General features: G+C 27.2%; 1 protein-coding gene across 1 annotated transcript; it reads left to right on the top strand.

Annotated features, from left to right (window-relative positions):
- Positions 1–24,424: 24,424 nt before the first annotated feature.
- LOC119682402 (ecdysone-induced protein 75B, isoforms C/D-like) lies at positions 24,425–42,666 on the top strand. Its single transcript, XM_038095839.1, has 3 exons — positions 24,425–25,619; positions 42,218–42,306; positions 42,634–42,666. The coding sequence occupies exons 1-3, from the start codon at positions 24,425–24,427 to the stop codon at positions 42,664–42,666; spliced, it is 1,317 nt and encodes a 438-aa protein (XP_037951767.1).
- The last annotated feature ends 29,423 nt before the right edge of the window (positions 42,667–72,089 follow it).

Here is a 72,089-nt window from a genome sequence, read left to right as displayed (position 1 = left end):
AATGAATTGCAAAATACATTTAGGAGTTTCTGTATTTATAAGAGCATATCGTGTTAAAATGTGTACGAAAGCATTTTAAAAATCTTGTATTAAATTAATTTAATTTTATTAATTAATTCATTGACTCTTAATAAAATTCGTAATAGGTTGTTTTACTATAAAAATCAACGTTTATATAAAAGAAATGTTTAGTAATATGAAATTTTTAAGATTCCAATGAATTATAATTAATAAGGAAAACTTTAGGCTATTATAATATGCTTAAAATGATGGATATTCGAAATGCTAATGAATTTTAGAAAATATTTTAGAAACTTCAGGCTACTTAAATATTCTTAAAATGACGGAGTTCTGATGAATTTTAGAAAATATTTTTTAATATAAAAAAATTTGAGAGAGACAGTTATGAGTGATTAAGGGTTAACAAAAAAGACCTTTTAAAATTAAAAAAATAATTTAGTTCTTTTAATATTTTTTAAATTTATTAAATAACCGATTTAGGATTATATTGATTTACTATTGCAGTTATGGGTACTATACTACTTAAATGCACAACAATCAAAATTAATTTTAAAACTTTTCCATCCAATAATTTTCGGTGAGAATGATTCCCTAGTCAAAGAATCGAACAGAAACGCTCCTGAGCCCTCATGTTAATATTTAACCTTTACTAATGCGTTTTACTCTTAGTACAATCACAAGCGTTTTACTCTTTTACTCTTACTCCTAGTACAATCTTCATTTTTGAACGACTAACCTCAAGTTAAATCTGAAATACTCGATATTAATTAATTATGGTGTGTATGCCGATTTACTTCCCTTAACTCATAGATCTGGATTATCTTTTGGTACGTACTATTACTTATAAAGTAAGATTTTTCTTTTCAAGCAACTTACCTCCAGCTCAAAAAGTACCCGGATTTTGTATATAAAACACAAATTTAAATTTTATTCCAGATTTATTTGATCTGTTTCAAAATATGCTCCTTCTGAAGCGATACACATATGCCAACGCTTAACCCAATCTTTCATACACTTTTCGTAGGCCTGTGCAGGTATGGCTTTTACTTCCTTCTGCGAATTCTGTTTTACCGATTCAATCGACTCAAAACGCTTACCACGAAGGGGCAATTTGAGTTTTGGGAACAGGAAAAAGTCGCACGGATCCAGATCTGGCGAATATGGTGCCTGAGCGATGACAGTGGTGCCGTGTTTGGTCAAAAAATCGCGTATAATAATTTTTCATAGTAAAAATCGCTAAATGCACTTGAGGTAGTCTCACATGAACAGCTGCTGTAAACAAACTAATTGACAGATGGCTTTGTATAAATCAAATAATCGTTAACAATCAGGAAATTTGAACTTCAAAACATAATAATAAAACATTTGAAGAAAAAAGTGAAATATATGATGCAAGTAATATAAGAAAATATTTATTTTATAAAGTCTTTCTGGTATTTCTTCTACGTTACAAGATCAGAGAAACATTCTATTCTCTAGAATGAATTAAATATTCTGGAAAAATCGGGAAAATATTTTCTAGATTGAGATAAATATTCTTCATCCAAAATTCGTAATCAAAAATATTGAAAGTAATTGCTATATGGACTTTATCTCGAAACCACCTATGACAACTAAAACGATTCTTTCAATTTAAACTTAACAGTAATCAGACCAAACTCTGTAATGAAGTACAAATCTAAATGTGCTTTTTTTACTCCAACGAAATTATAAGTGGATATACTAATCAGTACGGAAAGAGAGGAAATGATTGTTTTTTCAATTCTTTTTCTGTAAACTTATGCTTTTCTATGCTTTAATTTGAAATAAATGGGAAATGGAATTAACTATTGTTTTATCGTGTTATATAAATTATTATCTTACCTGATACCTCAGTAATTCGATCACTCAGTAACGCGGTAATTTCATATATGCAACTATATGTAAAGTTTAACATGAATATGTGTATTAAGTCACCGAGTTGCATTTAAATACCCCTACCGTCTTTAACTATGGTTTTAAAAGTAAAGTCTGTAATGAGAAAATAGTACAAATATAATAGTAAGTAAAAAGCAATTTTTACACCATACAAATATTATTAACATATATTCTTTCTGGTCGCATAATGCGAACCTTATGGTAAGGTAAATAAGAATAAAATTTTTTTCTATTTTATTTCATCAATAATGAGTCCACAAATTTCCGCGAAAATAGTATTAAGTAATTTTGGAGTAAAAAACAACTCACCGTAACTGAGAAATGAAGAACTTTACCGAACAGAAAAAAATAAATAAATATTTAGCGGATACGCTAAAGCTACTCGACAAAAGAATTGTATTTCATTTATTTTTTATGTTTTTTTTTTTAGTTTTGTATAAATTTTAACATTTTAAACATTTTGGAATTTTGTTTATTTGGGACAACAGCGGCACATTGTACACTTCACTCCGCTCTTGGAGCACGTATAGGTTATATGCCTGCCTGTATTCCCTCAGGAAAGTTCCATGTATTATTTATTTTTATTAACAACAAAAACACCACCATTATATAGTTTCATTTTCTTTTCTACTCGTATTTGTTTACAACTTTTGATTTTTTACTTAATGTCTTTTAATATTTTTTTTTTTTATTTTTATATTTTTTTTTAATAATATATTTTTCTGTTTTTACAAAAGTTGTAAAAAGAATGGAAAGAAGAAAGGTTGTAGCGCTTATGTCATATCGTTTGAGGCAAAATGAACGGTCTGAGAAGAGAGTGGACGTTGTACTATTCTGAACTCGTCAGTACTTTAGATCTTGTTTAGATTTTCTTTAAACGTAAACAATTTTTTTAACTTAATTTAAAATTACACTTAAATTGCGCATTAGAAGCACATAATATAAAAAGCTTTCAAAAAAAAATGGTTGTGTATAACTTAAAACAACTTTAATTTATAAAAATCTAGTATATCACAAAAAGATCGTCATCAGCATGTTCATATGTTGTCTTATAAGATATTTTATAACTAATATGATTTTGGCTAATATATACAGTAACGGCTAAAGTTAACTTGTTTTCACAGTTCAATGTCAAAAACAAAAGCGAGACTATTAATCATAAACAGTAGAACAATGCTTCGAGAAATATCTTGTTCTAGAATGATTCTTATTTTAAAGAAGCATGATCAGAATCACTTACTTTAAAAAGCAAATTTTTCATTTTTCATTTTAATGTATACACATTCACATACGTAAAGTATTTATATTAGTTTCCACTGCTCCTAGCAACTTGACGGTATCACAATGAGAAATAGTTGTCCCTGAAAGTAAGTGGTGATACTCATGATACATAAATGAAGTACACAATACAATTGTTGCTTACGTAGTTGGTCATTACAAACATGAGCCCTCCCCTGTCACGTCCAGTAGCCTCTTTCAGTAAGCCCGATCAGTGGCTTGTTGTCGTCAGTTTGTAGTACCGAGTCTTTCATATAGTCGGTTACCTGACAAAGCATGGTTGGTCTCACTAGTCTGAGATAACATCTGCTAACAAGAATTATTCTTTATTGAATCCCCAGGCTGCCATCGTTTTTGATGTTTAAGCTGGTTATCAAATAAATAAAGTCTTTCAAAATGATGGACTTATAATTGTTAATAGTTTCAAGATGTTCAAGACATTTATTTGTTTGCAGATAGAGACTCCCTTGTTTTCTCACAAGCTCTCCATCTGGTTAAGTCAAAACTAAAATAAATTTTTTTGATATTAAAATTAGAATAGCACTTCAGATTGTCTCAAGCTTGTTAGCTCTACAAAAGGTTTCTGTCTCTTCATTCTTTCTGCACCTCTTAGTATTCCCTTTCATATTTTTTATCTTATGCTGTGAAAAGATACTAGTCGTATCATTTACATGGTAGCGCTATTAACCAATTTATAATCTCTTAAGGGAATTAAATATTTTTTATCCAAAATATATTGGGTATGAACTCATTGGAGGATGACTTTATTGTTCCTGCCTATTAATTTTATTTCATTTGAGGACATCCCCTAATAACTCGGAATCATACTGGACACAATGACTATATTTGACTTTTTAAAAATTTTTGGAAGATTAAGCGCACCTTTTGATGACGAGTATTTTTGTATGGAAAATGCTTAAATATTTTCTCATGGACTTGTATTTAGTGTTAAAATGACAATTTGACTCTCTGATAGTATGACTAGGTTCCCCAATTTGAACCATTAGGAAAATTTAAGTGTGCACATCTCTAAAAGGCAATTCTATATTGACTTGGAATCAAACTCGCATAGTTTAAGGATTTAAATGGTTGATTCACTCTATGTTAGTATGGCTATGCTCCACTCTTTCCAACCATTTAAAAGATTAAACTGTGCAGATTGTTTGATAACGACTATTCCTGCATGGAATATGCTTAAATATTTTCCCATGGTTTCGATATCGATATAAAAACTGAAAGATATTTATAGAGTTATATAAATTTTTAATTTCATTATCTGCTATTTTTAAATTTATTATTGAAAAACATTTGAAAAAAATAAATTTTTGTAACCCCAAAGACTAGAGTTTAATGAACGCCTTTCAAATCGCCGCTTCGCTGAAAATAATACTAATGGCATCTAAATTCAGTAGCAGAAAGCAATTTTATTATTCAAATAAATTTTCTGTGAAATTCACAAATCTTGTATAATTAAGTCCGCTTCAGTGCAAAAATGGGTAGTCAAAAAAAAAAAATATTTATATATAAAATTGCAACGAAAGTTCATTACTACGGCACCGCTCGGCTACTTAATAAACGTGGACATGAACGTGGCCGCTTTCTTTGGCATAAAAGAAAATGCACTGCAACAACGACAACAACAACAATAATAACCACACTAATTTAGTACTACTTGAACAAATCGCAGAAATGCAGTAACTTCAGTAACCTAAGATTGTGGTTACTGTCTCTTGTCTGTTGCCGAGTGTGAATGCAAGCGACATGAGGTCGCTGCACTTCAAACAATCACAATCACAGTTGCACAGTTGCAAATAAAAATTTGCACAATCGCTTTCAATGCAGACACAACACCACACACACACACGCACATATACATGCCCACAAATAACAACGAGCAAAACTTAATAGTTGCATTACAGCTACGGCACAAGTCGTGGCATTGGCATAGAAGTCAACGATTAACAACAATAATATATAAGCCCACAGCAATGAAACCTCATATGCCCCGCTTAACCCTGGAAAATGTACAAAGTATAACAGTTTGCATGCAAACACATTGCCTGCTTTGTCTGCTTGCCTTTGCCTGACTGTCTTTGCTGCTCGCAATGCTGCTACTGTCTCTGCTCCTGCTGCTGCTGTTGCTGTTGCGGCTGATGTTGATGAAAGTTGACTGACACCCGAGCGTCGTAGTTATCAGCTTTGTTGTTATTGTAGCAGTAGTACTAGTTGTAGTTGTTGTTGTTGCTGTTGTAGTTGCAAATAGATTTTGTGCTTCACTTTGGCGCAGTTAGTTGCCTTTATTGTTGTTTTTGCTTTTGTGTGCAAATACCTTAAGAGGATTTTGACCTCCAAACTAAAGTGAAATGTGCGCCTGCGTACCACAACAATAAATTGTTCATTCCTTTTCTTTTTGTTTCCTTTCTTCCTTCACTAAGCTTTACTAAGTTGTTGTTGTTGTTATTGTTGTTGTTGTTATTTTCCCTACAACTTTTCTTTATCAGTTACAATTTGGTTTTTCAGTTTGGGAAAGGTGTTTGCACTCCAATTGCATTTCCATTTCCATATCGTTCGAGTAGGTTCGCCTCCTCAACGCTTGCGGCTGGTTTATTGGCATTTGTGATATTAGTTTTACTGCTTTCAGTTTAATTTAGTTTTGTTTTTTTATTTATTTTGTTTTTGCATTATATTTTTTTTTGTTTTTTTTGTTAATATATTTTTAATGCATCATGCACAATTAAATTTCATGTAGGTTAGGTTAAGGTACACGTACTTTCCAAATTTCAAAAGAAGTGCAGTGCAATGAATATTGTGGGCGATGCTTTGGGGCTTGTCCAAACTCCAATTTTTATATGAAAATTTATTTCATTTCATTTTATTAAGAAAATAAAACTATCTTATTGCTTTATGAATTATTTTATGCATTTATTGGAAAGTGTTTATATCTAAAATTTCATTGTTTCGATTTTGTGCATGTGAAAGTTGACTTAATTTTTTCGTGCAAGTTGTTCAATCTATTAACATTATTTGTTTACTTTTCCTCAAATATGATAAACTATTTAGATTAAAAATTTTTTAATATAAAAAAAACTTTTTTTTGTTGAAGCAAAAAATTTTGGAAGAAACGGGTCAGGAGTGTCACTGCCAAAGGAATAAAAAACTTGCTTTTATTTGGTTTAAATTATATTCCACATAATAGTATAATATTAGGATCACAATTTTAGGATTATTTTATTAGTATTAAGATTAAAATATCAGTTTGAGACTTTAACCTACTTTAATCAGCTCCTAGCAATAAATGGAAAAGATTTCCAAGACTAATTCGACGGTCGGTATGGGAAATGAGGTATGAGTTCAGATAAAGAGGCTTACATACCTAGAAGTCTACTTTTGTCCAATCTAGTAAGCATGAGCATAATATACAGACAAAGGGATAAATGTGGGATCGAGCTAAGGTTATAAGGAAAGCGCCCGGGTTGGGTTAGTTTTGGACTCTGTAATCAGAGTCAAGAAAGTCACGGTTTTAAAAGGTGGGTCGAAGCATGAAGTGAATTTTTGTGGGTGCTTGTGGTATTTGGTTAGTAAGAGATCAAAGAAAAGTATACATCGTGTTGAAACATCGTGAGATGGGTTACGCAGCCTGTTAAGATACCACTGGGCGAGCTGAAGGAGGTACTCATCGATACAATTAATTTTTACAAGCTTTCTTGTAAAGAATGAAGTTGATTAAGAGAATGGCTTGTAGTGATCACCCTCGAATGAGGCAGCAACTTATATGTTATAAGTAATTATGTGCGTAATATGCACGTTGTTTTAATTTCAAAATACAAATCAAGGTTTAACTTCTCTAACTACTTTTCTTCCTAAGGATATAATATACTTTATTTATTACTTTATATTAATACTTTGTTACTTTATAATATATCTAATAGATACGAGTATATAGAATATATCTTTCTTATGCAATGCCAATAAAAATTTTTTTTTCAATTTTAGTTTTCATAATAATTAAAATATAAAAAAAATATATAAAAAAAATATTTAAAAAGGCTAATTACAATTCTATTCATAATCAATATCGTCGTCTTATCACATAAAACAATATGTTTTACTCATGCTTATAGTTCTCACTTACTTTGCTTCCAATGTGCTAGTGATTTAAAAACCATAAGTTTCTGAAACATATTAGAATATGTTTCAATAAAAATATTTAATGCTATCATTCAAAAAGAAAAAAACAAACAATTGTAGTCAGTCAATACTTTGGTTTTATACATAGAATTGGATAAGTTCTGTATATTACTTATCATACTTATGACGCAGTTTTATTTTATTTGTTTTATTTGTAATGAACTTTGAATTAATTTCTTACTACCATGTTCTAGAGTTTTTATCTACCATCCGAGTTACTAACTTTACAGTTCAAAGCTTTAGGTTTAATAAACCAGTAAAAATATGAACTTGAAATTAGTTTGCTCAGGTATTCTAATGAGGCAACTAAAAAAAAGAAACAAAACTATATATTTTCATAAAAAAAGTAAGAGATCTTCAAGCAAAAAAGTATTAAAAATCAAGTTATTTTTTTTGAAAGGAATTGAATCAAAATATATGAAATAATGTGAGACTCGCAAAAAAAAGGAGGCAAGAGCACAAAGAAAAAACTAAAGTTGAAGCGAATTACATTTCGTGCGAAAGTGAATGACCTCCATTAACCGTCATTAAACCAACAACAACAACAACAACAACAACAATAACAGCAAGAACAACAGTAGTGGCTACAACAAAAGCACTCATGCCATAAAAGAACATACTACCAACATACATGTCAAACGTAAAAAATCCACACAAGGCACATACACATCTTACACACATGCAGAACATAACAAAAATATAAAAATACAAAAAAAAACACAAAAAGAACAAAATTCGCGTATCTTATGTACTTCATTCTACATAATTCATTCTCATTCTTGTGCTTTATACCCTTTCTTAGCACTGAGCAGCATAAATAATTAAGCCAACAATAACAAGTGTATAACACACGCACACACACACACACACATGTGCTTAAATATATTATTATTATATCGTATTATGTATGGTCCCATATATAAACACTATCAGTTTGATATGTGTCATGAAGTTTAAAAGTTTGCGTTTTTGTTCTTTTTTTAGAGAATTCTTAAAAAGAAGTTGATCGGGATTGGGATGTGAAAATGTATCAGTGGAGGAAAAAAGTGTTCCAAACCAGTTGGTCACGAAATTACGTGCAAAAATACGTGTTCCGCATAAATTTTAAAATATTATATAAACCAAATGCTTAGAAATATTTTTGACCCATTCAACAAAATTCAGATACCAAATCTAATGATGATAAAGATATTTCCTAAATACAGTCAAACTTCTATAACTCGAATTTTCTATAACTCGAACCAAAAATAATGCACCAAGGTTTTAGAGAGCAAATTACACACAATTCTGCTTCCTTAACTCGAACTTCTATAACTCGAATTTATTTGTTCCGTGCCAATAGATATATGGGAAAGTGCATTCTATAAGTCCAATTTTTATTTATTCATATTATTAAGCACTATAGCTCTAAATTACTGTATCTAATTCTAAACACAACGGAAAGTGATGATGAGGGTTCGGTGGATGTAATTGTTTATCAGCCTTCCAAGAATGACGTAAAAGACTCATTCAAAATTCTGAATTTATATTTGCAAACGAATGATACTACAACTGATGATCACTATAAGAGTATGAATAAATCCCTTGTTACTGAAAATAAGAAAAAAATTATAGTCCCAAACCCTAATTTTTGAATATTTTACTTAACTATAACTTCTATGCTTTATTTGATTGCAAATAAATAAATATCTTAAAATGTAATTCTAGTTTCTTTCAAAAACAAAAAAAAAAAAATAAAAAAATTCTCTAACTGGAAGTCTTCATAAGTCGAACCTTTTCTTTGCAAAACTGGACTTCGAGTTATGGAAGTTTGACTGTATATTACTTTTATATAAAATTTATGCTCTATTTATTGGGTGGGTCGCTTAAAGACAAGAAAGTTTTTACTCAAAGAAAGTTTTTATTATAATATAATATACTAAAAGAAACATATGTCAGTAATATTTTCTCTATTTTCTGCCAACTTAAAGAGTCCTTCTCCATCAGTCGTTTTTGAAGTCAAAAATTAATCCCGCCAATTTTTAATACTTTGTTGGACTGAAGTGAAAGGATATTTATATCCTTTTAGAAATGATATAGAAAGGATATTTAATAATTGAACTGAAAATATTTTATTCCCTCTTTTCTTTTTTTTCAATGAACTTAATAAAGAAGTCCGCGCAAGCGGAAGAAACACCTAGGAGGGTATTTCATGGATCATAATGATTCAAGACTAGGAAAGGTAGGCTCTATACTGTCTTTCATTAAAGACATCGGACTTAAAGAAACACTTTAACCTGAGTAAGTGGCACTACAAATCTTTTAGGTCGCGGAGCACAACCTCTTCTAATAATAAAGAATAATAATAATAATAAATAATAATAATAATAATAAAGAATTGATATAATAATAATAAAAAAATTGAGTGAAATAATCTATAGTCAGAAAGGGGAAGATTTGGGGCATGTGGCGTCAGAAAGCCTGAAGTAAAACTTCCCATCATTACTTAAATAGTCATAGCAACCCTTTACCAAGTTTTATCTTGACACAGCATTCCTCTCAAGGCGCAACTGCTACGTGCGCGCCTTCTCATAGTTTCGTACATCAAGTGCGGTTAGTAATCCATCTACTTGATCACTCTAAAGCGCTAAAAATGCCTATAAATTAAAAATAAATTAATATAGTATGAAATTAAAAAAAAATTTTATTTTCTTAATTATATTAAAATAAATCTATATATCTAACTTATATTATATTAAAAGATAAAGATATGGATTTGGAGTTAAATAATTCATACAGTTAATGGCTCACTCTATATTTAGTATTACTAATATAATACAATATATTAATAATACAATATATTAATAATATTAATATCAGGTATTATATAGTTAACCAACGAAGATCAGAACTTAACAATACTTGGGTACTGATGTCTTCAAATAAGGCCTACTACTTAAATGGATAAATATTGTATAACATGTGATATACGGGTTCATAACATGTGGTATGCTTATTGGCCCATTTAAATCCAAACGACTCGCTTAAGATGGCTATAAATCAAAAATAAATTAAAATTGCATGAAATTCAAATAAAATCTTTATATACTAAATTATTAATTAAATAGATAAATATATGGATTCGTCTCAAATATTTCATAACGTTAATGGCTCACACTGTATTAAATGTTATTAATATAATAATATATTAATATAATATTAATTAATACAACAGTATATTAATATAATATCAAATTAATATTGTCATATTCGAAATCCATATCATATCATAAATTCGAAATGAATTTGAAAAATGTATTTACTCACGTCGATCACTCGGATCTATATGTCTTCTTGATGGCGGTCATATTAAAAATTTTAAATAATTTTTAAAAATTCAATTTAATTATTTTTTTTGTTTTATTCTCTTTTAATTCATTTTTATATAAAAATGGTCAATAAGACCATTCTGCATATTAACCATTACGCACTTATGATTTATAAGTATATAACATTATAGAATTCCATTTCTATATAGTTCAAATTATATATAAAAAGGTTTTTTGACTAATATATACCCGAAATTGAATCATTTCGTTTTTAAGAGCCATCGTTAATACAAAACTTCTGTTAAACGTTCTTATGACCTACTTTTACTGTATTAATTACTTTTGTCTAAATAACTATGCAAATAAATATAACAACTTTTTAAACTAGGAATCTATCTGAGAAGTACAATAAATACATAGCATATATAGCCGTGAAGTATCACATAAGAAATCTATAACAACATAAGTTAATAGCTTCTTGACTGTCTAACTAAGTGCAATCAATTGCAATTTTCACCATCGTTTGTTGATCTTAAATATACACATATAACATATATAAAATGCTCTACTGCTGTTCAACATAACCTGAAATGAAGTAAGACGGAAAGAACTCCACTGAAATAATAATTTACGCGCAATAACCCTGAAAAACAGTTACAAAGCATTTTTAAGTGCAAATTGCAACCAACAGAAAACTAAAGTAATTTGCAACTAGTAACCATGCAACTAGTAGTTATAGAGAGAAACGTCATTGAACGCATAAATCTCAAGTCAAGATATCGAGAAAAATTATAAAGAATAGAAGGTGGCGTCAGTGCAGTTTGCAAAAAGCTAATACGTAAGTAATATGTAGGACTGTATGCAAATTATATTTGTAGTGAAGAATGTACGAATTAGAACTGCCTGCATTCAATATAAATAACAACTAAGAGAAGAAACTAAGAAAAATCTGATTTATGAATAAATAAATTTAAAAAAAAATTCATAATAAAAAATCTCAGGAACGACTTTGAAGAAAATGAACAACACGACGACACGTTCGTCTTTATAACGCTGCCACTGCCACTGCCACTGTCGCTGCCAGTGCATTGTACGATTTAGCAGCAGGCTACAAAAGGGTTAAAGACCCTTATAGTAGAAAAATACTATAGTGCATGTCTTAATATGTGCACCACGGCACGATTACCAACGTGGATACAACGAACCAACCGCAGACGCTACAAAATAGAAGAAAGAAAACTAGAATTCAAAAGATAAGAAAGCAAAAAAAAAAAAATTTATATAAATTTCAAACGAGTGGAAAATTACGTGAAAAACTGAAGCATTTATTACAGAACATTCTTCTATCGTTGATGTACGACTAGCATAGCCTGGCATTAGGAACGAAATCGTAAAGAAATAGAAACAAGAAATGGAGAATAGAGAATAGAGAATAGAGAAAACAATGAACCTACATCAACATTTTTATAGAAGAGCCAGCCGACAACGTGCAATGCACTTTATCGTTCACACGACAAGATACACAATCGTTCGCGCATACGATCGTTGGTTGCATAGGCGTAAGTGAGCGAGGAGTGAGTGTATATGTGTGTGTGTGTTTGTGTGTTGTGTATGCCAATTATAATACAAACGTTTGTGCATTATAAATATGTTTATGGGTACATTCACTGGTGCAGTGGCTTTGAACTTCACTGGCGCATAAATACACAAACAAATAATGAAAACAGAAAGAAAAAGGGAAAAAATATTTAAAAGAAAAATGATCTTTAATTGCGGTGAATGTTGTTGTTGTTGTTTTTGTTGTTGTTGTTGCTGCTAATACTCTTGCCGCTTCAATAAAATGGAAATGTAGGGAAAATTTGTGTTCCACGATATTATTATCATTATGTGCGCGGTCAACAGCATTATTATTATGAAAATGATCATTGCTCTTTACTGTAGTTTTCAATGTCGAGTTTATTGAGGATCACTTTTTATTTTTATCATCATTTTATTCATTATTTTTTTATATTATGTTTGTTTTTTTTTGTTTCTTTGTATTTTCTGTGTTGTAAGCGTACATACATGATACATGTTATATGTGTAATGAGTTTGTTGATATATTGTAAGTAAAATTATAACACAACTTGTCATATTAAACATACCATATGTATGCCTTTGGGTATATATTTACACGTCTCTATCTATATGTATAAATGTATGTGCTCCATGTAGATATAGTAAACATGCTCATATTTTATTTATATATTTTTTTTAAATAAATTTTGTTTGCATTTATGTTGAAGAGCATTGAACGCGCAAGCAGCGTACAATGATCCAATATAAAATAATGTTCAAGTCCAATTAAAAAGAGAAAGCATCACTAAGTGCGAACAAGAAAGCAGATATTGAATTCGTTTGTAAGTAATTGGTTAAGAAGGTCTTTAAATGACTTTATTTTATTTTTATAATTATGCGCCTACGCTGTTCGGTGTATTATTGCACAAAAGCAGATAATATATATATGTAATCAACTTCTTGTTTTTTTTTTCTTTTTGTTTAGTATTCATTTAAAATGTATATCAGTGGTGAATATTAAAATTCTGAACATTATACTAATTATCTTAAGGCAACTTTTTTCATTTAAATATATATGTATATATATACATATGTATATGTATATAATTATTATTGAAAATCGTGCACTGTGACCTAAAAGCTCTATTGTGCTGTGCCCCTTAGTCGGATTAGAATGTTTCTCCAACTCCGATTTCTTTAACGAAAGACAGTATAGAGTCTATCTGTCCTATATGTATTTTTTCATTGTATTTTTTTTTTCATAATTTTTTTTTTCATAATTTTTTATAACTCAAAGCATCATTTTGCAAATAAAAGGTGCGACCTATTGAGGCTTCGAGTTAAAGAATTTTTTGTAATTGTATGTAATTTGCTCTCTAAACTCTAAATTCTACTGCACTTTATTTAGTTCGATTTATAGAAAATTTGAGTTATATGAAAGTTTAACTGTACCTATGTTCATATATAATTTTATATATTACTAAGATATTTACTTTCAATAATTGCAATACAAAATGTAAAATTTTCCAATTTCATTCCAAACTAAATAATTAGTTATTGTCAATATGACAGCTGCGATAGAAAAGAATATATTTTTTTATATAAAAATTTTTTTTTATATACAAATAAATTAAAAATAAATATTTTTTTTTAAATTTATGGAATATTCGAAACATTTTGTTTATTGAATAGCAATATAATATAAATTTTTATATGTCGAAGGATCTAGTAGTCCAGTTCCTTGATCTAAGTTAACTTTAAAATCAAATTTAGTGTTAACTCACAAATAAATAAAGTAAAAAAAAAATTTTAATTTCATATAATTTTATTTATATATTTTTTATATAATTTTTAATATATTACTTATATATTTTTTATGTATTATTTTATTTTTTATATATTTTTCCTATATTTTTTTTATATATATATTTTTTTTTATATTTATTTCTCGTTATTATTTTCCACTTATTTATATTTTTTTCTCCCATAATTTTTTTAATTTTTTTTGTTTTGATATTTATGTAATTAATGTTTTTATAAATTTCATATTATTATTACATATGTGCTATACAACAATAACAAATAAATGCTAGTCAAAGATAATGAGTTTATTATGTCGACTGTTCTGCTGCTCCATAGATTGCATGTCAAACGATAATAAATTTCGAATTGTAAGGAAATGAATATTCTATATATCTTTCCTACTCCATGTTTTTCTTTTTTTACATACATATGTAGAACAACCCATTTTCAAGTTCAAGAACATTTTTTTTCTTCTATTTGATAAATTGTTCTGGTCTATTCTCTCATTCTTCGTTAGATTTTAATACCTCGTAAATGGTATAATTAAGGAATTGTAGTGATAAATAATAATTTTTATAAAATTTGTTGTATTGAAATATTTAATGAATGCTAATTTATAGATTTTTCTATAAAATTATTTTGCAGTAGAGTTTGTTAAAATATTTTAAACTATCTTTTTGAAAGAAACTTATTAAACAATTAAATTAAAAATATTGTCACATGAAATTATCATATAGCAGCTTTTGTTTTTTTATAGCAAATCAAGTGTAAACCTATGTTGAGCATTTTTAATAATAGTGAGGACTTATTGTTTGTAAGAGAAGAGAAACTATGATCCTTTTAATTTACAACATAAAATTCATAGATTTTATATCTCTCTGCAGTAGTCTTCAAATAAATTTATTTTCAAAGAATTAGATCAAGTAGTAGTAGTACTTAAAAGCCTTATTTTTGAAATTTTGGGTATTTGTAATTATTAAATCCGATCTTATTGGGATTACTTATTAATACTTTGCTTATTATTATTACTTACTTATTTATTGCTGTTCTTCTCTCCTAGTGAAGCATAAGACCTCGCGTATTATTACACACTTGAGCTATCTTGTTCTGTTTTTTATTTTTATTTAAAGATAAAAAGTTACTTTCAGTTCTAAACCTTTAATGTCCACTTCTTGAAGCTGTATCTTGGTGGTTCGGCTTATATTTTTATTGTTAAATTTTTTTTTCATTTATACAATAATTATTATGAAATTTACATTTACATTCCATATAATGAATACTTATTATTTTTTCCAAATATTTAATACAAAAAATTAATTTGCCAAAAATTAACAAAAAAAGTTTAATCCATCATAATTTCCGGTCTATTAAATTCCAGTAGTAAATTCTGGTAGACTAACTTTATGTTTCATTCCATAACTTATTTCTATACTATAGAATACTTAGAATACTTTTCCTTATATATTGTTTATATCTTATAGCTATACCATGTCCTTAATTATTTCAGGGACTTTCAGTTGTGCGTCAAACCATTTGAATTTTTTCACATAAATATATATATTTTAATAGGGTCTCAAAAACACATTTCAATACCACTTATTTAGATTACTTTTTCCAATGAAATAAAACTAATCACATTCAAAATGATTCTTTTCCACCACAAAAATCGACTAATTAAAGTTCAATAGACAGATTTCGGGCCAGGGCCACAGAAATTCTGGTACCATATTTAAGCAATAAAATTTGCGAAAATATGTTTGCGTTCTTCGTTCAAAATTGATTGTTGTGGGGCAGAAATGCGTGGGTCCCGCAAAAAAATTTTTTACTCCTGATATGTTTAATTTTATACTTAACACTTCTTCAATGATAAAAACAAAAAAAAAAAAAACAAAATAAAATATTTGCACAGACAAAAAACTGGCGTGGAAATAAATTTGTATGTGGATTTTTGCCGACCTTGCTTAATAGATTTGCCTATCAAAAAGTTGTCTCTCTTAAAGTATATATACACATAAATATAAATACTTATACCATATGTATATGAGTGAGTATATTTTTTTGCGAAAACGCTTACGCACAATTTATATTTCAATGAAATTCAATTTTTTTTCCAAACAGTTCCTTGATAGTTCCAATTTTTGCGGTTATTTATCTAAAACAACACATGCCTATTTCTGACTTTTTATTCCATTTTATTTTCGATGATAGTTGAAACTGGGGACCTTGAAAATTCTTATCGAATTTTCACCTTTCGCAAAAACTAAAATTTCACTGATAATTTCTGATAGTGTTAAAAACTAAGTACAATTTCGTTGCGTATTATTAGCAAAATGACGATGCTAATGAATACCGTGAATTATATATACTATAAACATATATATATATATTATAATGTATATATTTGCACATTTATTTAATTTTTTTATTATTTTTTTTTTATTTTTGAGGTATGTATCTCTCTATGTATACTCGTTTAGTGAATATTAGATAAGCTTTGTAGGAATTTGTTCTGGTGACCTTCATTTATTTCACGATAGTGTTATTGTTATTTAATTTTTGCGATAATTTTCTATTTCAATCCATTTTTAGTTTTAGTGTCTTGAAATCGATAACGACTATGTCGTATTTTGTTTTATAAGTCTGTTGTAATTTATTTGGGAACTACTTCAGATTTCATAATGTCTGTAATGATTTACGTTTTATTTTACATAAGTAATATTATATTTAGAAAGACGAAAACGTAATATATTTAAACACTTTTTTTGCAAACTAAGCTATAAGAAATATTTAGCTCAGATGAGACTAGTTTGATCCTGCCACTTAGAATCTACCTTTACTTAATGTCTAATACGATTAATTTAGGAAATATTTGAATTCAAGAAGTATTTAGACCAAATTGGACTAAATCAGATTAGATTAGTTTGAAATGTGGATCCTGCCACTTGGAATCCATCTTTACTAAATGTCCAATACGATAAATTTATGAAGTATTTGCATTTAAGGAGCATTTCGACCAGATTAGACTAGAAGAGATTAGACTAGCTCGAAATGGCGGTCTTGCCATTTGGGATTTTACCATTACTCGATGTCCAATACATAGGCAAGGTATCCAAAAAGTTGAATTTATGAAATATTTAAATTTTAGCAGTATTTGTAACTTTACTAAATACTCAACACGTTGAATTTATGAAGAATATATGAGATTAAGTTGGGTGAAATTTTTAAAAAATGAAAATATATGTATTTTTATTTTTAATTTTTTTTGCAATAAGCAATTTTTTAGCTTAAAGCAATAGTAGAAAACATTAAGCACTTACTAATAAAATATACTTGTCACTAATTATGTACTAAATGTCTGTAAAGTTACGCCTATTTTGAACTCTATGTGGTAGATTCAAAATCTGAAATCTCTTCAACCTTTTTAGAGACAGTCTATAAGCAATCTATAACAGTAGCTAGATGTGGATGTGGCTGTTACTTAGCCAACTACTACTAGCTGTGCATCGCAGCTGGTTCTTTAGTATATCGGCTCAGCGTTTCTATGTATCTTTAGCTTAATTCTCGAAATTCTTCTATTCTTCTAAGGAATTTTTAAAAACAGAGTAATTTGATACTTCAATACTCCTTTTACAGTGAATGTAACTTGCGTTAATTTACCATTTTAATAACCATTTACCGATTAGATATATAAATATTTTTTTCTCTGACCAATACTCGTATAAGTGCCACCTTTACTCTGAATTTTTAAAGTCGTTTAATAATTTACTTTCTTCTAACTTTATTTTCAAATCTGTGTTCTTGCAAAGTTTTGTTTTTCTCTCTTCTAAATGTTCATACAACTTATCGCTACGATTAATTAATAATCATTTAAAATATAACTACATCAACAATCTTCTGAATGATGTTCTGAAAGTGAGTCTATGCCCAGAAAAATACCCAAAAAGGACAAAGGTCCAGTTTGTTCCTAGCAGTTCCTAGCATGTAACGGTTAATAATAATTTTTCTCTGCAGTGATTATTTTCTAAATCAATTATTCTAATAAAAATTTTTCACATAAATGTGTTTATTATCTCTTTCAATATTATTAACCTCGAATTATTTTAAAGTTTTTCTTTATTTTTTTTTCAATTTTTTAAATCTCAATTGAATTTATTATCGATTAATTATAACGGAAAGTGTCGCACTAATATATCGACAGTTCATACTTTCGCATAACCTCGTATATTTCCTTCTCAGCAGCACATCAAACCAAATTTATAAATCGAAATCGAGTTTATAGTGCACTGTAAACGTTTATCGCTCACTCATAGACACTTGTTCCGGTACTCTACACTTAAACTCTCCACAGCATTGAAATATAAGTTGAACGACATTTTGAACATTTTTCCTTGTACTTTGATTTGCGAATTCGCAGATAAAAAATTAAGACTTATAAACATATTTACACAATTTTTTTTTATTTATTTTTTTTACTTAATTAAAGAACATTAATGTGACATAATAAGAAAATTTTGCAATAAAAATTTTAGATTTAATTAGGCGCTTTAAGATATTCTATTCGTTAATATCTTAAAGCGGTTTTAATTTATAATTTCTAATTTAAAATATAATTTTATTTTATTAAAAATATTTTTATTTTAAAATTGAATTTCAACTATTATTTGCAATTAAGTTTTTATTTAATTATTTTTATTTTATTTATATTTATTCACATAATTTTTATTTTTATTATATTAAGTATATTTATTTATAGAAAATATTTTTTTATCAATGTTATTTAAGATATATTTTCTTGTATTATTATTTTTTCAGTTTTGTTTTAATATTTACACAATATAGATAAATCAACGAATTTTGACTTTTATTTTTTTTATTTAATAATCTTTTTTATATATTTTATATTAACCGGATAGACCACTTTTTGTTAAAGTTGAAATTAAACCTTAGTTTTATATTTTTTAATATATTCTATATATTGAGACTTCTTGAGAGTCATCATCAAGATCAAGATCTAACATAAATTAATATTAATAAAATCTATATCTAAACGTCATGCTCTTGATTCTATTGTATATTTTTTTTCATATATAATATAAATATTATATTAACCGTAAAAGTTTGACGAAAGGTTATCGAAAAACAATACAATAATGTATTACCCTAACAAAAGGGTTGTGCAGATCAAATACGATCGCCGGCCACTACAAATTACTGTGCAGATTGGAGAGCTGCCGAAAGAAGTACATACGTCAATGGTTTTTATTTGTGGATAATAATAAAAATACTGTGATAATATGAAATTAAGTTTTATTAATTTATTAATTTGAAATAAATTTTTGGGGATACCATCTGATTTTACCAAAACTATTGAAGGGAAAATTTGTGTAATTGCGGTAGAATAGAATTATATCCGGGCTGCACATATTATTATGTGTTTTAGACAGCCCTACTTTAACCTATGCATGATACATAGCAAAGACTTTAAAACAGTTTAAATGTCCATTGCTCTTCCCGGTTTGATCTAAACTATATAAGATTTTGAAATTATTAGATATAAAAATAAATATCGATTTCAATTTGAGTCTTTATCCTTTCAAGTTCCCTTTCCTGTAAAAGCACCTATATTATTTCTGCATCAACCATCTAAATATATAATTTTATTCATATTAGTTATTAACTGTAAAATTCAGAAATAATAATACCTAAATGCTATAAACCTTTTTACTTATATAGAGAAATATATGTATATCGGACAGTTAATAAAGCCATTTTAATAAAAATCTGAATATTAAATATCCGCCTTGCCGTTTTTGTTGCTAAACTTAGATTAATCGTTTAAATTATTTAATTTAGTTGTATATATTAGTTTTTGTTGTGTAAAATTTAATTATTTAAATTAATTCAAAATTGGTTAAATAAACGAGATATTTTTGGACAGCTTATCCCATTTTTCAAAAAGGGTTTTTGTTTGTAGTTCTTTTCAAAAAATATATCTAATCTGTAATTCTCAAGGTCCTAATTTTTTTCATACTTTAACATTTTGAGTGAAATGTTAAATATGGAGTTTATCAGTTTGTAGACAATCTTCTCAGAGAAAATCTTGTTGTGACCATTTTTAAATAAACAAAAGCCATTTCTTTTTAGTGGCTAATAGTTAAAGATACATGTAGAAACATGCGCTGCATACACGATGTCGAACAGGTATCAAACTAAGTGAGAATTATATATTCGCGTAAATTTTATATTAAGTAATATAAAAACAGCATCTGTGGTCTTTTGTCACAAGATGAAATTGGTACCAATATATATCACCCACAAGTGTTAAATAAAATGTTTCTCATCCATAGTACTTAAATACTCTTGCATCTTTAAATGTTTTATAATCAATACAAAAAAAAAACTTTCTAATTAATTTAAAAAAAAAAAACTAAAATTTATATATGTAAATTTTAATAATTTTTACATTTTCCAATTGTTTTTACATATCAATTAGTTTGTAGTCGTTTAAGTTTTATTAATGCAAATTGCAGTTGAAATGCTTTCATGTTCATAACTTTTAGAGCAATCAACTCATTTCACGTAATCGTATAGTACCGTGGCTTCATTGGTATATAATTCACCTGTTATTTTTTTTTTTTTGTTTTTCGATGCATTTTCACTTTAAAATGCAACTGAACGAATGCGCATGCGCGGCAAGCAAATGCATCCAAACATGTCGTCTCCACTCAATTGTTTTCTATGTGCAACTGCAAATCATTGGATTGCATTGTTTTTTTTTATAATAATTTTATTATTTATACAATCTTACGAGCATAAATATAAATAATTTGGATATCAATGACATCATAATGAAGTCTTTCTCTTTTTCGTCTATGTTATTGATCCTCATTGCACCTAAATTCACATCAAAGCCGATCGCAGTCAATTTTCAGACCACATCAAATGTGCTGTGCGGCGTTATCGGTTTGTCGAGATCACGTTTAAAATGTCAATAAACCAATTTTATTGGCAACATCAATTTTAATAAAAACAATCGCAACTACTCGTAAACTCCATTATTGGTTACTGGAAAATATTTGTCTGTTTTATGGGCTTTTGCAAAATGTCTGCGAAAAGAAAGTAATTTATTGAAAATTTATCACTGCGAAAATAATTCGGTTTCAATGTGTGAAATGTTTAGATAAAATATTTCAGCTTTAGTATCTTAATCGTCCTTTTAATCTATATTAGTTGTATTAAAATTACAATATGATAAGGCTTTCTTCTATGGTTGGAAAAACGCGAGTTAGTGTCTAAATTACTTTAACATAATAGTGTCTGTCACTACTTGGGTGATCCACTGAAAACAGTGTTAAATTGAAATAAGATAGTAAGTTATTCAGGTGAATTTAGTGAAGTATAGTTTGAAACCCAGCATATCTACCTGATGAAATATATATTGCATTCGATTTAAGAGAATGCAATTCTATTTTTCTTATAAGTGGTAGAAATATATTTTATGTTTTGAAAACGCTGATGTAATTTACTTTAACTTTCTTCACTTTTTAATTATAATTTAATAACTTTTATATGAACGTTTTCTTAAATTAATTGAGAGCATACCAAGAAAGCAAGAAGTTGTGGAGCATCAAAAGAATGTTAGGCTAATCTACAATTTCAAAGCAACTTCCAAAACTTTCTTGCGATAGCTAATTATAGTAATTTTGACACGAAGATCTATAAACATCATGAAATAGTGATCAATAACCATCTTGGTTACCCAAACCATCATAAGTGGTGATTTTTTTATAATTCTTCGTTTGACAAAGTTTTCTTTTGGAAATGAAGAAAACTTTCCCGTAGAAAAATTATTTTCCGTCCCAAAGTTTTTTATTAGGTATATTTTTTTTCGCATGGAAACTTTTGGGTTACTCTATCAAATTCAATTTTTTTTAATTGATAAAATTTTATCCTTTCTGGAACCTTAAAATCTCTTTAATTTAACATTTCTTAAAGTTTGAACTTATTTTTGAATTGTATTTATATTCTAATTGCTGTGTTTTTACCATTATCATAATATTTTACAATACTTTTAGTTGCATTATAGTAAAATAAAGTTCAATATTCGTGCAAGCTGATGAGCCCTTGATATAGTAAAATAGATTAAGTTGGATTGGAGTGGTGAATTTGTGCCCAAAACCCACTCGAACTTATATTTTTGGTCTGTTGTGATACCACCCAACTCTGAATTAAGTGAAAATAAAAAAAGTCACTCAGTTATCGTTAAGAAAATGGGTATTTGAGAGGGAAGTTAAAAACTTGAAACAGTTTTTGGTGTTTAATCAAGTAAATCCTTATGCTGATCATAAGGTCCCTAAAAGTGGATATTTGGCGTTATCCCAAACAGGTATTTAATTAGCTCAGGAATTCATTCGATTAAATATTAAAAAAAAAATTTGTACCTATTTGAAAATTTAATCACTTTTATCTGTTTTTATAGTTGAAATGGATTTCTTCTCATTGGATCTAAAATTAATAATTACTTAGAAAATTTTATTGAGTTCATTTTTTCAAGTTTTAAATAAAAAAAGCAAAAAAGTTGATCATTATAACATACTACTAACGAACATTCCATTAAAAATAGTTTGACAATGTAAATAGAAATACATTTTCCATTGACCCAACAACCGGCATTTCCACAAGAGTGCGCACCACAATATGAGCGGTCAAGCGATTTTCCGTCTTCAATTGGAGATTGCTCAGCAAATCGAAACTACATAGATAACATTCCGTATTTTTCCCAGAAAAATATTTTAACTTTCATTTTTCATTTCATTTCAAAGTGAAGCCTCAATCGAATGCAAAAGTCGATGACTCGACTTGAAATGTCGATGATATAATTTTCTCGGTTGTCATATTTTCCCATACAATTTCATTTGCACAGCTGCAATTAAACAAATTAGTTTAAAAACGTTTAATTAAAATTCTTTTTTTTTTTATGAGCACTTATATTAATTTTTTTTCAGTTTTATTGAACTCTGTGGTACAACACTTTGAACTCTATGAACATAAAAACAATGCCAAATATAATTTTGAATAAAATTACAAGGGCAAAATTATTGCAAAAATACTCTACCCATAGTAATTGCCCATAATGACAGAAAAAAATATTTTTATCTTTTCTACATAAAATTGTTGACTTTACAGGGCTAATAACCTACAGAGAAAGTACCTGTTTTGGAATTCATCGTAGCTAATAGCGATTGAATTTTCTTGTATGAAAATTCACATTTGATTTTCTTATAGCCTTCCCAACACCAGCCAGTCGTATTGCTTGAACCTGAAGCCACCAGCCACCAACACAAGTACTCTCACTCGACTATAGTATCTAATCAACCATCCGCATAATTTCTGATTACTCATACTCATATGTTTTAGTTTATCAATTATTATTTCATTTAGCCCTGAATTCTCACGCATAATGCCCACTGAGTATTAGAAAATACTCACACACACATGGGTAATGTTAAATAAATTCAAGTTAACTCTCAACAGAAATTTGTTTACTCTCCTGTGTGCTGATCACATACAAGAACAAATTTGTTTTCACAAGCAAAAGGAAACCAACAACAGCAACAACAGCAACAACAGCAGCAGCAATAACAACATGCTAAAAATTTTCAAGAGCATATGAGAGTGACTTTACGTCATTATTTTATTTTGTGTTTACTTGGTCTCTCTCTTGATATGCGGCTTTGGAGTTGTTGGTTGGTTGGTTGGCTTACTGTGTGTTGCGTAGCGCGTGTATTTACCAGGGTCGTTTTGTTTGTGTGCGCCCATGCTTATTCAGTTGGTTTCGTATACGCCACAACGAACAAGATCCAACGTAAAGGTTGATTTTCCTTTCATTGACAAAGTGTGCTTCGTGCCGTGCGGATCGTTTTTTGTTTACACGTTCGTACGAAAAAATCTTTTGATTTTAAATGAAATAACATTTTTATATCAAATTCAAAGCATTTGACGGTTTTAAACAAAATATTTTATAAGTGATCGTTTGTTTAATTCGCACTTAAGGATCAGTGTTTGACAGTTTAATTATAAGAGTATGCAAAAGAAAAAATACACTTAAAAAAACCGAAAAGTTTTGCAAATATAAAATCTATTAATAAATAAGATGTGTTAATCTACAAAAAAAAAATATTATTAAAAAGTGCTTACCTTTATTACACAAATTTAACATATCAACTATGTATGAAAAATATATCATATAAATAAAAAAAAAATATAATTATTATTACACATTAATGTTAGAAATCATATTAAATAAAACAGTGTCTTAAGTTGACCGGAACAACTACAGAAATATCATGAAAATGTTAATGTCCGCTGACAGCTCTGACTGTCGTCCAAGCAGCAGTGACTGTGAAGGTGCCAGCACTTCACAGCATGCATCTGCAATAAATGCTATAAATCAAGCCAATCATAATCAAAACCAGAACCCTAATCAAATTCCTAATCAAAACCTAATGAAAACTGAAACAAGTGGTAAAACCTCAGTGATTTGCATGTCCTTCGGGTCCGCAAATGAACAAATGCACAAAGAACAAAATCAACTCAATGGCAATAGCATAGTGCAAGCCTTACCGACCCCCTCGAGCACTACGCAAACAACACAAGTTGTTGTTGGACGTTCACATTTAGAAAATGCACTCAAATTGCCACCACACACAAGTGTTTCTGCATATTATCAAAACACAAAGTTAATGCCAAGTTCACAGAACAATTTAATGTCCAACGATCATGAGTCGTCGTCACATCGTCAACAACAGATCGTGGAACAGCAATCGCATGCAAATTCACAAGATTGCGTTATCTTTCAAGCTCCTCAAGACTATCGTACTATAGCACAACATAATAACAATAATAATCGCGTTATCGGTAGTGTTAGTTATGCACACGCGTGTACATCAGCTGCGGCGGCTATGTCGGTACCTGTCACAGAAATGGATACTGTGCCAACAGGTGCATCTTCGTCCACAGCCACGTCGTCGGTTATGCCAATGTGCGCGCGTAAAATGCCACATAGCAACGTTATCTATGCTAATAATAATGAGAATATGAATTCAAATCCAATGCAACATCTACCACAACCACAACAACAGCAATCCAGTGTACACCATTCAAAAATTCTGCAGAATGCAAATAGTATTAATGCACCCACAAGCACTTATGTGGGTAGCAGTATTGCCTCGCATCATCATAATCACAGTGTCGTTAGTACCAGTGACATTCCCTCAAACGCTGTAAATACCATGTATGACAATTATGCTCACAACTCCAGTGCTTATCACCCACACGCCAATATGGGCAATGGTACTAACAGTATTTATCACCCACAACAGCAACATGTTGCAACTGTTGCTAGTGGCAATCACTTGAATGGTAGTGGCACGGTTGTTGTTGTTGCTGCCGATTCGCGTCCACAAACACCGGACTACATCAAATCTTACCCAGTTATGGATACAACTGTGGCTAGTTCGGTAAAAGGTGAACCGGAACTTAATATTGGTAAATATCCAAATTTTTATATTTTTTGTTTTAACTTAAATCAAATTTTGTTAAGAATATTGGCTTTTAAATAATTTTCTTAAAATATCCTTAAAATAATATTTTATAAAAAAATAAAATATTTTTATATTTATTTATTTTATATAAATAAAAATAATTATATTTTTATATTTATTCTATTGTATATATATTTCTAATTTTATTTATTTTATTCTTGTTTTATAAAATTGGTCTTTAAATAATTTTTATGAAATATTTTAAAACGTTTAAGTATTTTTAAATAAATAAAAATAATTATATATATATATATTTATAGTATATATATATCTAATTCATTTTATTTTATTTTTGTGTTATTTTTTTTTTAATTCATAAAAAATATATTTAAATACAAGACAAAACAAATTATAGAGTTATATATTGCCAAATAATATTTTTAGTTTATCTTCAATTAATTTATTAAAAAATTTAATATATATATTATATATTCAAAATAAATTTTATTTTATAAATAAATATAAATTTAACATAAAATGAATTATATATATTAAGATAGTTATAAATAATATTTCTAGTATTTGATTTTTTATTTGATTTTTTAAGAGCTTATTGATTAATGTTAAATAAAACACAAAATTTTACTATTGTTTAAAAGAAATATATATATATATATATTATTTTGCTACCGAAATTTGAACTATAGTCTATAGTCATTTTTATGTTACTGCAAATAGGCCTCAAGACTATAGTGCCCTAAAGATAACTATAGACTAGACGTAAATCATAGATAGCAATAGTTAGATAATCTATATATTTTTGAAAACTACTTTAAAAAGTTAGTATTATTTAATATCGGCTCATGACTCTGTATAAAAATATATGAATAAAATTTGGTCAATAAAACATTAAATTTTATTTATTAAAAAGAAATTGAAATATGTATAACAAAATAAATTCTTTTAAAAATTTAGTATTATAACTTTACTAATATTTTTTTGTGTTTTATTTATTAAATAAAATTATAGTAATAATAATATAATTAGAAAAATATTAATAATAATATATATCATTTGATGATATTATACATATTTTTTTTTAATAAATAAAGAAAATAAATTATAGAAATATATAAATTAAAAATGTGTAAAATATATTTAATATATAAATTAAAAATGTATAAAGTATATAAAAAAACGTTAACTGATAAATAAATAATGTTAGGAAGAATATATAAATATATGAGCGTAATTATATTCAACATAATAATAAATTCATAAAAAAACATACATTATTGACATAAACCCAAAAATTAATAAAAAAAATTATTTGATTAATATTAATAGATTAACTAATAGAAATGAATAAGTAATAAAAGCAAATACATTCAGCAGAAGAAAAATAGAAAATATTATTATTTTAGTATATATATAGTATAATATTATGTCATGCCTTTCTTAAAGAAATGGGCTATATATCTACTCTTATTTTTAACTGTATCTTTTATTGATTTATCTAGGTTTATTATGCTTCTATAACATTACGAACTACATTCAGTATATAAAGTATCCGGAATTGTTCATTTGTAGAATGCTCCTCATAAATACTAGTACATTTCTTTTTTTGAATATTGGCAATACTGTACCAATTTATAGAGCGATCTATTGCTCTATCTGCTATTTGGAAACTTACTTTTGAGTCATTTGGTACGAAAAAAACCATCGTTGTGGGTAGCATTGTTTATACGACATGTAATCATCACATTCATTGAATTTTTCTTGCAAAAAATTTTGGTATTATTCCATCGCAAAAAGACTCGCAAAAATATCTGCAGACATAGCTGGTGCAAACACATAAAGTAATCGATCTTACTTGGCGATAAAGCAATAAAGTGTTACCAACATTTACAAAAGAATTTTGATGGTATTTTTTAGAAGAATTATTCAAATTATTAATTGCGGTTACTTTGTACACTAAATGTATTTCTCAATTTTATAGAATCATATTAAGCTAGATTAATATTTAATTGTAAAATTACAGACTGTGTTATTATTATGCTCTTCATTTGTAACTAAATTATATATTCGGGTTTATTATTGTCTATATAAATTAACATTAATATAAAATTTTCAATATAATTTTTAAATACTTCAGTAGCTGTAATTTAACTTATATTGATGTTATTAATTTACTTTTTATATACGTATAACATAATCCTATACACATGTAGCAACATAATCTCAGCATAAAAAATTATTAATTCAATAACAAATCGTTTAAGTTTTATTGACCCTTTGATCTTCGCTTGATCTGTTAGCATTATTAGCAAATCATTAATTTATACATAAATGCAAATTTTTATTAATTTATTTCTCATCATCAAACAGACTTTTTTTTTTATTTGTGATAAATATTTAAAAAAGTTCGAAAATACTTCCGCATAAAATAAAAATATTTTATTTTATCAAAATTTTTCTGCGGCTGTGACATTTGCAAAATGTTTGACTCATGCAGTGTACTTTGAAGTTTTACTCGTATTTTGGTTTTTTTTTTGTTTTTTATTTAATTTTTTTTTTACTGATAATGTCAAACGCAACGTAAAACTGAAATTAAACGTTTCAAATTAACATGAAGTTCACTATCAATCCGTAGCTAATAAAAAGTTCATTAACATAAAGCACGGTCATCATCATGAACATCGGCGTCAGCAATAGCAGCAACAGCAGCAACCAACAACAATCAACAACAGCAATATTGCTTGGTTGAGTGTTGTCAATTAGTAAAACAAACATGCAAGTCAAGAGGCGTGCGCTCAGCCTCAGTTTGAGATACAAGTTTGCAGCTTCCTACACTACAACCGTACAACCGTACAACCATATAACCGAAGAACAGCTGTGCCTGAAAGCAGCTGAACTTAAATTTGAACTCAGAATTGAACTCAACTGAGCTGAGGTGAAATAATGAATTAAATATTGAAAAAATAAAAATATTAAATGATTTGACGGTCATTTCAAACGATTTTGAGGTACATTTCAATGTGCGAATACAGCTTCCGATTTCCGAGCAACAATATTGCGGGTGTCAATGAGCGTTATATGTGTATCTAACTGATTTAACCATAAAACAATCTAACTAACATAAAAATCTATACATATTTATGCATAAATATGCTTTAAGCTGAGCTAAATCTACTGATTAAGCAGGAAATGTTTTGCGTTTTTATTGTTAAACCACAAAAAACATTATTCGGTATTTAATAAATAGGCTTAAACCTTGATAGATAATTAGCATTTTTTTTCTATCTGATTTTAGCGCTTGACTACAGAACTTAATTGGACAAAATTTTGCTCTAAAACAATAGCGAAAAACGGCCTATATTTTTGGTTTTATGTACTACCTTGACTTCTCTTTTCAACTTTTATTCTGTTATATATTTTGCACTCTCCTTTTGTAATTGCAAGGTCTTCAAAAAATAAATAATTGTTTGCTTCAATTATTTTTCATGTAATTAAAAGCTATTAAAATCAAGCTATATGATCTAAAATAAATTCAAAAAAAATATATATAAAAATACTGATTTAACTCTTAACACCTTCAATTTTAATTATTAAAACCATGATTGATTTATCGTTCGATCGTTTGAGTAATCACCAATAACAGCAGCATAAGTGTTCACTAAAGTATTGAAGTAGTTAATTAGTTGCACTTCAACACTTCACTTAAGATTGTGTTCAGATGTTTTTTTTTTATCAATTTATTTAATGCTTAAATAATACAATAAATGTTGGAACGATGTCTTTACTCAACCAACGAGCTGACAAGGTCACTCGTCTCACACTTGAACCTACAAGCATATGGTCTGGCATATCTTCCTTATCTTTAGTATTCACTACGCAGCCCAAGACGTTCTCACAATTTATTAAGTAAATTGTTCCGCATAAATGTACGTACGCTACGCTATGCTTTACTCTGTTCTGTTCTGGGTTCATGTCAGTTCATTTAACTCGAAATAATTTTTATAATAAAAACGTAAAAAAAAAAATTAAATAAAAAAGAAATCACAAAATTAAATTATATATAAAAATGTTATATTAATAAAAATTTAAAATAACTGTACCAATGTCATCGATGTCAAAAACCCCAAAATTTTAAAAAGGGAAGTAAATGCATCTTTTTTCTGATTGTTTTCTCGTCAATGAACCGGTTAAAACTTGTATCTTCTTCTTTGCCATATGAATGTGTAGATATTTCTTGATATTTTTATAAATATTGATGAATCAATTTTAACTGTGATTAAGGCTGTTAAAGCTGAGTCAAGCAATTTATTTTTTTTACACAGTATGCAAAATATAGCGCTTCACAACAAAGACTTTCATATATATCGGAGCAGTTATTTTTAAAAAACTTTACTCATTTAAATACCAGGATATTAACTTGAAATACTACTTTAAAAAAGGAATAAAATTCATAAAACTAATAATGAAATTTAAAAAAATAATAATAAAATAAAAAATAATAATAAGAGAATAAAGAAAATAATTTTGAAAAAAAAAAAAAAACAAAAATAAAAATAAAACAAAAAAAAGAACAAGGATATAAAGAAAATAATTTTAGAACAAAAAAAACTAATATAACCAAAAAAAAATAATAAAAAAAAAATATAAAAAATTAATATAAAAAAAATAATATAAAAAAAAAATAGTATAAAAAAAATAAAAAGAAAAAGTATATAATAATAAAATAAATAACAAAAAATAAAATATATAGCAAATTTAATGATAAGGATATTAGTCTAATGGTAGATTTGTTGACGAGTCATAGATGCTTAGGGAACCATGCTTGAAAATTGGATCTCCAGTTTTATTATTCGAGTTGAACTTGTGGAGAACACTATGAAAATACCTCAGGTCTGCTATATTACTATCCAGCGTGTACACGGCATTGATTGACAATTTGTATATTGTGAATATTTCTCTATGGTGAATATTTGTATATTGCAATGTATCTATATTGTGAATATTTGTATATTCTTCACAAAAATATTTTTCTCATATACTGAAACAAAGCTGGATTAGTAGCAAAAACCTGAACATCATTTATAAAAGTAATTAAGTTCGAGACCTTGAAAATGTTTCTATTAGGAAATTGTCTTACTTCATTCTTGACAAATTTATTCTTCAATTAACTTCATCTGCAGAAGAAATACCTGCCAGTTTATTAACTAATCCCTAAAATTAAAACTTCACAGTTCTGAAGTCATAGCTTCATCAAATTTTTTCTTTTATTTGTTTTTATTCCATTAACTTAAAAAAAAGACTAAAGTCTGATTTTATTGTTCTAACTTAAGTCTCAAAACTGACTTAAGTATGAATTAAATCAGAAAATTATTATTTTATTTAGTAAGGGGAAAATCCATGGACATATGTTTAGTTCTCGATAATAAAATTTTTGGTGCCCTTGTTGTAATTCTTTATAAATATAATTCATTGTAGCTAAAAATATACAAAGTTTGATCGTGAACTCACCCACTTAACCTTATAACAACAACAAAAGACATTCATATATATAAAATAAAAAAAAATAAAATGAAAAGTGAAATTTAAGTGAAGTCATTCAACCTTTGTGAAGTGTTCATGTCTTGAAACGCTGCACTGAGTTTAGCTGGAATTTTGCCATAAAAAGCAATTAAATGATAAGTAAATTGAAATGCGGTATTAATATAACATATTTACAACTTACAACACATATTTAAGTATGTTTATATTAAGTGATATTTATGCTTAATAAATAAATGAAGTATATTTAAGATTTAAAAATTATTACATAAAAACTAAAGATAGGAGACTAAGTATAATACTTACTTTACTTTTTAACAGCTAAAATGATTCGAAAATGCTTTAGTAACTAATTACAGATAATAGTCTACTTTATATATATAATATGTTATATATTTCTATTGAAAACAACAGTTTACTTTAGGAATCTCTTTCATCAAAACGGACATTAAAATAAATTTAATATAATGTATATAGATGTATCTGTATAATTTATAAAAAAGTTCACTAACTTTTATGTTGCACTATATCTGTTATAATGAATTATTATAAAATCAACTCTCTACTGCCTTGTTTACACACAACTTCATTTAGCGACAATCTTCATTTATACTTCATTAGTGTCAAATTAAGATTTCTCATTTGTTCCAAATTGTTGATATCTTCTCGTGTTATTTCGACATTTATTTTAAAATTATACTTATAATATATACTTAACATTTAAAAATGTAGTAGTTAGTTTTTTTCATTGAAAAATTACTTGATATTTCAATTTTAAATGAAAGTGAAAAATTGTTTAAAAATAAATTAGTATTTTTCAACTATTAAGTAGTCAATGTTACTGTCATTTTTGCAAAATAACTCTTTGAAATCATTGAAATTTTCACTGCGCTCTAATAATTCAAACTGTCAAAATGTTTAACTATTTGCAAACGTTTCATGCGATGTATGCTAACATAAATAAATAAGTTATTTGTATTTTTTAATTTTTTTTTAGGTTGGCAACAATGCCCCTGCCAAAATGTTGCCAATGTAAATTTGACAAAAGTGCACTTTACTCCTACCATTCATAGTTGCTTTTGTATTATTTGGCAATTGAAACGAACTTTGTGTGAGTGTGTATGTGCGGTGTGTTTGTTTGTTTGTTTTATTGTTTACTGCGACAGTTGTTGAGAGTGAATGTGCTGTGGTGAAAGTTTGTAATAACCAAAGATGCGAATAGAGTCATTCACTCTTCGTCTTACTATTGCCACAATTGCAAAAGAAAAGTTTGGCTATTTATTTTGTTGTTGTTTTTTTTGGTTTTTTTTTGGTTGGCGAAAACTTGTGTGGGAGCTAAAAATCATTAATATATATATTTAAAATTTTTTTTATTACTACAATTGTTACAATTATTTTGCATTTTAGAAATTATGTAGGTATTTAGTTAGTGAGTCAATTGTTGCATTTTTAGTGTTGGCAATTTGTTTTTTTCGTTTTTTAAAGTCCCCTAACCTTTTATTAACTATTGGTATATAAATAAATTTTGTATATAATTTTTTGGCACAATTATAGATACCAAAAAGTGAAATTTTTTATACATTTATAAAAAAAATTGAAAGTAAATAAATTTTTGGTGTTTAAATATTTACAATAATATTGAAACAGTCAAGAAATATCTTAATAAGTTTCTAATATTGAGCCACTATAAGAATAAATAATTTATAATATTAAAACTATTAAAAATAATTTTAATAATTTTATAAAATTTAATCTTAGCGCAGAATAAGCACAAATAAATTGCTGTAAAACTTCTTTTGTTTATTGTAAAAATATAAACACTTTTGAAATAGTTAAAGAATTTTTTTAATTTTGCAAAAATGAGCTACTAAATGAAAAGTAATAACATTTACTTATAGTATAATTAATATAAACGGATATATGTTTTTTTCTATTATTATTGAGAATTGATTTAACACATAAAAATCAAAAATTTTGTTTTTTTTTATTTCTTTAAATATACTTATAAATTTGTGTTAAATATTTAATTCTATTTTAATTTTTATTTAAAGCTATTTTTATTACAGATTAATTTTAATTTATTAAAAGTTATTTTTTAAATACATTATATTATATTTTATGTATAATATTTAATGTTTTTATTAGTGTTGTCGAAATAGCTATGCTTTCTTTATAATGCGAATTAAGCTATTTTTAAAATTTAGAGGATTTTCGTGTAATATTTACCTTTCTTAAATTAAAATAAAATGAAATAAAATAAAATAAAATAAAGACTTTTTAATAATCCCATAATATTAGGCTTACTTATCCTAAAAATAAAGAAATATTAAAACAAAAATTAAACAAATTTTTTAAAATTGATCTTTTGTATTCAAAATTGACCCACAAGTAATTAATATGTTTTATATTAACATATATTTATAACACATTTACTATGTACAGACAAACTCATTTTTAAATAAAAATAAAAATGAAATAAAAATTTACAATTTAAAATAATCAATGAAACATAATGTTAAAAGCCGCTTAAATAAACTCTACAATATAAGGTCAAAAATCTTAACCGTTTTTCCTTATTTATATTTAAACACCAACAACAAAAAACAATATAAATAAATACAACACATAATAAAAATTCAAAAGTCAAAAAACTTCCCAATGCATTTTGCCAAAAAAGTTCAAAAAACGTTCAAAAAAAATACAAAAATTCATGTGACAATAAATTTAGCATGCATTCACCTTAAATACAACAACAAATGATAACAAATATTGCATAATATCAAATAAAATATATACGTATGTATAAAAAGAGCGAATTAAATTACAACAAAGACAAATACAATAAAAACAATAATACAAATGCCCAAAGCACACCCACTACACATACTCAACTCGACAAAAAAAAAAGCGTGCGTGCAGGCGGTGTGGTGAGGTGTAATCACCTCACCTCTCACCATTAACAGGCACATATGAACGATAATAAAATAACCTCGACAACAATTCGTACTCAACAGCAATTGACCTCAGAAGGGTTTTTGAACTCAAAAAATAATATTAAAAATTAACAACAACAAAAAAAAGTTAATCAAATAATATGCTCAAATGTATAAAGAAATTTTAAGCACTTGAACATTGAACTGAGCTGATACTCATAAAAAAATAAATAAAATACTAATAATGGTTGTGAAAATAAAAAACCTGAAATACTGCTGATGTTTGAACAAACACCGTATTTCCGTATTGCATATTAAATTTATCACTAATTCATAATTAATAATATTAAATAAATTTTATAAAACATTAATGTTGATTTTCATGTTTATGTTAAAAACAAAAAAAAAATATTTTTTAATTTAAAAAAAATATATAACAAATATATAAACTAAGTAGCAAAATCAAATTTACATATAAATACATGTATAAACAATATAATAAATATTTAAAACAAAAAATAGCAACAACAAAACACAAAGTATCAAGAATTTCAATGTCAAATTTGTGCTATTTTCTTTTTCAATATTTTTGTTGCTTTTTTCAAATTTTTCATTTATTTGTTTTTTTTTTTGCTTTTGTTGTTTTTAACATATAAACTAACAAAATTATTTTTGACTAAATTTTTTTCACATATATTTTGATATTTTCACATACGCATATATTTACAAATATACAAATTTGCACTTATATATGGGTGTACATGTGTGTATGTTTTTGCAGCAGGGAACAACTATCTTTTATGATGGCCGACACAGTGCTTTTTATTTTTTTGTTGTGGTGTGTTCTGTGCTCAGCGAGTACTTTTTGCGGTGAATGAAACTTTCAAGGTCGTTATTTTATGCGTATATGATTTAATATATGCATGCATGAGAGTGTGTATATGTGTGTGCGTAAGCATATTTTGCTGTGGTAATTTTTTTAGAACATATAAAAGACAAATTTTCATATATTTATTGATTATCAATATGAAAAAAAGAAAGAGAATATTTAAATATTTATAAAAAAATTAAATAATATTATTTAATTGAAAATATTATATACTATAAAAACACAATCTGTTTGAATTTTGTACTATTTTGTAAAATAACAAACAACCAAAAATCAGCAAACACCTTTTAAATAATAAAATTAAATACAACCACTTTCCTCTCTCCACCACCATCTTTCTAATTGAAATACAACAAGAAATAGGAAAAAAGTTGTTTAAATTATTTTTTTTCACTTCATCAACACAACACATACACTTTTGTTATTAGATAATATTGAAAATAAAAACAAATATTTGTGTTTGAGAATTTTTTTTTTTTGCTCTGCTTATCTTTAGTTCAAATTATTTTCCCAGTTTATTTATAAATTTTTGAACAAAACAAAAAAATTTTTCGCTACTATGTCGTTTTTGCTATTTAAACAATAATATATATTATATTAATATATTATATGTTTTTAAATTATAATTATAGCTAAGTATGAACTTGAAATTAATTATAAATTTAAAATTATCTGCTTGAGTGGCGCTTTTTTCTAGTAATCTGTGTTCTTTATTTTCTTTGTTTTTGGCTTGTGCTACAATGTGTAGGTGTGTAGGTGTCAGTGTTGGTCACTTGTAGAGTGTAGCGTGTGTGCTTTTTCTACAATGAAATATTCTCAGACATATTGTCTGACGTCATGCATTTGTAATAATTTTTTTTCTTTTAATGCACGTGTTTGTTTTTAATTTTAAGTATGCCATATTTTCAGAAAATATTTATTTCCGCGTTCTATATAATTTTATAGGGCTCTCAGTTAGACTATATTTATGACGCTGTCTGTCTATCTGCCTTATAGTAATTTATATGGTTTAGTAGGAAATAATAAAAGCAATATATGCGATTCATTTTTATGGATGCTTTTTAACGAAGTAAATAAAATAAGTTTTATATAATAAATAAAAATTAATTTAAAAAACTTAAATAAATAATACATATTTAAGTTTATTGCACCCTTAAAATCACAAAATCGGTTTAATAAAATAGTATACTTTGCAGTTAGTTAAATAATATAAAATTCTTTTTTGTGTTAAATAATATATGCATAGTTTTTAAATATATAAAATTAATATTATATGTATAAGCTTTTATTTGAAATAAAATAAATTGTAATTGAAATAATTTTTAATTAGAATATATAATATATAATTCGTTAAATTTCTATAGTAAAACTATATATATATAGTATTATTTCTCTTTAAATTATACTTATTATTTTATTATTATTCTAAATTGAAGAAACCGTTTGGCAACCTAACACATTAAACTATAGTTACACCGTATTTACATTTGTATATATATTTATCTATATATGTACATATAATTATATAGATATATATGTTATGAAGATATACATTCATATATACATCACGTCAACATCATTTAAAGCAGCTGTTTTTCTACAAATTTTATACCACATTAAGTCTATTAACGAACAACTGTAAATGTGTTAAGAATTTTAAAATAGATAAATGGTTTCCCATTACTGGAGGCAAACTCATTATTATGCTAAGCATCTGCTCTTAAATAAATTTGTATAATTATATGCTAATTACTAGTTTTTTTAGTATAAGTCTATAAGATGTTTTGTCTTGTAGCCTCTAAGCTTATTTAAAATTACCATAAATAGCTTAATAAAGAGTATTTACACTTGAAAGAGCAACTTTGGTGAAAATGACAAAAAAGTGCAATTTAACGTTATAATACAATGTTTTAATATAAATCAGATTATTACAATAAAAATATTAACCATATTATGAAGTGTTATATTGTGTTTTTTTAATTTTTTTTTTAATTTTTTTTTTTAACTATAACTTCATGATTTAAATTATTATTTTTAACTTCATAATTCTTAAATTGCAAAAGTATATGCAATTAAAATACAAAACATTTTTACAATATTAGACTGATTAAATATTAGGTCTAAAATTGTGATAATCTCCTGTATTTTAATTATTTGTACTTTCTGAAAATTAAAGAATTTTGCGTAATTAGCAGAAGTGATAAGTTATGATTCATAAGTTACTGTATATATTCATATGACTAATTTTACGTAATCTTTATTTTTCACATACCAGATCAGACATTTTTCTAATCTCTTAATTAAAAAAATTCAAAATACCACACTATTACTTCATTTATCCAGAAAATATTTTCTTGGAACTAATAACTCATGCATCGTGTATGTCAGTTAATTAGTAAATTTTATTTAAACAAAATTTTAAAAAACATTGTGTGCTTTTAACTGTATTCACTGTATTATATACACAATATTACACAAAAACTATAAATATCATAATAATTATTATAGCAAATCAATATTCTGCTCCAAATTACAAACGCTTTCGCCTTTGGCAAATTTCAACTTGTCAAGTCGCATCCACACACAAAGTTGGCATATTTTACTACAACTTAATATGCACATAGTAAGGCACACGGCAAATGGTTGTCATAAATAACTTAAATATAATTAAATATATGAAATATTTAAATAATTAAAATAAAATTTTATTGTTTTGAAATAAAATACAATTTTTTAAAAAAAAAAAATTTAAATTATTAACAAATAAAAATAAACAAAAGTTTAATATATGACAAAACTTTGTTTACTTACTAATATTATATATTTTACTTGCGGAAAATCCGAAATTAAATGAAATTTTCACTTTCAACAAAATTAGAAAGCAAGAAAACACCAATATAAAATAATTATTGGCACTGTAATCAATTAAAGCAACACTTAAAATTAAACAACTACAATTTTAAATTATTTTCAAAATAAATTAGTATTTATTTGAAAATATAAAATAAAAACTAAAACCAGGCAATGAATTTTTTTAAAAACAAAACACGATTTCTGATGACGTTTTTTTACTGCTAAGCACTTGCAACGCACTTTACTCGATCGTTGCCTATAAAATGATATAATTGGTGTTTGTTAAATGGTTACACCATATGCCATACATGGCATACCTACAGGAGAGCGACATACCATAGTCATTTTCTTCGTTACAGCCGAACGTAGACGTATAAGTAATAAAAAAAAATTTGCGGCTACAACGTCATTGTACAATATTTTGCATTTGCTTTTGCCATAAATAAGTTGTGAACGTGCACTTGTGTGTGTGTGTGTGTGTGTTTGTGTGACTATAAAAAAGTGCAATGATCTGCAGTGCAAATGTCACTGGCCTCTTAATAAAAACATAAGCACATGTGAATGCATATGCACACAAACAAAACTGCATGTGCCAAAGCAAAATTGTAGTTTTTTTTTTATTTCTTTGTTTTTTATTATGTTTTCATCTAAATTTAACTCCTATTCATATTTTGTTGTTGTAAAATAGCAAAATAAATACCGGCTACTTCGTGTGAAGATCATGAACATGCAAACTTTTTTATAGTTTTTTCTTTGCATTTATTTCTAATTTTCTCTAAGCAAATACATATGTATGAGTATTTATATTTTTAATCGGCTTTGAAGCTGTTAAAAGCAAATAAAATAAATATAAGAAACTTTTAATGTTATTAGACAAAATGTAATGTAATAAAAATATTAATTAAATATAAATTAAGTTTGGAAGAATATAGAAAAAATAAATTTAAATAAAATAAAAGTTAATTTAATAACAGTAACCTATAGATGACTTTGTTCTGTATGTAGAATATAGTCAATATATTGGTCCAAATAAAATGTCATAAAAAATAAAATTTTTGTTTGAATTATTAATTTTATATATTATTTATTTTAATATTTTTTTATGCATTTTAATTTTTTAAATTATTATAATATATAATATAATCATAATTTTATTTTATATTATTTGTATTATTTTCTTATGAAGTGCATTATTTTTTATTGAGCAAATAAATCGTTTAAAAACAAAATTATTATTCAAAAATTGTTGGTCTTTAAAACAAAAAATTATTTAATAACAAAATAAATTTAATCAAATTCTAAAGCGAAATAAATTTCATAATAAAATAAATTTAACCAAATTAAAATTTTAAAGCGAAATAAATTTAAAAAAAATAAATTTAATTTAATAAGAAAATAAATTTAATTGAATTTTATTTTAACAAAAAAAAAAATTAATTAAATTTTAATGTACAACAAATTAAATTCGTTCAAACTTAAATAATTTATTTAATTAAGCAAAATTGAATTAATAAGATTTTTTATAGTTTAATTTAATTTAAAAAGGTATATATGATATTATTTAAAAAATATGTTGGAAAAATATTGAGCAATTTTTACTAAAATTATTGTTGGTGAAATTGTTTTTAACATTATTATATCGACATGGACTTCTTAAATACCAATTTGTTTAAATATTTAGTTATATATATGTATAAATAATTAATCACATCCTGTACATATTCACTAAAAAAAAAATTCTGAATTAAATAAAATTAAACTTTTAAAGTTTAATTAGTTTTTTCGAATAAGCTACGCTTTCTTATAATGACAAAAAAGCTGTTTTTTTAAATTCAGAGGATTTCGAATAGCAAAGAAAAAAATTAAATAATTGTAGTTAAATTTGATTAAATAATCAAATTAAATCTCGATACGGACTCCTAAGTATCAATTTATTTAAATATTTAGTTAGAAATCACCCTGTATATACTTACTGATAAAAAAAATTAATTCTTTTATTTCTAAAATGAAATTGTTAAATACTAAATATATATATATTATTCATATATTATATTCATATATCAGAACCTAGGTTAACATGTATTATTTAAACATGCATACGACTTATTACAAAATGAAATTCATTTTCTGCTGTAATATTTTTTTTTTTTTGGCTCTGCTTTACATTGCAAAAGCAACAAACTTTCACAAGCCAACGCTGGCATTTGAAGCAAAAAAAAACTCATTGTTTTTTTCATTACAAACTCCTAAAATGCATTGTGAAGCAAAAGAAATTTCAAGTTCAACGTACACAAAATCACACAAAACTATTTACGCACACACACACAGGCTCACACAAACGTATTCATTGCACACAAAGCAATAAAAACATTGATTCAGTCAGTGCAATCAAATGTTATTACACACATACATACACACACTCTCACAAGGCAACTAAAATATCAAAGCTTATTTGTTCGGCGATTGAGACAACGTAAAAACGAGTTTGACTGCTTTCTTCGCCGTGTTATTTACTTCATATATTTACAGATCTTGCTTTGTACTTTCTTCGTAAGAATAAATTGACAACATTGCTGCGTTGTATTTATGGCAACACTAGTATTTTTTTTAATTTTTTATTTTTATTATTTTTATTGTTGTTACCGCAAGTGCTCGAGCACGCGAACTTTCTTCAACGCTGCTTGCTGGCTGTTTCTTACTTTCGGTGAAAGTTATGTAATAAGTATAAGAGAACCAAACAAAGCGGCTTGTAAACAGAATTGTTGTTGTTCGGATTGTTTTATAACATCAACAATTTTTTTTTCAATTTCGCTTTTTACTTTCTTCGTACCATAAACAGACATATTTACTTGTTCTTGTGATCTTGATCTTGTTCAGAAGAAAGCAATTAAGATGTAGCCGTAGACTTTCTTTAAGACTTTCTTTCAAGAGAGTAAAAGTTTTTTATATTCATTAATAATATTATTATAGTAGATTATGAATACTTTTTAGAAAATGATTCAATTTTTATGTTTGTTAAAAATATTAATTTTTATACATTGCATTAATAAAATAATTAATACATAGTTAATTAATTAAATAATAATTAAAAAGTTTTAATGAAATTGTAGTTTACATTATTAATAATTCATTTTTATTTTAATATCTTATTTTTAACAAATTGTAGTATAGTACTGAAGTATTTTTTATATTAATTTGTTTACAAATTCATTACAAATTGTGTTTAAAAAAAAATGGTAATATAATTTTTTAATTTATAATGAATTTTCATTTTTTTTTTTTTGATTTTATGTTATTTTTAATAAGGAAATTAATTTTTACTGAAAATAAATTGAATGTAATTTTCTTTTGAAATTCATTAAATATTTTATAAATTTATTTGTTTTTAAATAACATTAATATTGTAATTTATTTTTTAATTAATAATTTTTATTTTTTATACATTTTTATTTTTTCTTAATTTATAAATTCAGTATACTGAATTTTTTAATGTAACCCCATTAAAAAATAAATACACTATATCTTTTTAAATTATAATATAATTCTTTATAAATTTATTTTAATGTTATTTATAATAGCATTATTATATATACTCGTATATTTTTTTGGTTTTATATTCATTTAAATTAATAAATAAGATAAATTACTAAAAGGTCATAAATTTATTTTGTAAAAAAATTATATTAATATAATTTTTTAAATCTATTATAATTAAAAATATTTAATATATATTTTGCAATAAATTCAGTCCCTTATAACATTTTTAAATATAAATGAAAATATTTAATATATATAATTTTTTTTAATAAACTAAAATTTAATTAATATTTCACAATTTATATATTATTTTATATAATGTAAATTTAGTGATGAATTTAAAATAAATCATTTATGGGTCTCTAGCGTTTTAAAGGCAATTTGTTTTAAGATGTCTCTTCTTATGATTTAGTTATTATTAAGGGCTTCTACTACAACGAAATTTTTTTAGGCTTGGGTCAATTTTAGTCATTAATTTCTTTAATATGTGCCTTTCTCTGGAAAGCACAGTTTAACATAGATTTATATCTATTGTAAAATAGGTATTATAAATCATGACTACACCATTGCATGGCAGTTCATTTGTCTTAAAGGCGTCGTGATATTCTGATGTCTAATATGCCTATGACTTGGTATCCAAATAATGTATTTACTGTATTTTAGTACTTTTTTAATAAATTGCATATTATTTTATATGGTGTATGTTTCATACATACATCAACTAAAATTTGGTTTATTAACTCAACATTTAATAATTTTTTATCATCTCAATATTTTATTTTTACTTTATATACTTTTAAAATCTATTTAAATCTAATTAATATTTTTTTTCAGAATTTGATGGCACAACTGTTTTATGTCGAGTTTGTGGTGACAAGGCATCCGGTTTTCATTATGGAGTACATTCTTGTGAGGGCTGTAAGGTAAGTTGAAATTTTGTTTTTGTAATCTTTCAATACTAATTTATATAATTATGCCTATATAAAATTATTTATTAATATTTCACGTATATTGAAATGATGTATATGGTTGATTATTACTTTAAACCTTTAAAAATAACTTAAGTTTTGTATTATTAATAGTAATATTTTAGAATTTTAACTCAAAAGTGACAATATGGACCTTCAAATCAAAGTGAATTGCCAGTATAATCTAACATATTATGAAATTAAGTAATGAAAATATGATTCCCCATTAAAGGCCTTAACTTCTTATTTCATTATAATTTATTTAAATTTTGCTATATCAAGCCAAACAGTCAAGGCTTCACATGGACACCCTAAACATAATAAATAATATCACATGCGGAACGATCGCGAAATGATAAAATGCATTACTTCATGCTTTGCAACAAAGCGTGCCGCACACGTGTTGGAGAAGCGCTGTAATTACCGGAAATCTATTTGGTAACGCTACTGAGCTTATGCGACAAAAGGATTATATTCACTAAGCTGTTTACCTGTCTGGATTTATTTAGTCTACCATTGCATTGCCGTAATGTTGGCTGTTGGCTGTTAATATGCGCGCATGTTTGACATTGAACTTGTGTAACCCCTGTTTCGATTGTGTCTTCAGTACTTGAAGAGGGTACCCTCTTCATATCAATATAATATAGTGATGTGCTTGGAATACTTTTTTGAATGTAATCAGTGTATATCTATATAAGTATTATTTTTCATTTGTATATATGTATTTTTTTTTTGAATTTTGATATAAATTTAATTTAACTACGCAATTAAATTTTGAAATCGGTGCTCTTCCATTATTCCCCTAATTTTATTTAATTTTCATATGACGGAACCCCTTTAATATGAAATGTAAAACATCATAAAGGACATACAGCACTGCTTTATGTACCTGTACTTTTTGGTATGTCGAAGCAGCAAAAGTATTCAGTATTCATTTCAGTATCCTTTCTTATATCGTACACTACTCTCCTCTCTTTCAACACTCTTCCACCATAGGTATTTACTGCGCGCTACTACTGCTGCTGCTGCTGATCACAATTTGGCATTGAATTCTATACCATGGCCAACTCAAGTTCATTCGCTCTATATATTGTGTCTCCTTGTTCATTTGTCTTTATGTATGTGTGTATGTATGTATGTCTATTTGTTCTGTTGCATGGTTCTTTGTTAATCAATACTACTACTACCACTGCTGCTGTTGTTGCTTTGCTTCGTCTGTTGTACCCAGTGACTGAGTGACTGTGCTTATTTGGTTGTTCATTACTTGTACTTTGCTTTCTTGCTCGCTTGCTTTCTGCTGATTGCGCTGAGAGTTCTAAGTGCTGGCTGCCTTGATTACTTACGTTCTTCCCTATATGCATGTTTCCTTGCTGCTGGCTTGCTTGCCTGCGCGTTACCCTTTTCCTGCTGCTTGCTCGTATATGCATACACTCGCGCTATCTTGCCGTCGTATAACCTTGTAAAGTAGTTTGCCCTATTCCCTTATATTTTATTTTTAAAAATATTGTCTCAATGACGTCCTTGAATTAGGTTAACAATTTCTTTTGCCTCCCTGCGTCTTATTTTCCATTGTTGTTATTGTTGTCGTTGTTGTTGTTGCGGTGCTGCTGCTTGTTTTTATTTTTCGTTGTGATTTATGTATAGAGAAGTGGGATTTTTTTTATACATATGTATTTCCCTTACTTGTCAGCAGTTGTGTGTATGTGTATATGCATGCATGCATGCATGTCTACTTAAGTGATCCTTGTTTATTTTAATAACTTTTTCTTGTTCTTGTGCTTGTTCTTATTATTCTTACTCGTTTTAAGGCCAACGCAGACAGTTTTTTTTGCGCGCGTCTTAGCGTCTGAAATTTCAAACTTCTGCAAAATTTTGCAACCAACGTCTTTCTCTGGTCCGCACACAGAGTTTATCTTTCAAGCACGCTTAAAGAGTTCATTGACTTCTTGTCTGCTGTGGCTCTGTTATGTGCATACACACATGCAAACAGGTAACTCCCGTAAAACTTGGTCAGAAGGTTTTCAACAAAAAAAAAATTAATATAAGAAATTTATTAGTAAAAGTATTTGGATACGATATTGTTTTTTCAATTGTTTATTATTTTGAATAAATGATTTTATGTCCACAATTAATATATTTTAAGAGTGTTCATTTTATCTTAAATTTACTTAAAGTTATTAAACTTACTTATGTTAGGAAACTTAATATTCCTAACATTACAATCAATTCGTTTTTATTTAAATTTTTTTTATTGGAACAAACTGCCTATGGATTTCAGTGTGTCCTTGCGTCATGTTGTGGTTTGGGTTATAAGTGGCTTAAAGCATTGCACACTTATTTTATTAAAATTATGCTCTGGGTCAGTAGAAACAGGATATGAAATCTATTGAACATTAAATATATTAATTTAAAAGTATATTTGCTAGGATTAATTTTATTTTTGTATTTAATTATTACTCTGTAAATGAAATTTCCAACATTAAAACTAATCTCAGTCCAGTCTGCATTATTTTGATTAGAAAAAAATAATTATTTGATCGATTTTATCACTTCTTTAAGTAATCATTACTTATTTTAAATGAAATTTCCAACATTAAAACTAATCTCAGTCCAGTCTGCATTATTTTGATTAGAAAAAAATAATTATTTGATCGATTTTATTACTTCTTTAAGTAATGATTAGTTATTTTAAATGAAAATTATTTCTCTTTGAATAAAATTCCTAACATCAAAACTAATCTCAGTGTAGCCTGCATTATTTTGATCAGTAAAAATATTTATTTGATCAATTTTACAGCTGTCATTTTGTGAGTACCCAAAGCCCTAATCAAATTGCCGAAATTCTGTTCAAATGCAAGCAACACACACACACGCGCACACGCATTGCCCTTAAAGTGGGGTGCAGACTATCATACTGGTGTGTCATACGAGTTGCGCTCTCTCTTGCTCAAATTTCTTCTAGCGACCGAATTTGAACAGGTATGACACACAAGAGTAAGCAAAATTTTTGAAGAGTGCTTTTGCGGGTAGTGCTGTGAAAATTTGTGTGTTTAAAATAAAATTTTAAAATTGAAAAAATTGATAGTTAACGTATAGGTTGTGCTTTGCTTATTGATTATAATGTTGTATATTTTATATATGCCGCGTTTTTTTTTTGCGATCTTTATATTCACAGCTTTGGACATCCCACAAACAGCGATTACTTTTATTAACATTCGATGAAAGCATCTAAAAATGCTTTATCTGCATCCATATTCATATTTTTTTTAGGTTTATTGGTAATTAAGCACAGTAGTTAAAATGAAAAGATCAGTAAAGAACCGTAGTTAATTTCATTCACTACCTGTAAAGTTTCTTAAGAAATTTTTCATAAATAGATCATACAAATAATGTATATATATATATACATAAGAATGTATATATCTTCATTGTTTTTCAAGAAATTTGATCATTTCCATATTTTTGTTAGTTAAAGGTTATTAACATTTAAAATTCTTTTATTTTAATAACAAGTTTTAACAAAGAAAAGCATATTTAGAATACAAAGTATTATATCTTAAATTTAGGTTATTAATTAATTGTTATTACGACCAATTTTCAATATGTTTTTTTATTACTGGACTTAGATCATAAATTTAACTATGTTTATATTTAGATGTTTTTTTAAAAAAAATTTTACTTATAATCATCGTTTATAAATTAAAATAAAAGAAAATAAAATATTTAATAAATTAAATAAAATATTTAATATATTACATAAAATATTTAATTGTATTTTAATTTTTTATAAGAATTTTATGTAAAAATTTATATTTTTTTTAACTAAAATACAATTAAATATTTAACACAAATTTATAAGTGTAATTTTAATAATAATAAATATAATAATAATAAATACATTTATAATAAAATAATAAAAAACATATTAAATTTATATTAAAATTTTACATATATCACCTGCTCACAATAAATTTGCAAGGCAAAACTGCTCTTGTATGACGTATGAATCGTTAAGGGTGACAGACTATCATACAGAACGCGTATGCGAGAGCTGTTCACCAAAATTTTGGTGAGCACGCCAACACGTTGGCAAAGGTGGCAGACTATCATACCTGTGTGTCATACGACGTTTTTCTCTCTCGTATGACATACCAGTATGATAGTCTGCACCCCACTTAACATATGCTCCTCGTTCACAGTCACACATGCGCATATGAAAAAAAAAAAATAACACAACACCACCAACAACAGCCGCAGCAGCAACAACAAAAAGTATGTATTGAAATAATTTTGAAGTTCAAGGTTAATACATTTTTTTACTTTAGTTTTATGGTTACCAAGCATTTAAAATGTTTGAACTCCAAACCTGTCTCTTTTGTACTGTTTTTTCCCTTCCCTAAATATGTTGTTGCTATCGTATGCAACGTTGTTGCTGGCGTCTACCATTGCATAGTATAGTTTTGTATGTGTTTTTGTTGTTTCTGTTTTGTGTATTTTGTTGTTGTTTTTTTGTGATTGAATTATTTCTTATTATAATTCTTTTTTAGTTTTGTTTTATGTGCGCAGCGGCAGCATATGAGCTATTGTTTAAGCTTTAGGCGAGCAAGCGAAGTAATAGGTTTGCGTTTGTTTGTAGTTGTACGTGTTTGTAGCTTTTGTGTTTTTTTTTGTTCTGTAGATTGTTTTTTTTTCTCGTTGTTGTTTTATTCGGCATAGGAAATGAACATTTCATAATTATTCAAAAATTGCGTATACACGCACGTTCGTTTTGTACGTGTGAGACCTTCATTTTGTCTATTGACCTTTATTTTTTGATTGGCAATTTTTGTTGGTTGCTTGTTAGTTTTTGGATTTTAGTTTTTAGAATATTTTTTTTTGTTAAGTTTTATTTTGTGACATTTGCCGTGTTTTCTTTTTGTAGATTTTGTGTTTAAAGTTTGAAATTTTAAAGTCTGTTTTTGCAAAATAGTTATTGTATATTTAAGAATTCTTTTTTTTTTGTGTAATTAAAACACAAATAAATGTTAAATAAAAAAAATTAAAAAAAAATTGTAAAAGAAAAAATAAAAAAAATATTAGAAAGTATTAAATTTAATATTTTTCAAACTATAAATATATTCATTGCATTTTTTATTATTAATAATTGGATTAAAAATATATTTATTTATATGAATTGTTTTTAGTGTAGTTAATAGAAAATTTTAATTCTATTTTATATTTTTAAAATATAGGTATGCTTATTTCAAGCTTATTAGGTCACAATGTTCAAAAATGGGCTGTGCACCATACTACATAGTCGTTTAGTTTTTAAAGCGCACTGCCTTGCTCATCCCATTAAACTTTATGGTCACTAAAAACAGTGTTCTGCCCTCTATTATACTTCTTCGTTCAACATATTTACACTTTTTTGCATTTTCTTTCCAACTTGCAACACTTCGCCTTAACACTTAATTGCAATTGATTAACAATCGCCAATATATAACACAAAAACCGAAAAAAAAACTGAGAACATTCTTCACGTGCCACTTCCCCACCAAATAAATACCCTATAATTACATACATTCAAAAAAATTTAAGAATTATATTCTTTTAAAAAATGTTTACGCATAATTTTTAAAAATTTAAATTATACGTTGTCGTACACTGAACAACCCAAAGCATTAAATTAAAATTAAAGTCATAAGAAAATGAAATAAAAATGACGAATTGAAATGCGTTCAATGTACGCATTCAATGTCGATTCTTAGTTGATTTTTTTCCGACTCGTTCCGACGGCTTTTAAGGCAGTTACGCGCTTAAAATAACGCGTATAAGCAATTTAAAGTTTAGCGCTTAACACGCAGATTCTTAAACTTTAATTTTTTTTAGAATGTTTTTTTTTATACTAAAGTTTGGGTTAAAGGTACACGAAAGAATAAAAACCAAAAAAAAAAATTAAAATTAATTTGTTAACAACGCAAACAATAATTGTCAAAACAAATTATAACTAAAGAAAATGGCCGCCCGCCCATTTAGCCAGTTTTTTTTTTTTTGGATGCCACTGACTTTTGCAAATAATCCATGACATCATATTATTTTAAAACTAGTATTTTTAGCAATTTTTTTTTGTGAATCTATTATTTTTGTTAATTTAAATATTTCCTGTTTTTGTAAATTTTATATTTATTTAGTTAATTGTACAATTAGTTTTAAAATTTAAATAGTACTTTTTATAAATAAATTGTGTAATAAATGATATACTCGTATGCTCCCAAAACTTTCTGTATTCCAACAGAATAATTAACGATTATGAACTAGCTAGGAACACTTCTATATCTCTAAATATATTTAAACTTAAAAAATTGAATTTTCCAATTAATGAATAATAAACTAAAGAAATTCAATAGTAGAAAAAATTAAGGTAGAAAAAAAATAAAAAGAAAATATATTAATATAATTTATACATACAAATTTAACTCACACATTTTGCTAATTCGAAACGAGTTAAGAGATTTTTGCCTTCAGACTGTAAAAATTTTTTAGCTAATATCACAATCCAGTAATCAGGAAGTAAAACATAAGACCTTAGTATTTGAATTTTCAAATTCATCTAAGCTTTAGCAAGAATCTGATCTATATATCATAGATAGGAACAGTGAATATTGAGAAGATTAAAAAAGTTTTATAAATTCATTTTGATAGCCTCATAAAGTTTTCAATGAAAATGAACTAGTTGAATATTTCAACACTTAAAATAATGGAATGTACCCATGATAAGTTTCTTTATCAATACTAATTAGAAAAACAAAATCTGTAAGAAAACGTATTGTACGTATAGGTCATCCATAGATGAAATTTGTCACAGATTTACACTTAACACAAGTAACACAATTATTCCACATGTAGTTCAAGTAAAATCTAAAAGTAAAATTCTCAAAAAAATGCATTAAACCCTTGGATCATCTATGTTGAATTAGTCACAGATTCAGCTTTAAGCTTAACTTAAACTAAAATAATATTTTATTTTGTTAAAATATTTTTAGTATCCTCAGTCAAAGCTTTAGAGTTACATGTTATTCATCATAGTTTCACCTAACCTCAAATACTTAAATTAAAGGTTAGGTAAATTTTCTTTTTTATTAAACAATTCCTATCCATAATAATTTATCATTTTCAATTACTTTTGTAATTAAAACTTTGATTTATGTTTTCAGATATTCTCATACATCCAAATTTTTTAATATAAATATTGATTGTAAACATATTTAAAAATTTTTCAAAAATTTTCCTAAATAAAACACACCTCCTCAGCATATCACAATGCAATACTCTTAAATAATTTAAAACTACAGTTCAGTGAATTTTATTACTTAATTTGTCAAATAAATGTCAACATTTATAATTTTTATTAATTACCTTCTACGCCTTTTTATTTATTGATTTTAGTATTTGTGTCAAAAGGTTTTCTGTTTAAAGAAAAACAAAAAATCCAAAACTAACAAAAACATATTGCCCACACTTTACATGTCATACATTCCCCTTGTTTCCAGTATTTTCTACAACCAAACATTCTTTTCCCCAATTGCTCTTACTCCATGATCTTCTTTAGTTGTTCTTATGCTTAGTATATCAGCTTAGCACAAAAATGTTCATATGTATGTATATATAATTAGTTGTTTTTGTTATTATTTTTAGTCGTTGTTGTTTTTTCTTTCATTCTATACTTCTACCCTACAACATTTTCTTCTTGTGTGTGTGTGTTTTTTTTTTTGTTATTATTATTTGTATTCTTCTTTAGTTGATTTTAGTTTTGTTGCGGTAATTGACCAGCAACGATGTGAATGAACTCGTTCAATGTCAACTTTACGAAGAGCAAACTATAGCAACAGCACAGCAGCAGCAACAGCAACAGCAATATGTGTTCACACACACACACCCATTGTGAGAGAGTGAATTTCAAGAGTGCGTTTAGTGTGCGAGAGTGTATGGAAAATAGTTGTGTGCTCTGCTCTAACTCAGCTGCTTCAACTGCTGATATGATGTATGCTGTGTATGCTATGGTTGATCATATACAACTGACTGACTGACTGCCTGCTGTGCTGGTGTTGTATACTTTTTCGTTACACTTATTTCACACAATAAGCATTTTATTAAAGGAAAAATTTTCGTTTTTGTTTTTGGTTCTGTTATTTTTTATTGTTGTTCATACAGTTCTTGATTGTTGTTGTTGTTGTTCTTGATTGTTGTTGTTGTTGTATCTGTTGTTCTTTATTGCGTTCTTAGGAGTTGTTGATAATGATTTTGGTTTGTTGATTTATCTGAGCTCTTGCTTGGCTGTTGTATATAGGAAACCTAGTGCCATATAAAAATTATAAGGTAGGCTTATTTACAAAAAATGAAAAAAAAATAAAAAATTCTCTGTTCAAATTATTACTCATTTTGTTATTGTTAGTATTTTTTTGTTGTTGTTTGATTTTGCTGATACGAAGTAAAAAAAAAACTATCAGGAAGTGAATTTTGTTGTATTTACTATATTTTTGTTTTTTTTTATTCTGTATAATAAAAATAAAAATGTTTTATGTTAATTATGCTGGTTCAGCCTATTAATTAATTAATATGTTTTTATATTTTATGTGATCATTAATGAAAATGTAAAATAATTCGTAATAAAAATTTTTAATAGAAATATATTGTATGTGTAGATGTATGTATGTTTAGCAATTTAATTTATTTAAAATAATAATATGTGTGCATTATGATTTAAATTTTAAATATAAGATATTATGTAGGGTGTTTTCGAACTTAATGACCCAAATTTAGCCGAAGAAAAGATGAATCATATAAGGGAGATGAGGTGGTTTTAAATATCAACCGACCTATAGGTTGTCAGAGATGGTGTATACGGTAATAATATATGTATATACCTTTCCCAGCAACCTCTGTAAAAATTTTTTTTTCCCAAGGAAAGATATATCGTGTAAGAGAGTAGGGTTCATTTCGAACGTTAAGCGAACTAACGATTGTCAAGGAAAGTTTATCCGGTAAAAATTTACCCTCAAGGGTAAATTAATAGTAAAATAGAGACGAGTTTGTTTCTAACGTTAACCTGCCTACTAGTTGTCAAAGAGATTCTATCCAGTAAAAATTTACCATCCCATCGTTACAACGCTAATACACAATATTTTTGTTTAGTTAAGAAAAGTTAAATCACATTAAACAGACGGATTCGTTTCTCATGTTAACCGGTAAAATCATACCTCCCCTCAAACCCCTTCCCGCAATAATTCCTTTTTTTTGGATTAAATGATAACTTTTTGAATTTATATCATATTCAAGGAAAGCACTCTGTGTATAGCCAACGTAATAAGGACTCTTATAATGATTAAATGTATTAGTATTTCCATTTCATACGCTGTATGTGGTTATATGTTTCGTTTCCCTCCTCTCTCGACATTAGTCGTCATACAATATAAACCATAATTACACGAAAATGACACCATGAATTAAAAACTTTAATAGAAATTAAAAGAAACTTATTTGTTTGAATTGATATGTAATAATAATTAAATTTATGGTTGTTGTTGTTGTTATTGCTCTGCCTTTTTCTTTCACATAAACATCGCCAGGGGCGGTTTAGGTTGAACACATGCAACTGAAAAGGTGTTCAGCCGTGTAATGTTCAAAAACAACATCATCAACAGCATGCAATGCGTCGTCATAGCAACGCTTATTGCTTATCATGTTAATTTTTTTTATATATTATAACATTTTTTATTTAGTACATTTTGTTTTTTTTTTTTTATTTTTTTTTTTAACATTTCATTTTTCACCAAATGCAATGAAAAACTGAAATTTAAAAAAAATTTCTCTTTAATAGTTTATATTTTTTTTTTCATTGCCCCCCACACCGCACTTTATCTTGAACGCTATTTTTCATTCATTTCTAATGCATTTGTTGGTTTTTTTTCTATTTTGTTGTTGTTGTTGGTATGTCAAAAATTTATTTATTTTTTAAGTGTTGGGGTGTAAAACTATTTTTTACATTTTTCACTTTCCCCTCATTCCTCTTTTTAAAGACTAATGACCCTTGACTTAAAAGAAAATAAGTTATTACATAAAAAAAATAGGAAAAGTTTTAGGGCCAGCCATACTTGGCAGTTAAAGTAAGATAAAACTTGTGATATGATCACGTTAAAAATACTGACATATCACCTTTAAACTCTAAAATTTTTTTTTTATTTCCCTAATAGTGCTTATGAAATAAAAAAATTAAGAATTTATAATAGAATGACAATTAAGTCTATTATTTTTATAATTACTATTATTAATAAGATATTTATTAACGAGTCAAAGAATACAAAATCAAAGCTACAGAAATATCGTTTACAAAAAAGTCCGAACTAAATATAACTTTTCATAAGCTTTTCCTTGCACAAAAAAGCTTTCTCTCACTTAACTTAAATAAGCTTTTTCTCACTTAACTCAAATAAGCTTTCTCTCACACTTAGCGTAAGTGAGAATTTAATTGCTTAGTTTTATGTGATTTTGATAATTGAAGCCAAGATAACAAGTAATATTACTTTGGAGTCGTTGTAAGTTCACTTTCTCAATTATTTCTAAGTCACAACAGCCTTTTTTCACCAAAGAAACTTTACTTTTTAATGTAAAAACACAACCGCCACAGAATACTTTATTTTACAAATGCTTTTTAGAAAACTTCTCGATCAAAAGCTGTTCGTAAATAGCACAGTTTCAGACATTAAAAGTCTCTAACTCATTTTTAAATTAATAAAAATAATCGGTATATGTTCTATATATCATATATATAGTATCATAGTATATAGTATCATATAGTATATGAAACTTATAAACTATTTAGTTATGATTTTCATATATAACATAATGGCATGCAAATAATAATTAAATAATTTTTTTATTTATTAATTTTGCTTTTAACTTCGTTCTGTGAACTACAATTCATTTTCTTAATAAAACACATTTAATTATTTCATAAATAAACTTACTTCTCTGCATGAAAATTCTGCACAATTCACTAAACTAATACCCCTGCAATTCCTGTTAATTCACAACATTCGTCTCTCACACTTTCATCTCAAACAACCCAACTTTACTTCCTTACATTTTAAAGGACTTTTCGATACCAAATTTTATATAATAATTCAGTTTAGTGTTCTGTAAAATTTTGCAGCCAGCAATTCTCTAACAATCTTCCTTTCACACCAGTTCCAACACTTGCCCAAGTGCCCAAGTGCCTACCTCTGTCAACAGCGTAAGCTCCCTTATTGGTATGCATGTGGGTTATCACGGGTTTACCCAGCAGAACGAACACTACGAGTTCGAGTTCTAGCAAACGATTTTCATATTTATTCAGTTCTAGCTCTGTGTGTATATCTATATGTATGTGTATGAATGTATGTAAGTACAATTTTAATAGTGCAATGCTCGCCCTCGGGTTAATGTTCTTGAATGCACTTGAACGACTTGCATTGTGTGTACAGAAGAAAAAAAAATTATTTTTTTAAATGTTCAAAAGGGCATAAAATTAAGGAAAATAATTGGAAAATTCTAGAAAAAAACCGAAAAAATAAACAATGAATTGAAATGTATTTTAAAAGCATACAGAATTTTAATTTATTTTCTAAAAATATATATATGAAATACAAATTTTTGGAAAAATTAATGTTTTTCTAAAAGTTAAAATATTCAAAAGTAGAAGAAACGTCTATTTTGTTTTAAAAAAATATTTTTTTTCTTTTCTTTGTTGATCTTTATCACTAACAATTTAAAATTGACGATAGATTACATCTATCTATATATATTCTATATCTATTGATATAGAAATATATAGATATATATATGTATAAGTACTGTAAGTCAACTACTTTCTAGGTTGTTTTAAATCTCTGAGCTCTTCTTTATACGGTAACACCATGGGCCTATAGGCCTAAACCAATTAGTTATCAGTTATCGATCCGAGAGACTTAACTTCTACATTCTAAGATTTTACAGAGATAAGTATCAATATTCTCCTCTTAAGTAAATAGTTTAGTAAAATGAAAAGAGGATAAAATCCCATTCAAACAGCTCAGTAATCCATTTAAATTCTGCATTCCTCGTAATTTTGAGTAGAAGGATAGATACATTAAATATATAGTGTAAATATAGTGGAGTGTGTTAAAGACAGGGGCGCTTAAACCTCATTCTGGATACGCCTAGATATGAAAAATATTCTAGTTCTCCGGATGTTTCTTTTTCGAGCGTCGGTAGTCATATACTGCAAAAGATACGACAGAGCAGATCGAGCTTGAGTAATACCGTCTTATAGTCCAGTGTCTCATTAGAACAGATATGAACCCAGATACTTTTGATTTGCTTCTATCTGCTCTTAGTATGTACTGTCAAAAACCAAATGTTAGCTTAAAATATAAATAATTTCTTTCTTTTATATAATATATAAATCTATTAGTTATTGAGACGACAGTCTTAACTATGGTATTGCAAAGATAATTAATAATAATGATTTTATTTTTAAATGTTCAAACTTAGGGGTAATTTTCTAATATAGGACTTTAATTAGTATTTATATATAATAATATCGGAATCTTATAGTTATAGTTTATTTTAGTATTTTTAAGTAATTTTCTAAATTTTAAAGTTGTTAATTTAGATCATTGATTTTTTAAATTTTTGTAATGGAAGACATGGGCTTATAGCCACATAAGTAGAAGGCTTATAGCTATATAAGTAGTGGGCTTATAGCTACATAAGTAGTGAGTTCTGGCCCATTATGGTGACAGAGCTCCCTCCGATTTTTGAACTTAATAAGGAACAAGAGGTCTGGCATAGGAATAAGATTCAAAATGATTTTTTCTAAACTCATGATTTCTCATTGACAGTGCATGCTGATGATTAATATAAAATTTCTCAAAATGTCTTCAATATATAATTTATAGTAGTTCTATTTCTTTATATCGTAAGTGTTATTAATAATTCTTTTTTTTTTGTGTAACTAAAAAAATAAAACACATTTCTTTTTGTTTTCATATTGAAGTGCAACTGCATCAACATAACCTTCAGTGTTATTACTCAACACTGCAAGTGCAATTAGCACATTATATAATAATTGCACTATCATCAATAGATGCATAGATACGTATTTTACAGATGTAATGCACGTGCAATTTTTCAGCTGCACACAATTCTTCTGCCACTGCAAAACTAAACGTATTCGCATTCTCGTCTTATGTAAAAGTCAACCAACGTTTGCCTATAAACAGTTCATTGCACTTTGCAATTTGTGTCATCAACCTCGCGCGAACTAGTAAAGTAGGCAAATGCACTCTTGCTTGCAAACACACACACACACATATATATATATATATATATACATGCACATACCATACTATACGTACTAGCTAACTTTTTCTATAGAATTTTCCAACAAACATACATTTTTCTATAAAACTATAAAAATTACGTATAACTTCTGCACAGAAAATTTCCATGTATGTGTTATTATAGACAAAATGTGAAAAAAAAAATTCATTGCATATTTTTGAGCGTAAAGCTCTCAACACAACCTTGCAGCGTAGCACTATAAAGTATGCTATGATTTTTTCATTTTCATTCGAAGTATTTACTTCGAAAGCTTTTGTACTTCTGTGCAGTTTCGAAATTCGTATGAAAAGCATTGTTGTTGATGACGTCAATACAATTAGAGCTTTTCAGTGCCAGTACAGACGTAGCAGCTGCCGCAGCACCAGCACCAGCGGTAGCAGTGCTAAAAGTTCACAAACAAGCAAGCAAACTGACGAACAAGTATGCAAACAACAAGTTGAATGAAACTAAATTAGGTTGAGGATTTTGCTGCAAACAAAAACATAAGAACAACAACAACAAGAACAACAAAATGTCAGAAACTAACTAAATACTTTTATACTTCAACACAAATTTATACAATTTATTTTAATTTTTAAATAAATTTAAAAAGTTTGTTTTTAATTAATTTTTTTTTTGGTTTATTTATATGAATAAATATTTAAACAATTATTTGTTACGCCTACGTTGATGATTATTTATAGTGATGAATTTTTGTTTTTGTTTTCTTTGGTACGAACTGCCGCCAAATATCAAAATGGCCTGTGGAGTGATTGTTTGATGTGCTGCTGCTGGTGCTGGTGTCGTTGCTGATGATGTTGTTGTTGTTGTTGTTGTTGTTGTTGTTGTTGTTGTTGTTGTTGTTGTTCTTGCCTTTACTTGCCACTACAATTGCGCTGACTCGACTGTGCACACAACAATCGCTGCCATATTAAAAGTAGGGCGAGGGCATAGTGCAATGAACTGCAATTTCTGCAATGTTGCTACTGCAGCAACTGCGAATTGCTGCAATGATTTAAGTTAAGTTGGTTGTTTAATATTAATTTTTTTTTGTTTTTTTTTGTTATTCTTCACTACTTTGCCTTGTTCTGTTGCATTTGTTGCTATAATTTTACTGCAGCTTTTGGCGCCCATTCACGTTAAGTACACGAAAACGAAAAAAAAGGTGAAAAACAAAAACAACAACAACAACAATTTACTTTGTTTAACAATAAAAGAATGGCCTAAGTTTATTGTTGTTGTAGTAGTAGTTAGCATTGTTGTTGTTGTTGTGTTGAATAGTTGATAGTATCATGCGCACATGCCGTAACGTACCCTAAGTGTTTTTTTTTTTCGTGTTGTATAATACAACAATGAAGCAACAAAAAAAAAACTACATTAACGAAGATAAAACATAAACGTTTTGACTGACCCAGTTTCATGTCATTCACCTGCGATTTTGGCTTTGGCTGGGTTACGCAGCAGCTACCCTTAATTTCGCTTTTTTGGGGGTTGCAGGGTTGTGGGTTCCAGGCTTTTGGCTTTTTATGATTCTGTCATGATTCGTTCGTTCACTCGTTTTATGTTTATTTTATGTGAAGACTACGTTGCTTTTCATTTCATTTAACATCACTTTACCGCCTTTTATTTTTGCTAGGATTTTCTAGATTTAGTTTTTTTTTTTTTATTTTTCTCTCCTGGAATTTGCCTGTTCGGCTCAGGAGCGTACATGTTTGTGCATGTTGAAGTTAGCTATGTCACCATCACTGGTGTGAGGGTCACAATTTAGTTAAATTTTTTTTTTTGTTTTTGTGACTTTATGCTTTATTGCTTTTTGTTGGGATTTTATAGGATTTTCTTTTTAAATGAAATTCGGTTTATTGCCAACAATTTAATTACTTTGATGTTTACTTTTTGATGCTTGAGTTTGTTAAGTGCTTAAATGGATCCAATTATGTGAAAAAAATCAATGGTATAGAGTAGTATAGGCATAGGGGAGCGATTAGGAAAATTTCTATTTGTGTGTACATTATTGGTTGGTGAAGGTGTTACGACGAAATTTGAAATTTGACCATTGGATATTTGAAATGTTTGTTTAGGTTAACAGTTAAAATGAGTAGAAAAATATGGAAAGGTTGGTTTTAACAGAACTAATCTTAAAAGCAAACTAAAGCCGCCCATTCAATCTGTGAAGCATCACAGAATGATGAAACAGCAGTGGGTATTTTTAAGAGAAAAGTTTTTCGTAAGATTATTGGTGCTCTAGGAGTTGGTAAAGACTATCGCGTCCGTATAAACCACGAGCTGTACGGGATTTATCACGACATTGATATAATTCAGTGAATTGACTTTGCAACCATGGTAATGTCTTGGGAATCCGTGAGGAGCTGCAGCGAAAGCATATTTGAAGCTATAGTTGTAGAAAGAAGACGTAGAAGTAGATTGTGTTTCCATTGGAATTTAAATGGTAAATCTAAACCACTTATATCGTCTTCGATTGGCAAATTTAGATTTACTCTCTATCTGTCTCATTTTAACCTCGATTTTTGGAGTCCAGTGGAACATGTTTAGAGTAACCCTTAGATATTTCAAATAACATAAAAAAGCTGTTAATTTCAGGGCAATTTTATTAATCCGGCAAAATATCCAGAGTATAATTAATCTCGAGTGTTTACACTTTGTCTGAGATTAAACAATAAAATAAAATGATTAAATATATAAAATTAATCTTTTTTATATTCTGCAAAAACTGAATCCTGGAAACCTATTTTTATGTTAACAAAAATTGCACAAAGACCTATAAATATATTATTGGCCCCTTTAAGGCTTGTGAATGCCAAAAACTCAATAGTTTTTAAGTTTGTTTATAAAAAATTACCTAAAAGACAACTCTTGAAATTTATACTAAAAATTTCGCTCTTAAAGCTGTCAAAATAATTATATAAATTATCACAATTTTTATTATTTATGACTTTGTGGCATGCGAGCAAGTTTAGCTTTTATTAAAAACCACTTTTCCGAAAAATCATTCTATAAAAATTTAAATAAGAACTCAAAATCTATTAAAACCAAAAACAAAACAAAAAAAAATGCAACACTCAAGCAAACACAACTGTTGCTGGTGTGGCTTGGCTGCTGCTGCTGTTGTTGCTACTACTGAACTAGTGTTGCAACATAACCAGCGAGCATTGAACTCGCGCAATGCGTTTTGACGTGCGAATAAATTTTATTTTATTTAATTTTTTTGTTTTTTTGTCAATTTTGCATAAGGTGTGCGCTCACGATTTTCTATTTCTGGAAAAGCAAATTACACAGAAAAATCCAATACATTTTTTTTGTAGCTTTTTTTTGTGTTTGATTTTATATAATTTTTTTTTTTTTTTCGTTGCATTGCATACACTATAACTCGCGGTCGATGACGTTATTGCAACTTCAAAGAAAATTGAAAAAAAAAAAAAGAAACACCACACAACGTTGTGTGAAGTTTATGATTTGTGAATTTCAATTGCTTATGAACATAACACTACCACCAACAACAACAACAGCAACAACAAATGCAGTGGGAAATTATATGAAAAAAACTACACACAAATTACACATAAATGGCATGTAATAGTGCGAAAGTAATTGAGCGAAATATATATGGAGAGCAAAATGAAATGAAAACGACACACACACAGAAAGAGAGAGAGAGCGAGAGACAGTTAGGTTGTTTGCTCTGCCACATAAACCTGAAATGAAATTTTCCTTTGCAATTTGTTGCCATTTTGCTTATAAGCGTATCGAATAATAAAAATAATAACAACAACAATAACAACGTACACAAAGTGAATGAACTTTGTGGCAAGTTTTATTACAACCCACTCCACTATGCTGCCACTTTAAATAACTATTCACTATTATCGCTGCCACTGCTGCTGCTGCTGCTACTGCAGTTGCTGCAGCGACCTAGCTAACGAGTAGTGGCTTTGCTTTTACTGCCTACCATTAAAAAGCAAGGAAATGGCAAAATTTCGCTGCTTTGCTTAGGTTTTCTGCTGCTGCTGCCGCTGTTCACTGTTCGCTGTCGTCGTTATTTATTTATTATTGCAATTGCAAATATTATTTTGAGCTTTCCACAACTATTTTGTTTGCACAGCACCCCTCAGCTGTGTGCAAAGCGTAGTGCATTTTTTTTTTTGGTTTTTTTTAGAAAGCCACTCTTTCACTCTGTCAAGTAATTTTTTGTTGTATTTTTTTTTTGTATTTTTAATTTTTGCTTAGTTTTATCTCTTTTGTGCGCAGCATTGCTAACATAAGTAAATATATATTGTGTCGTTATGTGCGAGTGTAGATTGCAAGTCAATGCACTGTGCGGTACTTTCATTGCAAGCAGCAAAAGCTGCAGCTGAGGTCGATGACGTTTGGAAAATGCAACTTTTTTTTTGCGCTGTCTTCCTCTTCACAATTTTTTTTTTTGCATTTGTTTTGTTAGTTTTTTTTTCAGTTTTTTTTATTTCTGCTATTTTGTATTAGAAAGCAACTGAGGAAAATCTATTGACAGTCTTATGTGCGATGTTGGGTTAAAGCTTATACGCGTATAATGGAGGATTGCAACGCAACGGTAACAAAGCTAGAAAAAAAGACACACACATGTGTATGTGTGTATGTGCACGCATTATTTGCATTATTCCATTTTTTGTTGTTGTTGCTGTTTTTGTTGTCTTTGTGTTTGCATATATTCGATTTCTTTTATATTTGCCGTGCATAACTAGTTGCCAATTGCTAAATGTTTTCTCTTGGCTTACGTCATGGGAATCGCAGCAAGGCTAAAGACGTGAACAACACAAGTTGCTTCGGGCTAGGAGGAGGTTGGCAATAAATGCGTTTATGGGTGTATATGTGTGTGTTGGCTTGCCTGCATGCGTGTTTAGAAGTGCGGCGGCCAATGGCCTTAATAGTTGAGTTTTTGGCATGCAAAATCGCAATTAACAGGAAATGACAGTTTTGACGTTTTTTAACATAAATAAATTTTCCACTGCACTTTTCAAATTTATAGTTTCTATAAATGAAATTTTCAATTTGCATAAAAAGATACTTCGACGAAAGTTTATATATTATATGAGAAGCAAAGGAAGTCAGTTTACAATATATAATTATTACAATTATTATAATTATTATTATTATTATAATAATAATGTTATAAAATAATAAATACTACCCCGAAGTTAAACTAAATACTATCCCGGAGTAAGAACAATGTCTCTGGAAAAGTGGGGGAGGTGGCTTAGTTTGTATAGGTCGGGCACTCACTGTCCGGATTGTAGTTAGTGCGTAGGTAATTCCTTCCTCCCTGCTGTACAAAAACAAAATAACGAATTTATCATTATTATTATTATTATTGAGAGGATTAGTAGAGAAATCTGCTTAATTAAAATATTTGTTTAATTTATAAATGTGAAAAATCAAAAAAAAATAATGGAAAGTTAATTTATAATTATTGTTAGAAGATTTTCTACTACTCGAATTAAATAGAGTGCAACAAGATTTTGAAAGCAAATTATATATAATTACAAAAACTTTCTTAAGTTATAGAAAACTGTCCAAAAAATTGACTTTATGTCAATAAAATTTCTTGTGAGTTAAATTTCATCTATTCTAGGTAGTTTTCTATTCCAAATAGATACTTTATTGTGAATATAAAAATTTATTAAGTCAAATCCACACCAAAATTTTACCAATTACATATTTTTAATATATAAACTATTCTTTTCATACTTAACTTCTTATTTATCCTTTAAGATAACTAAAAAGTAAAAAAATTCCAATCTTTTGTCTATACAGCACGTTTCGTAATAAATTACCATAAAAGTGGAAGAGAATTCCTTAGTACAAAAACGAAAATGAACATATCGGATGAGGTCTATTTTTAAAAACTATCAAAATACAGATACCCGAAAAACAAAATGGACAAATAAGCCTAAGTTTATCCTAAGGATCGCCGATGTAACCCAACATATCCTTCTCTTCAGCTTGTACTTTACATATTCACATCTTTACTGCCCACTCTACACTGTCCACATTCGTTTCTGTTCGAAGCTTATTATTATCTTTAATTGCTATTAATTTGTCACTGACAAAAGTAAATAAACTCCTTTAGACACAAAAACTGAAGAAAAATAAAATAAAATAAATGATACTCAGTTATCTCTCCACAAAAGCATTAAGTATTCTTCCTTTAAATATAAAATTTATGAGAAATTCAACAGACTTTTGTGTGCAAAAAAAAAATAAAAAAAAAAAACAGAATTTTGTAAACAACTCTGACTCACCACAAAGAAACATTGTTTTTGTTGTACTTTTCTGTTGTTGTTTTTATTGCTTTATAACGCTTTTTATGTTATCAACACATTTTTATGCTGTTTCGCGCTACAACAACAATGCTTTACATTTATCACTGAGCCAAGTTAAGCGCTTAAATGAGCTGTCACTTCGCCGGGTATGACATATGCGCTACTTAAACGATGTTGCCGCTAATTCAATGGAAAAATGTATGAGTCAAAGCGAATTGTATTGGGATTTTTTCTTTTTTCGTGTATAAATTTTACATTAAGAGTTACAGTTTCCCATGGAAATATTTGAAATAAAATTTTAAATCCTGTTATAAATTTAAAAAGAATTTTCATGTACGATTTCATTATCTAACCAAGCCAATTCCATTAAATTCACTTAATTGGCGTCAAAAGTACTTAGAAGTTTCTAATAAAAAATTATTTTAAAATTCTGCACATACAACAAGTATTTCTTAAGCGTAGTCTTAGCAAATTCTATTTAATTGTGTTATCTACAAATTCATCGCAAAAACTATTTTGTTTTAGTATTTTTTTTTTCTTTTCATTAACTACTATTATTTTTTTTTTTTTTTGCATTTCGTGTTGAATATGTTGAGTATATTGAACTGTCAACTGCAAAACTGGCACATTGCACTGTGTGTTGTGTGTCGTGTACGGTGTCAAACGGCAGTCAAATTGACAGTAGAGACAGAGAGCATGACGGTCAGTCTTTTACACTTACGCATACGCACCGGTGCATATGGAAAATGCGCCAACGGAATAGATAGAAACTGTCTGTCGTCGCGTCGTTAGCGTTTATTAAATTTAATCTTGTTTTAAGTGCTATTTTTTATTCGAAATAAAAATACTTGGAAAATAATCGAGTATGAGTATTACGCCTAGCAACTGTGTGGTGTGCTATTCTGAATTTATTATTAGTTTGCATTGCATTTTGAATGCCGGTCGCACTGCCAAAACATCAAAGTATATGCAATTTTCTTTTTGGTACGGGATGACCGGGAAATTCCTTTACATATTTAATTAATGCAAATCTTATTTTATTATATACCAATTAATATTAATTTATTTGCTATGTATCCTGCATTATAAATGAACTGGTCTATAGATATACAAATTGATTTAGAAAAATTGTGGGGATATCTAGGCGTGGTAGAGTAAGCAACGATGACATAAGCACTAAATTATAACAAGTTGACTTCCAACATAAAGTCGAGAGGGTTCAACTTAAGTGGTTCGATGTTGGAGGCATAGTTTAAAAGAAGAATATCTGTTAGACGATTAAGGTTAACATTTGAGTACAGACTTTTAGAGACAGAACATCCAAAGTTATTTAAACTGACTAGCTGCCGTAAATGTTTAATACCATAGTATTCCTTAACATATGTATCTTTATAATGCACCGATATTGAAGTTCCAAGTAATTTCACCGGTTCAAATTAAAGCTATATGTTTGAATACAGTTTTTTTCTTTAGGGAATAGCAAGACCTTTCTAACACCTCTATTGTCGTTTGAAACAAAGCACTCGGTTGGAAAATGTAACTCAACATTGAATAAAAATAAACGAATACAGTCATTCTAATCACATATATTTGGGTTTTAACCTCAAACATATAGCGCTAAAAAGTATGCTTCAAATTTTTTGTTTGATATATTAATAGAGGCTTTCAAAAATAAGCTAGGAGCAAGATAACACCCTAATTTCATAGGTTATATAGGAGTATGTATGATGAATTTGTAAAAATAATGAAAAGATTATACTTTTAAAAATGGAGTATAGCCGACCACTTTTATATTACATATATATATATATATATTATATATATTATATATATATTATATATATATATATATTTATATGATATATAATTATTATATTATATATATATATTATATTATATATATATATATTATATTATATATATATATATATATTATATTATATATTTAAATTATAAATAAAGCAATTATTTAACATTTTTATTAAAAAAGGAAGGATGTAGCGTATAAAAGGAAGTCACATCGATATGAAATTTATCTTTACTCTCTCCTTATTGTCTATTTAAGATTCAAAATATTGCCTATTTCTAAATAAATATTGGCAATAGATAATTTTAAAGCTGAAAATGTTTAAACAGAGTTTTTCAACAGATATGTTAATGGTTAAGATGACTTTATTAAAAAACAGGGAAAGCTAATTCTCTTTATTTGTGCTAAAAATGAATAAATTTTTTAGTTAAATATTTGAAAGGTTAAATTTATATATAAGAAAATTTACGATAATTTTTAAAACTTACTACACTTGCCACGTCTTCACACAACGCCACTGTTTTGAAGTTTTTAATTTTTTTTTCTGCAAAATCATGCAAATTTGACGAGGTGAAAAGAAGTTTCGAGCAGCAGCAGAAGAAGAAGTCATTGACTTAATTATTTTTTGTTTTTTTTTTTTCATTTATTTTTCTTATTTGTTTTGAGTTATTTTATTGTAAAATTCTTAACTTCAAATTTGTTTTGAATTGAAAAAAGTTTTATTTTGACATAATTTCTTAAACTATTTCTGTTGTTCTTTGACTTCTTTTTGTTCGTTTTGTTCTTTTTGTTGCTTTCTTAGTGGCTCTCAACTCTTTTTGGTGCTCCAAATTTGTGCCATCGCGTGTTAAGGACGATCACAAAAAAATGTTTAAATATTTACGATAGTAAAAAAAAAAAGAAAAATTTTAAAAAAACTTAAAAAAGAGCGACATTTTGACATTTGATTTATGTTTGTATGGCTTTTTTAGGCCATTCGAGAAAAATGTAAAAACATTTTTAGAACAACTTTAAAATGACAATGAAAGAGCAGGTCGAAATCAAAGTTTATTTAATTTTATTATATTAAATTTTAAAAAATTCGTGATTGGACATAACATTTATTACTAAGCAATGATATATTTGGAAAGCTGAGATTTTCATTAAAATAGTTTAGATGATGGAATTTGGTATTTATAATGACTGAATAAAAAATTTGGTATTTATAATGACTGAATAAAAAATTTTATAACAATCATATAAATTGTATCTATTTTCAAACTCTTGGCAACTCTTTGTGCATACCTTCTCTAATAATAGTTAACATTATTGTTTATATGCTAATACAAGCATTTGCATCTCAGTTTATTTAAACAGAAAGCTACAAGTGGTTATTTTTATAGTTCTGGAGAACCACAATGTAAATAAATCTCTAATGTCTGGACTACAAAATGGTTTATCGGAATTGAAGTGCTGGTAAACACTAAAATTGCAGTCAGAAAATAACTACATATCAGCTAGAAATGGTTGAAAAAGTTACAACTCGATTTAAACAAAATCCGCAGGAGAGAAATTGATAACCTATCAAAAATAATCATGCAACTATTACCCAAAAATGAGCTCAAACCAATACATCAGAGCTGCAACTCCGCTAGAAGTGGTTCAGAAAGTTAAGTTTAAGAGGAACAGATTAGCTGCTCAACAAATCGGCTATGAGTTCGCAATAAGTACTATAAAACGAGTTACTAAATCACTACAAAGTTTCAAATAGTATAATCCACCGATGTTAAAAAAAATCTCAATTCGCTATATTGACAATACTTCAATCCTTGTTTGTTTATAGACTCACATTTGCTCAATATGATGGTCTCTCACTATATTCTAATCACCGATTCAGAAACATTTCAAAAAACCTATAAAAATTTTGTTATATGAAAAAATACAGTCTAATATCAATCGCGCCTATTATCCTTAAGTAAATAGAAATAATTATAATGAATTTATATATATATATATTTAAATGATAAGAAATACAAGTAATAAATAAGAAAAAGCGCAGCAAACATAATAACAACAAAGAAACAAACAAAACTATAAACGAACTAACAAACAAACCAACGAGTTCATTAAACGCAGCTAACCCAAGTTAACCGAAAACTTTGCTTAACTACGAGTACCGCGCGACTAGCAAATGAAAAAAAGAACCACACACCCAACAACAACAATAAGAACAGAAATATCAAAATTTAAAAAAAAATAACAAAAAGAATTAAAACAAAATCAAATTGTAAAACCGAACCTAAGACAAAGTTGGGCGCATTGAGGTACGTTAAACGCAGCGATAATAAACAAATCAACACAAACACACACAAATAAACTAACGCATACATACTGCTTACATATCTGTAAGCAAAGCAACAAATAGCAACGCCTTAATGAAAAATACGTGCTATGCCTGCATTAAATATACAAAAAAAAACAACAACAACAAAACCCATGAAGAAGAGGTTCACATATGAATGCCTACATGCATACATACATACTAACGTACATGTGAAATGCATATTAATGCCGTTATTTATTTTGACTACAACAAAAACACATGCTAAACTATGCTAACTACAAATACGATTTGCTATTGTTGTTGTTGTTGTTTTTATATTTCATACAATTATTTGGTTAACTTTGGCACTATTTTGTATGCAACCAAAATTATTTGCCTATACGTTTGTATATTTTTGTCATTTATGTGTGTGTGTTTGTGTTTAATGCACATCAATTTGTATTTGAATGAGTGTCAGTTCAAATTCATAGTCAACAATTGCGGTGGACCCGAGTTTGTGCTTAAAAATTTTTAGTAAAAAGAATACTTGCAATGAAAAAAATCACAACTAAAGCCAATGGCCAAATTGTACAGTTACTTTTTGGCGTAGCTTTTAATACGTGCATATTTTTTTTTTTGCTTTTGCTTTTCAACGTATTTTGTTGCAATTTTTTGTATTTATTTTATAATACGTTTTTTTTTGTTTTATTTTTTTTATTTTGTTTTTGGCATAATTGAATTGCAATATGTGCGCGTATATGTTGGCAATGCAGTGCCAGTGCTTGAAGGTAAGCGGCGACTAGTAAGAATTTTGTTTTTCTTTTCTAAGTATAATTTATTTTCTAAGCTATGATTATTTTTATATAAAATTAGAAAGGCAAATGACCGCTAAAATACTTAATATGCATTTATGTTTGCCTATGTGAATGCCTGGAAAAATATGCGTTTTGTACGCGTGGTGGGCGTGTAATTTATTAGAAACATTTCTTGCATTCTAATTTCAAATGTTATATAAAATCATAAATATTTTTATGTACTTTTTTAATTATTATTTTTTTTTTCAAAAATAGTTTTTATGTACTTTTTAATTACTTTTTTTTTAATATAATTTTTATTACTTTTGTGCTTTTTTTTATTGTTAGAATTTAAATGTATTTCCGGTAGCACTCATACGCACCGTATGGCAATAGCTGGAAATGCTACTTTCCACTAGTGTGGCATTATCTTTGATGTAATTTTTAAAGGCCATAAAAATATATGAAAAGTTTTAAAAAGGTTTAGAACTTTCGGAAAGAAAGTATAAAAATATATGCAAGATAATTAATATTTTATAAATATGTATATAAATAATTAATTTTTTATAAATATATATAAAAAATAAATATATAAAAAATATATAAATAAATAAATAAAAATAGATAAATAAATATATAACATTTATATATTGGTTTTATACCAAATATTAGGATAATAAATAATAAAATATACTCAAAATATAAAAATAATAATTTTTTTTTGTTTTTAATTAATTTTTCATACCAACAAAAGAAATAAAATAAAGTATAAAATTTATTTTTTTTTTTAACAAATGTTTTTTTCAATATTTTTAAGCGGGTTAATTGCTCAATATTAAATACTTCATATTTTCGTTAATTAGCTTCAAAAAATATATATATTTTGCACCGATATTCCGATTATAGTCGAAATATTATTTTTTTTTTGTTATTTTTCAAATTACATTTTATAATAACTATCAGGAAAGTAAAACCTATAATATACTCAATATAAACAAATTTTTTAATTTTTGCTTTTGTATTTTCTTTAATGTTTATATATTTTTAAATGGAATAATTGATCAATTTTTTAAAAGAGTTTAAAAAAAAAACGTTTTCTTACACCGATATTTTGACTATAGTTCTCTTTTTGGTGCAATCGTAAGCCTAAATCAGTCGAAGTTTTCAATCCACTAAAATCCCCGCGGTGTACGTAGGCTAGTACTCTGGGGGCCATTGATTTTTTGTGTTTAATGCTTTCATGGTGCTTTTAAGATTTTCAATAACACCTTCACTTGGTTACAAAAATCTTGAAAAATATCCCTTCTTTAAAATAGCTTTTAAGTGATAATAATAATTTTATTGAATGCACTTTTACATAAATTTATTTAGTAATATATATATCAATATATTACTTATTCTATTATTTATAATATATATTATTCATAATTTATATAATAACCCTCAATTTTTATATTTAAATAATCTTAAAAACCAATATATAAATATTTCACAATCATAGTAGTTAAATAATGTATAACAAATAAATATCTTTTTATTATTATTTTTTAATATTAATGTTAAATATAAATATATAGAAATATTATTTCGTACATTTGACATATAGTATATGTCATAGATGTTCTTTTTCACATCCTTGCTTATTGATAACATCCACCTCTATGTTATATACATATATAAACACTACATATATATACACTACATAAACTAGGCATTTGTTTCTTTATTTGCTTGTAATGACGACTATAAATGTGCGCTACTTCAAATTGCCTCGACTAAGTCACATGCATAGGCTACATGCTAAAGTGTCAATTGCTTTTGACCTAAAACAGCAAGAATAAAACGCTTACAAATAGAAACAAAAAACAACAACAACAAAGAATTTGAAAAAAAAGTGATATTCATTTTATTTTTGCTTACTTCTCTTTGCTACATATTTGCATAAAAATAATTTACAATTGATGCTTATGACAACAACAAATCCTGCAGCAACGGCTATCAGTGCTACTATCGATGCTAAGACTGATATCGCGTGTGTGTGTGTGTGTTATATCGTATCTATCCTACCTGGACGTAGTGCTTGTCTATACGTGTGTGTGAATGTGCAAGCATATCTTGCTGCCCTGTATTTAGCGCCGCCAATCAACGCACTTTTGCTTTGACAACGACAACACAACATCGTTGTTGTTGTCTTTGGAGCTTTTTTGTTTTTGTCATAGTTGGAATACTTAAAACAATTGATGTGTTTTTTTTTTGGTTTTTGCTACTAGTTGTTATATTTCATATGTCTCAATGTGTTTTATTTTTAAATATTTCGGAGCTTTTGAACTTTTTTGAGGTGAATGATTTTTGTAGAACATTGCCATATTTTTTTTTACGACTGCATTTTGATATGCTATGAGGCTTTCTATTACAATTGCAACTTTTGAAATTGTCAATTTGCTATACTCGACTTGATATATCATAGTCGCACAAGATAAAAAAAAAAAAGAATAAAAAAGAAAAAAAATTCTAATGGCTTGCAATTGTGCCGAATTGTGTCGGTAAATGCAAATTTTGTTTTTGTGCTGATTCTTATTTGCTTAATTTGATTTGTTTCAATTTTAAATTCAATTGCATACAATTGAGAATTGAATTTGAAATGAATTAAATTGAGTTGAATTGAATCACTTGCAACTTGTGTTTGTTTGTCTTGTGGCTATTTAAATTTTCACAGTAAATTTTTTAAAGATTTTTTTTTCATTAATTTTTTTTGTTTTTTTTTTTGTAACTTACAATTGAATTTTTATACAGTCCAAAATGCATATATCTAAACTGCAGTTGTTTTTGTATTTTTTGGGTTTGCCCATTAAATGCATTTCAAATATTTTTTTTTGTACGATATAAATGCAGTCACGTTTTCTGAGTTCTTATTTTTCTATTAAATTTTTTTTACTCGTTCGTTAGGGTTTAATTTTTTTTTTTTTTTGTTTATTTATTTACAAATTATTTATTGAAGCAACCAACACAATTCGCTCTATGCTGCTTTAGTAAACACATTTCAATAGTGTAAACTGCAAGAACAACAACAAGAACAACAATAAGAACAACAAAAAGAGCAACGGCAGTAATGGCAGTAGCAGCAGCCACAGCGACAGCGAGAGCGGCTTCAATGTGAGGTTATTGCTTGCGAGGTGATTGTACTAGTTAACAAGAATTTGTGAAGGCTATCGAAGTAACTTTAATAACTAGTATGCTTCGTATTATCGTTGTTGTTGCTATTTTATTGTTGTTTGTATTGCTGCATTGAATTGCATTTGATTGCAAAGTGATTTGCTTAAATTTAAACATACCATATACCATATAAAATATAAAAAAAATAAAAATAATTTTTTTCTATTATTTTTAATGTAATTTTTAATAATTTTATGATTTTATGATTTATTAGGTTAATTTTTTCACACGACTGTGTACATGACACGACGAGTGACATTTGCGCAATTTAAGACAATTTGACATGGAATCGAAGGTGTTGAGTTTAGTGAGAGAGCATATAAAAAAATTAAATGAAACTGACATTTAGAATTTAGTTTTAATATTTTTATAACATTTACTATTTGATAAATTTAATATTTAAATATATTGTATATTGCATTAAAATCTAATGATGTGTAGAATGAATGTTGTAGATACAAGTACTTAATTTGCACTTTTAAATATATTCTATGAAATATTTAAAAGCTATGTTAAGGTGTGCTACGACATGCATATTAAATTTATTTTATAGTCAAAGTAGCAAAGAAGTAACTGGAAGTTATTTCGTAAAGCTATATTAGATACGGTTTAATTAAAAAAAAAACGAAGAAAAACAATTTAGTAGATTGATTCAACATTTAAAATACCAACAAAGTTCGTTAAACTATGAATTTAGTAACGTTGATTATTTCCCTTCACAAAACTTAAGTAAAGGTGAAATAAATATATTATATTATTTTGAAATATGTAATAACTGCATACAAGAAGATATAAGTATAAAATGCAAATTTTAAATAGAAATAACTGAAGTTTAATAAACAGTTAAATCTAGAATCTCTTGTAACGAAATTACATTAAACATAGAATTATGGAAATACTCAAAACCGCCTAAAGTGATGTATCATACATACATAATAGAAATAAAAATTTAAAATAACAAAGAACAGCAATAAGGAAAGTACTTGAATAAAATAAATAGTAAGCCAAAAATAGAAGGGAACAGAATTATGTAAAACATAGAATTATAGAAATAACATAATATAAATTGTCAAATAATAATTCTGAATAACAAGGAGCAGCAACAAGAACACTACATGGATAAAAAAAGATAGTGACCAAAATTAGAAAAAAACAGCATTATATGAAACTTAAAATTATAGAAATACTTAAAACTGCCTACAATTAAAACTCATAACAAAAATTGAAAAGTAATAATCAAAATTAAAAAAAAAGGATTAATATAGAAAATACATAGCTAAGCACGGATAAAATAAAGAATACCCAAAAAAGAAAATAGCACGAAATTATACAAAACATAGAATTATATAAACATATATGGAAACATAGAATACTGCATAAAAATGAAGAAAATAGTATAAACAACTAATAGTATAATTTATAGAACAAATAATAAAACCGTAGAAAAATAAAGGGTGCTATATTATAATAAATAATATGGAAAACTGAAAGAATATATGTAGTTGCACAGAAAATGGAAGAAAGTGTTGTAATAACATAAAATAAGGAATTTTTTAATAACCCCAATTAGATATATAAATGAATATATTAAAAATATATAAAAGTAATAAAAACATAAAAACATGGAATACATGGAGTAAAGTATAAATGCGATGTTTATATTATTAGACTTAACGTAGAATATTATAGCTTAAATTAAACTAACAAAAAAGGAGCAACGTCGAATAACATCGAATTATATCGACTAACATATAATCACATCAAATAACATAGAACTACATTCAATAACATTGAATTGGCAACAATTTAAAAAAATTAAAATTAAATATTGATTTTCAAAAAATTTGTCCAAGCAATAATATATATAAGTTTCGTTCCTTAATATGTATACCATCGATAAATGATGTACAAAGAACTTAGCTCGTCTACCAAAT

Source organism: Teleopsis dalmanni, chromosome 1 (genome assembly GCF_002237135.1).
Source record: "Teleopsis dalmanni isolate 2A chromosome 1, ASM223713v2, whole genome shotgun sequence".
Classification (NCBI taxonomy): Eukaryota; Metazoa; Arthropoda; class Insecta; order Diptera; family Diopsidae; genus Teleopsis; species Teleopsis dalmanni.
This window is presented reverse-complemented; position numbering and strand designations above follow the sequence as displayed.

What these genes read in the sequence shown, in the direction of transcription:
- LOC119682402 (XM_038095839.1), top strand. Translation starts at nt 24,425, where the DNA reads ATGTTAATGTCCGCTGACAGCTCTGACTGTCGTCCAAGCAGCAGTGAC. An exon ending in TGAACCGGAACTTAATATTG is followed by an intron (nt 25,620 to 42,217) that starts GTAAATATCCAA and finishes ATTTTTTTTCAG; the next exon opens with AATTTGATGGCACAACTGTT. An exon ending in ATTCTTGTGAGGGCTGTAAG is followed by an intron (nt 42,307 to 42,633) that starts GTAAGTTGAAAT and finishes TGCTATATCAAG; the next exon opens with CCAAACAGTCAAGGCTTCAC.